At 40.4% G+C, this 72089-nt stretch overlaps 2 protein-coding genes across 2 annotated transcripts in view; one reads left to right on the top strand and one right to left on the bottom strand.

The window, feature by feature from the left end:
* Positions 1 to 13284, top strand: part of cntnap1 (contactin associated protein 1) — a 20403-nt gene extending 7119 nt beyond the window's left edge. The window contains exons 2-24 of the mRNA XM_088330517.1: positions 497 to 598; positions 712 to 905; positions 1442 to 1595; positions 1723 to 1926; positions 1995 to 2179; positions 2266 to 2415; positions 2489 to 2750; positions 2828 to 2977; positions 3067 to 3241; positions 3321 to 3427; positions 3495 to 3617; positions 3700 to 3903; positions 3973 to 4129; positions 4207 to 4334; positions 4411 to 4584; positions 4661 to 4879; positions 4956 to 5195; positions 5262 to 5501; positions 5581 to 5708; positions 5947 to 6040; positions 6128 to 6358; positions 6435 to 6479; positions 8999 to 13284. Of these exons, the coding sequence (XP_088186643.1) occupies positions 497 to 598; positions 712 to 905; positions 1442 to 1595; positions 1723 to 1926; positions 1995 to 2179; positions 2266 to 2415; positions 2489 to 2750; positions 2828 to 2977; positions 3067 to 3241; positions 3321 to 3427; positions 3495 to 3617; positions 3700 to 3903; positions 3973 to 4129; positions 4207 to 4334; positions 4411 to 4584; positions 4661 to 4879; positions 4956 to 5195; positions 5262 to 5501; positions 5581 to 5708; positions 5947 to 6040; positions 6128 to 6358; positions 6435 to 6479; positions 8999 to 9198 (3866 nt within the window). The 3' untranslated portion in view covers positions 9199 to 13284. The remainder of the gene's footprint in view (positions 1 to 496; positions 599 to 711; positions 906 to 1441; positions 1596 to 1722; positions 1927 to 1994; positions 2180 to 2265; positions 2416 to 2488; positions 2751 to 2827; positions 2978 to 3066; positions 3242 to 3320; positions 3428 to 3494; positions 3618 to 3699; positions 3904 to 3972; positions 4130 to 4206; positions 4335 to 4410; positions 4585 to 4660; positions 4880 to 4955; positions 5196 to 5261; positions 5502 to 5580; positions 5709 to 5946; positions 6041 to 6127; positions 6359 to 6434; positions 6480 to 8998) is intronic.
* A 6946-nt stretch (positions 13285 to 20230) lies between these two features.
* notch3 (notch receptor 3) lies at positions 20231 to 68245 on the bottom strand. The gene is made up of 33 exons (XM_088330503.1): positions 67907 to 68245; positions 67384 to 67456; positions 53277 to 53419; positions 52872 to 53207; positions 50849 to 50971; positions 50545 to 50778; positions 47434 to 47589; positions 47154 to 47339; positions 44682 to 44795; positions 43241 to 43354; positions 41526 to 41759; positions 41055 to 41165; positions 40365 to 40557; positions 40143 to 40288; positions 38961 to 39194; positions 38725 to 38877; positions 38422 to 38650; positions 35738 to 35939; positions 35492 to 35648; positions 35224 to 35408; positions 33669 to 33801; positions 33221 to 33478; positions 32810 to 32919; positions 31461 to 31990; positions 30154 to 30480; positions 29862 to 30001; positions 29557 to 29785; positions 28592 to 28682; positions 28350 to 28518; positions 26066 to 26370; positions 25833 to 25980; positions 24861 to 24958; positions 20231 to 23104 (listed from the first exon to the last, which is right to left on the bottom strand). Exons 1-33 carry the CDS (start codon positions 67965 to 67967, stop codon positions 21662 to 21664), a joined length of 7365 nt encoding a protein of 2454 aa, XP_088186629.1. The 5' UTR covers positions 67968 to 68245; the 3' UTR covers positions 20231 to 21661.
* Between the last annotated feature and the right edge of the window lie 3844 nt (positions 68246 to 72089).

Here is a 72089-nt window from a genome sequence, read left to right as displayed (position 1 = left end):
TACGAATGTCCTAGGGAAGAATTAGTAAAAAAAAACTCTCTGTATGGCCATAGGAAGACAGGAAAGAAGATGTGAGTCAGGAGTGCACCAAGCTATAGAGAACGGGTGTGTTGAGCTGCAAAAAAAGACAGGAAAGGACAGAACAACATTTGAACGCAACTAAGACAATACATTCTGAAATCACCAAGCATTTTACATTCCACGGGTTAAACACTCAGTCATCTGACTCTTTTAGACTAGATATGGTGTGTGACCACTATGTGGCTTAATGTTATAATTTTTACTTCATAAGCTGAAATTTTGTTTTTGCCACGAATTAATATCCAAAAAGTCTCTCATATCGGAAGTGGGAAAGAGTGACTTTCATTTAAGTTCTCATTTGTATCATAATCTTGTTTATTTCCCCTTCTATTGAATGTATGTATGTATGTATGAATGTATGAACGTATTTATGTATGTATGTATGTATGTATGTATGTATGTATGTTTTTTACAGAAGAATGTGTGGACCCATTGGTGTCTGGCCTCTACGCCTCTTCCTTCCTGGCCTCCTCTAGATATAACTTTCTGTACTCTGCAAATTTTGCCAAGTTGTATGGTAAGTTTATAGCATATTGTTACTGAGTCTTGGGGGATGTATATATATATATATATATATATATATATATATACACATATATATATAAAACCCTGCCTTCTTCTTCCTAATAGGCAGCAGTGGCTGGTCCCCCTCTCCCAGGGATCGGCAACCATGGCTGCAGGTGGACCTAGGAAGGAAGTACCGCCTCAGGGCCATAGCTACCCAGGGTACCTTCAACTCATATGACTGGGTCACCAAGTACACCCTCCTCTACGGGGACAGGCCAGACTCATGGACACCATATATCATGAAAGGAGGGAACTCGGTGGGTTTTACAGGGTTTGTTAAATATGTTATCCAGATGGGGGGCCAAATTTATTGAATCGTGGTATAACTGTAACCAAAGTCATATTCAACCATCCATTTCACAAACCCAATCCGGGGTCCAAGCATGGATCCCTGTCCGAAAAAACACCTCACGTTTGGAAACCAATGGTGTCACCGTAGGGTGAGCCTGGCATAGTGCCAGTAATGGTGTGCTGCAAGATTTTTCTCTTTGACATGACCAACATATTTCAAACAGGAGATGGAATGGGAGTTCAACCAATAATCCACTATATAAAAGCTAAAAAAAGCATATATAATGTCAAGGATCACTTGCACATACTGTAACAACTTGCAGTGAAGTTACTCATTACAACTAACCCTGAAGTCGGAGAGTGTCACTGTGGTTATTGTCAGTGGCATTCGACTGAAAGAAAGCATATTATCTTTAGCCCTGGGCAATCTTATCTCATCGCCACTATATCACACCAGTCTTAATAAAGCTCTGAGTCAATAACACTCTTTGTCTGTTTACAGACTTTGCCTGGGAACTGGAATTATTATCAGGTTAAGAGGAATGTCTTCCATTACGCCTTTACAGCTAAACATATTCGCCTGCTTCCTCTGGCATGGAACACAGAGAATGGAGGGAAGATTGGTGTGAGGCTGGAGCTGTTTGGATGCCATTATGGTATGAAAATACATTTGTACCGATAGTGTTTGTTCTCATGGGAATCTCATTTGATTTTGTGCAAAAAAGTAAATTTATTGTGTTAAAAGCAATTTGACTTTTGTCAACATGTGACCCATTCCTTCAGAATCCCATGTTCTGCAGTACAACGGGGATGACTCTGTTGTCTACACGTACCCCGGAAAGAAATCTCGCACGCTGAATGACCACATTACCATGAACTTTAAAACGCTGGAGCAGGATGGTGTTCTGTTACACAGTGATGGAGTTCAGGGAGACCTTTTCACCCTCGAGCTAAAGAGAGGTCGACTCCACCTGCACATCAGCTTGGGTATAACTTGACCTGAAAACACAGCCAATGTTGAGCAGTTTGCTAATTCACCATTTCTTTATTTTCAGGAAGTAGCGTTATACACAAAACAGATGGTCGGACCACTCTTGTTGCTGGAAGCCTTCTTGACAATCTGCACTGGCATTATGTCACCATCAAGCGTTCAGGACGTCAGGTAAACTTTACAGTGGACAGCCAGACGGTAATGGCCATCTGTAACGGAGAATTTAGCCACATGGATCTAGACAACAAGGTAAACGTTTTTACCCTATCCTTGGCTTGAATGCATCATTTAACCACTTGGATAAACCATCTTAGTTATTTGAATCTGTATTTTAGCTGTATGTTGGTGGTGTGATCGAGCCTAAAATGCCTCACTTGCCCGCTACCCCCAATTTCCGTGGATGCCTGGAAAATGTCTTTATCAACGGCATCAACATCATTTATAAGGCTAAGCAAGAAGAAGCGGACATCATCATACCAGGAAAGGTAGTTTTTTCAGCCTCTACTCAAATTGGAATTAAATACTGCAAACCTATGCTGGATGATTTTCCCCTAACAGAAAAAGCTTCATTTTGCGTGCCGGGACATTCTTCTCAAACCAATGACCTTTGCCGGACCTAACAACTATTTGCAAGTGCCAGGCTTTTTCAGGAGGCCACGCATGTTTGTCAAGTTCAAATTCCGCTCTTGGGACTATACGGGGCTGCTCATGTTCACAAGGTTTGCTGATGATCTTGGCGCTTTGGAGCTAGGGCTTAGCGAGGGGCAGATCAACGTCACTATCTTTCAGCCCGGCAAAAAGAAACTCCAGTTTGCTGCAGGTGAACATATAAAAAGCATTGTTCGACGCAGCTTTATGTAGGGAACTGTATGTGACCTCTTTTTATCCTGTGTCCAGGATACAGGCTCAATGATGGTTACTGGCATTCAGTTGATCTGGCTGCCAGGGATAATCTCCTGACCCTCACAATCGATGAGGAAGAGGGTTCCCCGCTGAAAATCACCAACCCCTTTACAATACGTACTGGAGACCGCTATTTCTTTGGAGGTAAATTGAAAATCCAAATTGACTAAAAACAAAATCAAATTTGACTCAAAAAAAAACAATTATCATTCTGCCATGGACTTTCTGCTCAGGCTGTCCACAAACTAACAACACCATCAGGAAGTGTGAGACCAAGCTAAATCGCTTTCATGGTTGCATGCAGCATATCTTTATAGACAATGAACAGCTCGACATCGACATTATCTTGCAGCGACAGTGGGGGCGCTATGCAGAACTTTTGTTGGGAACATGTGGTATCACTGACAGGTAGATAGCAATCTTTAATATTGTTTCCCGGAACGCATAGTTATGGGTGATGTGCATGGATAATGTTTTTTTTATATAGGTGCCATCCCAATCCGTGTGAACATGAAGGCAGATGCATACAGTCATGGGATGACTTCATTTGTTTATGTGAAAACACCGGTTATAAAGGGGAAGTGTGTCATATGTGTAAGTAGTACTTTGTTTAATTTTCAACAAATCCATTCTGAATGAATACTTCTCTCAATCAATATAGCTGTGTATAAAGAGTCATGCGAAGCCTACAGACTGAGTGGAAAGTACTGGTCTGGAAACTATACTATTGATCCAGATCTGAGTGGCCCACTAAAGCCATTTGAAGTATACTGTAAAATGAAGTGTAAGTAAGACACATTCCCTTCAAACCATGTCAAATCATCATTTTTCATGTTGTCGTCCTCTTCCTTTTCTAACCCCACCAGCTTATAAAGCCTGGACTGTCATTTTGAACGACCGCGTGGATGGTACGAAAGTCACAGGGAGTTCAGTTGATAATCCCTACATCGGCAACGTCAACTATTGGAATGCGTCATGGGATGAAGTCACTGCTCTCGCGAACACCTCTTTGTACTGTGAGCAGTGGGTTGACTACTCATGTTACAAGTCCCGTTTCCTCAATACACCTGGTGAGTGTGCCCACCAAACTGCGGGACCCAAGTGTGAAAATAAGTGTGCTTAAATGCTCTGTGATACAGATGGAAGACCCTTTGGTTACTGGATTGGTCGCAATAATGAGAGTCACTATTACTGGGGAGGAACATTTAGGGAGGTCCAAAAATGTGGCTGTGCCATCAACCAAACCTGTGTTGACCCCAAGTATCAATGCAATTGTGATGCAGACTACAGACAATGGTGAGACAAGGACATACTTTTTATGTGATCTGTAAAACTGTCATAAAGGTGTCAGCATTGCCATTGTTAACCTTCAGGTACTCCGATAAGGGATACTTGGACTTTAGGGACCATCTACCTGTCAGGAGGGTGGTGGTTGGCGATACCAACAGGACCGGGTCAGAAGCACAGTTCACAGTAGGACCTCTGCGCTGCCACGGCGATAGTGAGCTCAGCACTTTCCGTTTGCTTTTTAATTCTATTTGGGTTGCTTTGTTTCACTAATATTCTACTCTTTTTAGGGAACATCTGGAATACTATATCATTCACCAAACCTGCCAACATAACCTTCCCAACCTTCAAACCGGGTTCAAGCGCTGACATCTCATTTCACTTCAAAACGTATAAATACGACTCAGTCTTCTTGGAGAACTCTGATGATCATCTCAAAAACTTTATTCGAATAGAGCTCAACAGTGAGTTCAAGCAGCAGTCACTATTTTCCCAATATGACCGGGCACTTTGGTTACTGTTTTTTTTAATTCTTTCCAGCAACACATAATCTTGTATTTGTCTTTATGGTGGGAGATGGCATCCATAATGTGACACTACGTTCTCCTGTGCCTCTTAATGATAATGAGTGGCACTTTGTTCAGGCTGAGATTAATGTGAAACTAGCTCGGATAAAAGTCGACTACCAGCCATGGACTGTCAAACGCTTCCCCAGTCAGACATTTGTTACCATGAATTTTACAAATCCTCTTGTTGTAGGTAAGTGACTGACTCATAAATAACTGATCCACTAAAATGACCAGGAAGGAATTTGATTAACAGTATCTTTAAACAGGTTCACGTAACCGCACCCAAAAGCCCTTTTTGGGTTGCCTTCGTGGGTTGCGGCTGAATGGGGTTCCTCTGGATTTGGAAGGGAAAGTCGATGAAGAAAAAGGTATCAGAAGAAACTGTACAGGCCAATGTCTCAATGCCACCATACCTTGTCGTAACAGTGGCCAGTGTATAGAGGGGTATGCTTCCTACACCTGTGACTGCAATAACACTGCATTTGATGGGTTCTACTGTCATAAAGGTGAGTTATTGGAATGAGACAGACAAAGGATTAAGCTAAAGTACTTCTTATGCTGCTGTCTTGAAGACATTGGTGCCTACTTTGAGCTCGGCTCATGGCTGAAGTACAATGTGCGTAAGAAGCCAATATCAGACGAAGCGGCCTGGGCCAACTGGATTGACCCGCATTACGATAATTTCAGCCTGGGCTATAATGACACAGCTGACGACATTGAGTTCAGCTTCAGCACCATCTACAAACCAGCTGTGCTGCTCTACATCAGCTCTTTTGTTCACGACTATATCGCAGTTGTACTCAAGAATGATGGTGCGGACCGCCTGCGACATGGCCATTCATTGCATATTGTATGGGCCACCAAAGCCACCTGTCGACTTTCTCCACACAGGCAGTGTGGATCTGAGATACAAACTGGGACTCATTACCCACAAGTATGAGCTGACTCGCCGTAACCTTGCAGACGGATACCCACATTATATCAACATCACCAGACACAACAGGACCATCAAAACACAGGTATTTGATTATCCTCTTAAACTTTACATTTCAATCATTTAAGCTTTTATCGTTCCCAAGTCCTGATCATTCGGAAAAGATACAGTTCCTCAGATTTAGTTAGGTATCAAGAGCTTATTCTTTGGCTTACCTGGTTTAGTTGGTTTTACTATGGACACGATACAGTTCAACAGTTGAAGACAAATAATCCACATTGCCATTGTAATCTCAAATCCACACAATATCTTTGCCACTGCAGGTGGACTTCATGGAGCCAATTGTTGAAAAGATAACTTTAGTGGAGGATGCAAGATTTGACTCCCCAAAGTCTATGTTCTTGGGCAGAGTGATGGGTACATTTCTCATTTCCATGCAGATAACAAATAGGTATTTTCTTAAATTTCAAATGCACAGTATTTTGACCATGCAATGCTTCTCAGAGGTTGGCGACATTGACTACGAAATCCAGAGACACAATGCTCCAGGCTTCATTGGCTGCATCTCTGGCGTGAGATACAACGTTTACGCCCCTCTGAAAGCTTTTTTCCGGCCGAATGAAACGGACCCTCCTGTGACGACGCAAGGTTATGTCTCTGAGTCCAATTGCGGAGCCTTCCCTCCTGTTCTAGGTTATGTGCCATGGGAGGTGGACCCATGGTTTACCACTATAGGTATATCAGTTCAGCTCCAAATACAAAAATTATATGTCAATGCTTTCAGCTCTAAGTACACATATCTGCTTTACAGATTATATCTACATCCATGATGACCTTGGCCTCTTCTGGATCATAGGTGAGTCCTTCGTACTATTCGAGATATTTATATAGTACGTACTGTATGTTCTTAAATATGCAATAATTAAATACAGGACATTATTTTCAAAGGGATAAAAAAGTGTTAAAAGAGTGATAGGCCAAAAAAAAATCACTTTTCAACATTCGCCAAATCTAGCTCCATCAAATTGTTGTACTTGATAGTCCTCCAATTACCCCAAGATTGTTGTCATCATTTAACTCAGGATAATTTTTTTCTAAATTTCAAAACATGGGTCAGGAACCAATGGCTTGTGAGCCATATATGGCTCTCTTGATGAGGAAATGTGGCTCGGAGATGAAAGTTTACTCATGCAAATTTCATCTGTGCAATCCCAATTCCGATTTGCCATTAATGGAGTTAGGCACATGCAAAATCATTGTAACACTGTAACTACAATTGGTTCATTCCAATAAATAGTTTTCCACTAAAGAGTTTTCACAACAGTTTACAGTCAAGGTGAAACATGAGCTCTTTTGGCTGTACGTTGCTAAGGAATCCTTTATATGGAAGCTCATTAAAAAGATTATTTTAACTGTTGAGACACTTGATGATGAAAACCCAAAGAACAAACCCTAAAATGCCAGCCAAGTACACAAAGCACTTTGATTGGGTGAGCGGTAGGAGTGGTCGGATTTGATAAGCTATGTGGTAGGGGTGGGTGTATTTCTCATGGGCGTACACTGCGCTGAAGGGAATTACTGTACAACTGAAACTGTATCCTCCGGATTATTTTGTGACATTTTTAGAAAATAAGTGCTTGCACCTTGTTCTGAAACCATTAAAAAATACAAAAATGATGGTCAAAATGAGCCTTAATGATCTGCAGGAGGGAGTTTGAACTGGTATATTTGTTGATATGGGACACAGGTGCTAGTATTATTATTATTTCCCAAATTTGTGCAACTCCTCTAACGTCACACAGTGACATAAAAAGCGCGAAAAAAATAGCTTTTGTCTTTAGAGCGGTTTTGTTAAATTCTGTCTCTATATATAGTGTCTTTCTCTCTCTCCCCCCCTCTCTCTCTCTCTCTCTCTCACTCTCTCAAAAAAAATGTAAATGTTTAGCTATTATGGCTCTTTGGGTAAAAAAAGTTTCCCAACCCCTGCTTTAGAAACTGAGTGTCCGGGATCATGGTATTGCAGATGCAGGGGACCAACCCTTCCCAATGCATGTCTAAGACCTCTAGGGCTTTACCAGCTGTGTTGGCTCTCTGCATAATGTATCGATCATTATCTTTCCGATGGTCATTGATAAACAATGCAAATTAATATGTCCCTGATGTTCAGATTAAGAGGTTTTATGTTAATTTCTTACATAATTGCCAAAAATTGAAGCCAGCATCCTGGTGAGGGAGATATGAAGCATGTGAATACAAGAGGACTTGTTTGTAGAATTTAACAAATCACCATTTGTTATCTAATTAACAAACTAAAAGCATTTTATACGCGATTGTTTCTTTAAAGCCTTTTTCGACATTTGGGCCTCTTAAAACGTTGACAAAGAAGTATATAGCTTCACTTTCATAACACTCATATGTTTAAATGTGAATTTAAACAGAGTACAATAGCGTGGAAGGGCGGCATGGCGGCTGGGTGGTTTAGCACACAGCCCCACGGTGCGGAGATCCTGGGTACAAGTCCAGCTACCGCAGCTGGAGTTTGCATGTTCTTCCCGTGCTTGCGTGGGGTTTTCTCCGGCACTCCGGTTTCCTCCCACATTCCCAAAAACATGAATTTCATGTTAATTGTCCCTAGGTGTAAATGAGGAAGTAAGTGTTCTGTCCCTGAGTGACCTGTGACTGGCTGGCAACCAGTTCAGGGTGTCCCCTGCCCACTGCCCTTTCGGGCTGGGATGGGCTCCAACACCCCTGGGGCCCTACTGTGGTGCAGATAATGGATGGATAGACTAGTGATTTTCAACCACTGTGCCCACTAGTGTGCCATGAGAGATCGTCAGGTGTGCCGTAAGAAATTATCCAATGTCACTTTAAGAAATTATTTATTTTATTTTAAAATCTAAAACTTTATAAAACATTTTTGAATCGTTTTCTGAAAATATTATGTCATTGTAAAGTGTCTGTGCTGTAAAAACTGGGGGTAATTCTAAATTATATTGTGATTAAAAATACTGTCCGGTGTCCTTTTATAACGTTTTTGGTAAGTGGTGTGCCGCAAAAATGTTCCAATGTAAAAACATGCCCTGGCTCAGAAAAGGTTGAATAACACTGGGATAGACAATAGCATGGGATGGACCAGGCGATGATGTTCAAAAATAGGCTCTTTCTTGAAAAGTCCATCCATCCATCCATCCACCCATCCAGGACAGTAAATATATGATCACATCGTTACATTGCATATTCAATGCAGTGCAGGAAAACACACAACACATCAAATTCAGAGAGAAAACGCAGACGCCGGCAAAACATATCCACTTTTCACAAAAGCATCTATTTGTTGAGTGCTGCTAATCTAAGAGTGCTATTTCTATCCGGCAGTCATTGTCATCCTGGCGCTGCTGCTTCTGCTGGCAGGCCTGTACAGTATCTACGTGTACGCATACCAGCAGAAAGGCACCTACCGCACCAACGAACCCAAACACTTGGAATCTCCCAGCAGTTCGCGGCCCCTCACTGACACCCTGACGCGGGAAAAGAAGATCCTGCCGGAAATCGACGAGGAGTTCAGGAGCGGCTAAGCTAATTACATGAGGGACCAAACGAGACAGTGACTTTGGGAAGGATTTACATACATGACATGTCTTTGCGTTGATTTTTTAGTTGTCCCTTTGAGTGTATTACTTGTAGGTTCGGCTATTCTCACAGTTCATAAGGGGGGCCAAGTAACTGATGTTAAAGGAATCAAAAGAACAATGGTAGTTAATGCTTGCTAACTAGTTAGGACGGCCATGACCTGAGCTGTAGCTTAGGGCCTGTGGGCAACGATGTCACCAGTTCACACAATTCAAGCTATTCGTTTTTAGTTTTCAAATAAACGTTGTCCCAATCAGAAATGGATATCAGCCGGGAAAAAACGTTTGGAATATTTTTGTTACCCAAAATCCCTGCTCATAATTAAGCAGTACATTTTAAATTTCCACCCCTGCTTTTTGGTCTAGCGTCATTAGGATGTATTATACTGACACTATGTGATCAAAAGAACTGTTCGTCTGGGTTGGCCATACCTAATTTGAATATGAGACGAGGACATTAACAAATGCTAAAACTGTATCAACCGGGAGTACAATTGTCCCAAAAGACTACAAACAACAACAGGTAACATATACATTTTCTGCTGATATTAGCTTGGATAATATCGTATGGGACAATACTCTGTGATTCAATATCAGTATCATAATAATTTTATTCTAAATAATTAATTTCAAATAGCTATTTGGACTTTTAATGCCATCAGACCTAATAAAATGAGGGGAGCTTAGATTGCATGTACTTTTCACTATTTGTGTTGTCTGTTGTTGGGTTGTAAATCCACTAAAAGTGGATGCGGGAGTGAATGGAAGTACTTGCTGCTGTCTTGGGAATTGTCTCTGGTAATTTGGATGAAGAAAGACACATTTGATTTCAACTTCAACTGCTATATTGTTAAATATGATATATGCACAACATACTGCACACATGTAAATGTACCTTATTGTACAACCCTTTACAATGATCCTTTCGGTGTAGCAAAGTGCTTTACAGTAATAAAAAAGAAGCACACAAGTAAAAACCAAACAATAAATTAAAACAGACAATGAAAACAATAAAATACATCAGTATCACAAAGATAAAATGAAATAAATGTTGTCATGAATAAAATTACTTGCAATAAAAAAAGACCCAAATACAAATAACAGCAAGGTAAAAAAGAAAAGTATGCATATAAAAGATATCCGAAGTTTAGAATTATTCCAAAAATTATAATCCATTATAATCTGAACCATTTATCCACAGTAGGGTCGCAGGGGTGCAGGAGCCTATCCCAGTCTTCTCCCGGCAGTGGGCAGGGAACACCCTGAAGGGCACACAGAGACAGACAACTCAATCGCTCATTCACACCTATTTGGAACAGCCAATTAGACTGACATGCATGTTTTTGGGAATGTGGGAGTGCCCAGAGGAAACCCACGCAGGCACGGGGAGAACATGCAAACTCCACACGGGGAGACTGCAGTAGCTGGACTTGAACCCTGAACCTCTGCACCGAGGGGCTGCCCACTAACCACATAGGTGCCATGCCGCCCAAGTTAGAATCTAAAAAGCGCAAAAAGCAAAGAAGTTGGAGGGGGTAGGGCACAGAGAGAGTTCAGAGTCTTGATGGAAGAAGCGGTCCTTGAGCCTTCTGGTTCTGGCTCAGTGATTTTCCTAATGGCAGCAGGTTGAAGAGGCTGCGCTCACCCGCACTCCTTGTGACTTTGCGGGTGAGGCTGGAGTTGTAGATGTCCAAGAGGGGCGAAAGGGAGACACTTATGACCCTTTCGGCTGATCTTACGATGCGCTGCAAAGTCATTTAGCAGGGCAGAGTGGAGGCGCCGAACCATAAAAAGATGCTAGTCACATTCAATGTAACCCCAGTCTGACCATTTAATACTATTCTAAATGTTGACATGTAAGAATCTCCCCACATAAGCTATTTCCAGGCTAGATATGAAGGAGTTGGCTTGCTTTTTTAAAGGCATATGTGTGGCAAATCAAGTCAAGCCGAGTCAAATTTATTTGTATATCCCTTGATCACAACTAGTCTCAAAGGGCTGCACAGACCATAGATTATTGCAAACTACAGACAATTATTACACCATCCCCTGATCTAAAACCTAAATGAGGGCAAGGAAAAACTCAAAACCTCAGCACGAGGAAAATAGGAAACCTTGAGAAGGGGCCTTCCAGGATGACCAGGGTGGAATAGATTTAGCATTGGGTAACACTACACAAAACTTAGTGAACATCAATAAAAGAAAACAATAATATGTTAAAATCATGTGAAATATTCTCTGCGATGAACTAAACGTCACAATAGATACAATAACACAAACCTTTCATTGATCCAGGTCAGCAATTTAGAACAGATTCTCTTGTATTGGCGATTTGGATGAGAACCTACTTGGAGTGGACGAAACTCAAAAGTCCAACATGGAAAAAAGGGCGGGTCTTAAATTCAATTTGATACGTTTTTTAAATACATTTTCATCCTACATATGGTCATTTGGGTGTCCCGACTAGCTACCAATCAAAACAAAAAAACAGACAAACAAAAAAAACAGGACCACACTACTGTTCCTAAAACTCACTGAGGACAAAGCCCAGCAACTACAAGTATCCCTCGTTTACGATATTTTTTTCCGGAATCAATGCAATTCTGGGATTGTACAAAGTTGTCTTTTGCAATGTAGGAAACCCCCCCCTTCCTCATGAGTGAGTCTCCCACTGTCCGGCAGGGTGAATTACTGAAGTGCCTCATCAGAGCAAGCTTGTCACTCTCAAGCAACCACAAAAGCTTCATCGCAATTTCACTGAGTCCATGCAGACACAATATATGTGGTACAGCATGAATTTAACAATTTTAAATGGCGCACAGGATCGTTTTGTGTATCCACAGCCCAAAAGCTATAATAGGCAGTTACGCTTACCTGTATAGAATGTCAAATCTACTGTACATGTGGTTCAGGGAGGCCATATTGCATTAGTAGTAGATTGCAGCTTTAAACATTGCAGTATTGTATCGCTGCTTTAGTGCCGGGCTTTTTTTACCGCCACGACATTGATCGACAATGAGGTTTCCACGATACCACTTCTACTTTCATTTAAAAAAAAAATGAGGTAGAGAGGCTTTCATACACTTGCTCTATTTAGGGTCCTTTCACGCCAGTAAAAATAGCTCGATTGGTTTATAAAACGGGAGCATTTTATCCTCAGTTGGTGAGTGTTATGCATTCTGTACTATTGAACCACAACAATGTCCATTTGTTTGTTTTCACGATTATAAAATAACTAGTACTGCGTAATTGATGTGAACTGGAAACCGACGGGAAAATGATCTGATCATCTTGTCAAACTGTGTCCAAAATCCTTTGGAGCATCATTTGCAAACAAACGAGTGGTACTAAAACAGGGAGAGAAAATGAAGAATACTGCTGTGAATGCACCCTAAAGGACGTACAGAACATGCAGAGGGGACCATGGAAGGTGTAACGTGTTTCACTTCCATTTCTCACAAATTTACTGATTTTTATGCTAGATTATCATCTTGAAAGCCACCTCCATTTTCGCAAACAGCTAACTGTGTATCCGAAACTAGTGCAGTATTTCTCAACTGGTGGGTCAGGACCCAAAAGTGGGTTGTGGACTCATTTTCAGTGGATCACAATGAAATAATGCTAAGTAGAAAGAAACCATTTTTAAATGATATTTTGGGTATGAGCTTACAGTATGTGCAATGTAGGCTTATATGCGGGTATGCGCAGTATTTAAAATTGTTTTGGTTTTGCTGGTCATTTTGTTTTTTGCAAAAAAATAAACTTAAAAAAAAACAAGAAAAGGAAGGTCAATATAGTCTACAATTTTTTGCTTTAAGCGGCACAGTCCTTAAATGTAAGGAGTGTCATTTTTGTATTGATCCGGGTCGTCATTTGGGTGGAATGGTAGGTCCTCATGTCAGACCAGTTGAGAACCACCGATCTAGTGTGGAAAGCATTGTTTTGTTTTATTTTAGCACTAATGTACTTCTTGCTGGGGACAAATTATATCATCATAAACCAATAAAGTGTTCATGTGTCGGTTTGATTGTACGGTGACCAACTACTCATGTGCAAGTGTACAAATGGCAATTATTGGCTAGATGAGTTCACTCACTGTTGTCCACTTAGAACTGGCGCGTCAAACTCATTTGGGCTTAGGGTCCTCATGGTAGAAAAAAACCTCTCACTGGGGCCGGACCAGTAGATTAAAGTGATAAAGAAAGAGAGGGGAAAAAAGAAAGAGACAAAGAGAGAGAGGAGAGATAGTGATATAGAGAAATAAAGAGAGAAAGAGAGAGAGAGAGTAAGAAAGAAAGAGAGTGGAAAAGAGAGAAGGGGGAGAAAGAAAAGAGAGGGAGAGAGAATGATAAAGGGGAACAAAATAGTGAGCGAGAAAGAAGAGAAAGTGATATAGAGAAAAAGCAAGAGAAAGGGAGTCTAAAAAAGATAGATAATGAATTAAAAAGAGAGAGTGAGAAAGAGAGAGAAATAAAGAGGGATACAAAGATAGAAAGAGAGACAGTGATGTAAAGAAAGAAAGTGATAAAAAGAGAGGGGGTAAAAGAGAAAGAGAGAACGTGAGAAAGAGTTGGAAGAGAGAGAGAAAGGGAAAGAGAGAAAAAGAAAGAGAGAGGGGGGAGTGAGAAAAAGAGAAAGAGAGAGTGAAATAGAGAAAAAAGAGAGAATGAGAAGGTGAGAGAGAGTGAGAGAGAGAATGGGTGAGAGGGGGAGATAAAAGAGAGAGAGAGGGAGAGAGTGAGAAAGAGACATGTACACATAAGGAAAAGAGACAGTGATGTAGAGAAAGAGCAAGAGAAAGGGAGAGAGTGATAAAAAGAGAGATGATAAATAGTAAGAGAGTGAGAAAGAGAGTGAGAGAAAGAGAGAGAGAAAAAGAGACAGTGACATAAATAAATAAAAAAGAGAGGGAGTAAGAGAGAATGATAGAGAGGAAGAAAAGGAAAGAGGAAAAAGGTAAGAGAGAAAAGGGAAGAGAGAGAGAGAGAGAGAGAGAGAGAGAGAAAGAGAAAAACGAGAGTTAAAACAGAAAGAAAGTAATTCAACTCCGGTTGCTTTGCAAGTTGCTTTGTCAAAATCAAGTTGTCATATTTTAAACTTCAACTCATTTGTCTCTTGTGCTCCTCTGTCTGTCTCGTGGGCCGGATTAAAAGCCTTACCGGGCCTGATCCGGCCTGTGGGCTGCATGACTGAAACCTGTGACTGAGAGACAATAAACAATCAGACATGTAAGGGTGTCATCACCAGTAAGAGTCAAGAATCTCTATAAGGATTGTTTCGGGATACGGTTTTTTCAACGACTTTAAAATCTTGCATCTCGTCATAAATCACGAGCATCAGTGAATGCATCAATTGACGTGTAGAGCCTTAAGTGTCCAACAGATGGCGGCAAGACATTTTGTTTAATTTTAAATGTTCAGACGCTGTCTGGTCTTACTCGCTTTTGTAAAAAGGGGCATTGTGTGTTATTCTGCTGTACCAAGTGGAGAAAATATGTCGTGTAAGCGTGCATTTTTGGGGGAATCCTTGTAGGCATACTTGTCAACCTCAACCAATTGCTCCCCGAATTAAAGATTGCAATTCCCCTTATTAAGCGATAGTTCGTACACCACTTTCCTGGCCAAATCCAGGCACTTTCAAGGCCATTTTTTTAGTTACTCTAGTACATTCAAAGGAAATAATCCAGCACCAATGAAAAGAACGTTTTTGTTGTTGTTGACGTTGATGACCAAAATAAAGTTGATAACTTGCTGCTAGCACATACTTTGCACTATTTTGAGCTGTTCTCTTCAATGATCTATGATCTTTTTATGTAAATGGAGTTCAATAAATTTACATAATTTCTTATTTGACTCTAAATCTGTTCAGTGTGTAAAAGGCTAATACCGTATTTTTTGTTTTTTACAATTTACTTTATAGAGAAATCCCTTGCAAAACACATGATATTCTTAATTACTAAATCATTTGGGGCATAATCTTTCAATATTATTGATAACAAAAAAAAATAAATAATAATAATCAGAGGAGCCGTTAAGGAGTGAAGGATTTTATACAGTTGACTATAATTTATACGATTGAATACAAATTACATTTAATGCAAAAGATATCCACTGACTGGGCTGTGGTGCGGCGAGGTCAGGGCACCCTGGTGGAAAATGTTGTTTACAGGAACGGCGGGAACGTGACATACGGCTGATGAGATAATCAGCACATCCAGACGCTGGTGACACAGAAAGGCCCTGATGACGTAAAAACGCTTGGCGCTGTTTTGAGTACTCCAGACATCGGGACTGTTCTACGAGATGGTGAAGCCCAGGGGGCTTCCTTGGCGCGCCCATGGGAAGAGTCGGCACGCCATTATGTGGGGAGAAGATGGCCAATAGGAGAAAGCTAAAGGACTTGAGAAAAAGGCTTCCCACAGACTCAAAAGGCTAATTCGTCCGTTTACAATGGAGTTCACTTAGTTAAATTTTTAGGGAAAATAAATCTGCCCCCGTGTGGAAATGTCGGCTTCCTGTTCATCTTTTCCCGCAAGAAACAAGCGTGCATGAATTGTTGGGTGAATGTAGGTTGTGTTTGGTTAATGGAGTCAGATAACTAATTTGAAAAATTTGGTAAACGGTACATTTTGATAATTAATTCCCAACAGGGGCTAAAAGAGTCTGCAATTCTCAGTGAGTTGAACTAAAAGAGTTGCTTCTTGAAAAAGAGCCGGAATCCCCATGAACAATATCATAACCTGTCCACTTAGATGCGACAGTAAGGTGCAGTAACACTTTACATGACAACTTAGGAATGAAGCCAACATCGGCGTCATTTTTACGCGCATTTTTTTATTTGTCATCAATTGCAACCGTGGTCTATCGAGTCAGACTGCTGTTAATCATGGCAATGGCAAAACAAACAAAAAAATCTGCCATTTTCAACACTTCACCTAGCATTCAAGCATTTTCCTGACCTTGAAAACACATTAAAACTCAAGCATTTGCAAGGATTTCAAGCACCCACGAACCCTACACGTTTACTTAATCTACCTAATAAACAACACTAATAATACTTTCAGCCTCTTTCTTAATTCTTAATTCTTCTACTATACGTAGCACATTAGCGTTTAAAACTAAAACGAGCAAGTCAAATTCAAAAATGTTATAGAAATTCACATATGAAAGTGTTACACCTCATTCACAATTTGAACCGATCTAAATGTTTTACAAATTATGCCGAAAACATATGAATTGATAGGTATGCATCAGTGAAGAAATTTACATTCATTTTACACAGCATGAGGCTGGCCTAGATGGGGCTGACATAATTGTCCATTATCTTGCTGTTAAGGGTCCCCTGAAAACCTAAAACCTTGTGAAAGGCTGGACATAAAAATAATAAGAAAAAACAGAAGGTTTGGTCACTTTGAGTCCCCGTGGTTTGTAGTCTTCCTTGTGCTTTGTAGCGCTAAATTTCGGTTGCGCTACAAGAAAGGCTATAGCAGGGGTCTCCAACGTGGTGCCCATGGGCATCAGGGTGCCTGCAGACCTGTTCTGAAAATAGCTCACCAGTGCTGGTTCATTGTGATTTTTTTTTAGTAATTTTTTTTAATTGGTTGACTGAGACTTTTTTTGTTTTTGTTTACACAATTAACCTGGTAAGAACATAGCAACAACGTAGTAATTACATGATACGTTGCTATTTTAGAAAATCAAATATTTAAATTTCAGTTCATGGGCTTTACGGACAAAAATGTAGTCAAGTAATGATAATTATGTTTAAGCAATAAATATAAGGAAACGGACGCGAATCTATTCATGTGTTTAACAAATTAGTTTTTTTTCTCCATCTTTTTATTGATCTAATTTACAACAAACTTAATTACAATTTACGGGTTTTATGAAGCGGAAGGGCAGTTTCTTTTCTACATTTTTGCATGCCATCTAAATAATGTTTTACATTTTTTTGCTTGTTATCCAGCGAAATATTTAGCTTGTCTAGCTAACTATCTAGCCTTTTTTAAGCTTTCTATCCAGCTATTTAGTTTTTTGTTTTACCTTTTTAGATATCTAGCTCTCTTTTAGTTTTTTTACCTGTTTACCTTAGCGGCAAGTTGTCTCAAAAAGTAGCTCTCAGCTTGAAAAAGGTTGGACACCCCTGGGCTATAGTGACATCTAGTGCTCAAAAAATACACACTATCCTGTTAGCAATAACAAAGAATTTCGATTCAAAATGGATCCCGAATACAACCTCAATAAAAGCACACTGTCAAATCAATTTGTTAAGCTATTGCATAAGACTTACTGAAGTTTGAATGTGTTGTTCGAAAAGGAGGAATGATGTAGTCGATGTAAACGGCCATTGTTGTTATTCATGATACATAAATTGAAGTCAAACCAAACTCACTTTTAAGAGTGGTGTAACTGTGTAGTAACGATGCAATGGAGCCTCTCCGGTAACCACCGCTGCTTTTACGTGGTGTTGCAGTTTTAGTACAGTGTGTAGCGAAAGTATTGGCCCCACAAAAACTTTTTGTCATATTGTCACATTTCAGGCTTTAAACTTAAAAAAAACAACCAAAAACTTAATACGTGTTTTAAGAATCAAAAACATGCAAGACATAATCGTGAAGTGGAAGCAAACAATTTCAACATTGTTTAAGAAAACGAGTTCCAGAGTGTCCCTCATTTCTATGAATGAATGAATGAATGAATGAAAACTTTTTTTCGGACATTAAAATAAAAACAGGACAAAAACAATGAGTCAACAACAAAATAATGTCACATAACATGTTCGAAAAGGGGTAGTCAGAAGCAGATGCTTATTTTCCCTACCCCTTTATCTTCCAGATTAAATACATTTTACAAATCCTCTTCTCCTCTTGTGTCTAATTTAACAAAATCTCATGGATATACTTATAACAGGTCAGATATCAATAATTATAATAATTACAGTAATCACATATTTTATACACTAATCTTCGTAATACCCATCCCTCAACGTCATAATGCCACTAGTTACCAAACATCACTGCGGCACCAATGATAACAACAATAAAGATAAAAATAATATTTATAATAACAGTTATGATATGATAATAGCAACAATAACAACAAAGTTAACCATAGTTTTAAACGCAGTATTTCCAATCTCAATCATATCCCATTTTATTCATCCTTGTATTTCACCAGTAATGTTTTTTTGTATTTAAATTTGTGTCATGATTGCTGAAGTGAAGACACCTGTGGCAATCGTTTGGCGCGCCGGAGCGCGCTCTGATTTGCTGACGTTCACTTCTTAAGCGGTCAGCGTCCATACAAGGACGTCCGATCGTACTCCTGTGTTCCTGTGTGTTTCGCCAGATTAGCAAGTACTCTCTGTTTTGATTCCTGCCTTCGGTTCCGACCTGTTTCTGCCCCGCGTTTACGAGCTACTCTCCTGCCCTGGCCATCGACCTGCCCGCTAAGACGTATTGATTCTGCCTACCTGTCACGGGACTGCCGTCCGTCCGATCGCTGCAAACCTTCAACTCCCGCTAAGAGAAGTGCCACTTCCGCGTCACGAGCGACCTGCTCCCCACAATCAACGATCACTGGGTCGTGGGTGCCAGCTTACATCTCTTTTTAAATAAAACTAAGAAACTAACGCAATTGGGTTCCTGTCTCTGTTCCTGGTACCTGACAATTTGAACGCATGAATAGTTGGACATTGTTTGATCTCATCTTGTAAATAATTCCAAAGTTTGACTCCACACACAGACACACACATACTTTTCCTGGTTGTTCTCACTTTTGGGATTTTGAATTCACTACAGGTTATAATTTCCCTCTTTCTGAATGAATAATTTTTGGATGTTTTCTGGCACCATGTTTTTGTTAACCTTAAATAACAGTTGTGCAGTGAAAAATTTTATTAAATCATCCAATTTTAATAATTTGGACTGCATGAATAAAATATTAGTATGATCCCGATATCCTACCCTGTTTATGCTTCTAATTGCACGTTTTTGGAGGATAAAAAGGGGCTGTGAACTTTTGTAATTATTGCCCCAGACATCTGCACCATATGTTAAGTACGGCAGTACTAGAGAACAATATAATAAATACAATGCATTATAGTTTAAAAGGAATTTGGCTTTATTAATTATTGAAATGCTTTTAGATACCTTAGTTTGTATGTGTCTGATGTGTTTTCAGACTTAATTTATTGTCTATTATGACTCCTAAAAACTTCTATAGCAGGGGTGGCCACATGCGGCTCTTGGCCAATAAGAGTGCGGCTCTTTGCCTCATCATATTTTCTTTATACAGTGGCTCTTTGCCTTCTTTCAAGTTTAGTTTTTTTTGTGTGTATTGAGGGTGGACACTTTCCTTGAAATCAACACAAGAACCATACTTGTTGTATTGTAAGGAGAGGAGTGTGTTATGGGAAATAATGTTTTTAATTGTGTGTGTCTGTCATGGCAGGTCAGTGCGTGGTGTGGCTCTTTGACTCTCACTGTTAAAAATTTCGGCTCTTTGTGTCAAACTTGTTCGCCACCCCTGCTATAGCACTTACAGACTGTTTATATTTGAGTCTGACTATATAACATGCTGCAGTCGACTCCCATGTTTACATCACGCCTTCAATGAATCATTGTTCTAAACCCAAGCTAAGGTCCTAGCCTGTCCCGGCTCCTAGGCTTTGTAGCGTATTATGAACTGACCGATAACGGATAATGGATAATGAATAACGAAGATAGATCAATAACCCTTAAAAACCCCAAAACCCCATTGTTCTAAACCCAAGAACTTAAGGGGGACGGTGTGACATGCACGTTTATATCATAGTTCATGTTTTATTTTTTACTTATTATTTAAAGCAATATTGATTTTGTCATGAATTACGTTTTCTTTACCAGTAGGAGGCACTCAATATGACACACTGTCACTTCAAATTGTGAACAAGAAAAGGAATAAGGACCATCGAGCAATAAGTTCCACCCACACAAATATGCTAAATGAAGTACATTTTATTTTTCTCCTTTTTAGTACATACCAATCATTTTAGAAACATAAGACTTTTTAAGCAAAACATCTACCAGGTAACAAACATATGTACACAGAACACGTTAAAAAGTCGAAATGTACAAACACTCAGTGCAACCTGGTACTGAAAACTGGCAAAAAAGTTATTTAATATATATATTTATAAAAAAAATAAAAAATAAACAATAACAACAAATTGACTCAGTGGAATCTGTGGAAAAGGTGAATAGGACATAAAAAAAAAACTACCAGTGGTAAAAGTAGTAGTAGAAGTGATGTCTACCAGAGAGGTGCGCCACTCGTGTTCACAACTCAAAAGGAATATAAAATCGTAATTTTTCTTTGTGTTTGTATTATACTGTATCTGAAGAAAGTAGAAAATAAAAGCGCTAGGCTTTGCGGGTACATCCTCCATCATAGTGAGGCGTCAAAAGCAAAAAAGTGAAGCACTACACGGTAGTGTTCCTTCTTTCAATCTCTTTTGACTTTCCTCATGGGACGCGCGTCCGCCCAATCCCAGGAGAGGCACCGGCAGCGTGAAAAAATAAAACTGTTGAAATATGAACGGAGTAAACAAGTATAGCAGCTAGTGAGCAAAGTACAGCGGAGGTGAACTACAAAAAGGAATGCACGTATAAAACAACCAAACGAGGATAAAATTAAAAGTCATTCAAATAAAGGCAGTATCAGGCTGATGATGCAAATAAAACAGGTTGTAATTTCCCTTGAAATAATGAAAACAAATCAGTGACAGAAAGTTTATTTTTAAGGCCACCGTTGAACAATCGTAGAACTCCTGTCAATTCAATATTCTTTGTAAAGTTAACTTGGCCAGTCACCACTTGAAGTGCTTGGGACTCACTCATCTACATTCCTTAAACTCTACGCGAAAGCACAATTGAATCCAATGGGAACAGGAGCAGATCCCCCGCAACATTAGAATGAGCCTGAATAAATACCAGGAGAGGTTCTGGGCAGGCCTGGAGGATAAATTAAATTAGATAAAATACAAATCTAATGAAATGAGGTGGCGCTTCTATTTTTGAGTCTACAACAAAAAGTGTGAAAATACCTACCAAAAATACAAACAATAAATAAAAATAGATGAATTACCTTCAGATTTGATCTACTTTTAAACGTTTGTTAGTTTTCAGGAGACAATTCCAAAGTCTTTCGAAATAAAAGACTTGGTATTCTTCATATACGTTTTTCTTCTTAATAATAAAGTCCATCTGTGACAGAATTACTTCATTAAATTGTCTGCAGTTTTCAGACAACACACATTTCCCTTTACCGTGTCTAACGAGTCGTCCGCAAACATCAAATGCGGCGTAACATCAAGTCAATCCGAATCCAAATAATAACTTTGGAAAGGGGCTGAAACATTAACTACGTCTTTATGCAAACACCTGCATCTTTTTGTTGGCCTCTGGCATTTTGGAAACTTGGGTCTGGGCTGCGCCGGCAACGGCTACGGCGGGGCTGGGCGTGGAGTCTGACCAGTCGGACACGCACTGGGGAGAGGGGCTGGACCAGGGCTCGGGGGACTCGGGCGACGGGGTCAGGTAAGGGTGTTCGGTGGGCAGGTGCAGGTAATGCTTGGGCGTGGCATCCAGTGCTGACGTGTAGCTGTGCTGCGAGGGCGGTGTTGGGTAATCTTCTGCAGGGCCCGGCTGGGGAGCCAGACCTTGGGCGGGCGGGGCAATGACCACACCCGGCGGGGCCTGCGGAGGAGGCTGTTGGAAGAAAGGCGAAGGGCCCTGCGGGCTTTGGGAGGTCTGCGGCGTGGGGGGCGTGGACGAGGCCAGGCGGCCCATATTCTGCTGGCTGTTAATGGAGTGGCTCATGATCTGCTGCTCGCTGATGGAGGGCATCTTGACGGGGCTGACGCTCGGTGTGGAGGTGGCGGGCGTGGGTTGCAACATGGTGCCTCGGTACATCTGCTGTTGGTGCAGGAGTATGTTTTGCTGCAGCTGAGTCGGAGGTTGCATGCTTAACTGCGGCGGCGGCATGCTCTGGACCAGGTTGACCACCTGCTGACCGCACTGGGCGCCAGTCGCCCGGCCGTGCCAGTCGAAGGGCACACTAACAGGGTTTACCAGGCCCATGTTGATCCCTATCTGCCCCGACGGGCTTAGAACGTAGCCGTGGCCCAGGTCTGACGCCATGGAGACGCGGGTCTGCAGGGCCATGTTGGCGTTGCCGAGGTCGTTTAGCTGCGCCAGAGACACGGCGAAGGGTCCGCCACTGTCCAGCATGCCGGGATGCACCATGGGAGTAGCGGGCATAGACATAGACGAGTGGAAGAGCCCCGGGGAAGGCATGGCCACCGGGGAAGTAGGGTTGGTGATGTAGCCGGCGTTGCTGGCGCCCCCGTGAGGGGAATCCAGCGAATCCACGGGCGAGAGGGTGACCGAGCTTTCCAGCAGGGCGCTCTGCATGTCCAAGGTCAGCTTCTTGTTACGGGCCTTGGCTGAGTCCTTCAGGCCGGCCCCGTGCTGGCCACCCAGTCCCGAGCCCTTTGCCCCTGGCCGACGGTTCTTTTTTCCCTGAGGGGTGCTCTTCAGACTAGGCAAGAAGGCACTGGGTGGGCACATGAGCGGTGACAAGGTGTGCCCGCTGGAGAGGTGCAGTCCTGTCCCAGCGTGGCCTTGGGGGCTCCTCACAGTATTGTATTCATCCAGAAGCTGCACGATGTCGTGGTGCATGCGCTCCTGTGCGATGTCTCGAGGCAACCTGTCCATGTGGTCCGTGATCTCGCGGTTGGCAAAGTGAGCCAAAAGTACTTTGATGGCCTCACAGCTTCCCTCACGAGCTGCCAGGAAGAGGGGCGTCTCTTCCTGAAATTACACACATTCGTCAACCCATTACTTTTTGTTGAATAAAGAACTCTTTTCATACAAGTTTAACTTAATTTGTTCCAGGATCGTGCTCCAAGCTCGAATTGCACGTGTAACGCGCAAATTTTCTTGATAGGAAATATTCAAAATGAATTGGGCGGTTGCAGGGGAGGGTCACAGAGATCGTATACCTGTCAACTTGTATTTTTTCCCAGTATTTTAGACAATATTGGTCATTTCAAAGCGTGTACACCGCATGACAATTGTTATAAGAGAATAGAGTTTTTTAAAAAAGACCAAGCTCATCTTGAAGATTCCGGCTCTAATACGATTCGTCTCAGTCACCCGTAACATGAACAACGTCATCAAAGATTACTAATATTCTCGCAGTATTCAACATAGTCTATCTTTCTGTGAGTAAATAGGTGTCACATTGTGTAAGGTTTATCGCTTAATAAGGAGGATTTGCACTTATTATTAAGGGGAACCATTGGCGGAGGTTGACAGGTACGAGATAAAGAGACTGTTAAAAACACACAAGCACTTAAGATACACAAAAAAATTAAAGTTACTGTAATTTTAAATTAACTTACACAAACAAAATTTTACAGCACTTTTTTTTGCCTGCATTAGTTATCATGCGCAAACTGGACAAGGTTATGCTGGCGGTAAGCGGTCACGAGTGCTGAGCGGTCTAAAGTGGTAGCCTCTGGGACTTCTACTTCTCTTGAACTGTTATTTCCTTCGTATAGCGAGCAAGATTTTTGCGACAAATAAAACTTGTATACCGAAATTCTCATCCATAGAGGTGCTCGTATAAAAAGGTGCCACTTAGGCGTAGGTACAAAAAGGTCATTTTGGCGTGTTGAAAATTTCACACTAGGTTGCATTTGGTATTTGATGGACATAGCATATCACTTTCAATCAGGCTGTCAGGAAATCTGTAAACAGGCAACGTAAAACAACATTGAAAAACAACATTGTTGCAGAGGAAAAATAATTTTATGTAGTACACACGCTCCCCTACTTATGACCATTCGACTTACGAAAAACAGTAGATACGAACATTTTTCCAGGATGTCGAAAAAAACGGACATTGCTGTAAGTTAGATTTTGTATTGTGTGCACTTTTTTTCGAGCAGAGGACAGTACTGTCGTGCTTCTTTCCGCCACGTAGCGGTGTGAGAGGTCACTCAACATCCAACGTGAAGAAGAAATCCGGCTTCTACTTCCTAGTTTGTGTGTAAACATACTACGTGTACTGTATCTCCAGCGCGTGTAAAGAAGAGGCGAGCCATTTCTTTTGAAATGAAAGTGGAATAAGAAAGCTTGATGCGGTTGAGAAAATGGGAGGATTGTTTTTATTTTGCCCACTTCCTACCACGGAGAAGGAAGTAGCCTAACCCTTGAAGCCCATCTTCCACGAGTAAGTTAAACTTCTCTTTATTTATTTTTATAGAGCATATCATTTTATGAAACGTTTATTTTTTTAGTACAAAACAATACAGGTCACGTATACAAGCTTTAAACATACTTATATAAACCTCAAACATAGCACTGACCAACTTACAAACAAATTCAATTTACGAACGATCGTGCGGAACCTTTCTTGTTTGTTAGTAGGGGAGCATCTGTAATTGCATTGGTATGGGGTCCCCGTGACAACTCAAGACTTGGGTGTTGAACTACTAATTACCATAATTTTTAATAATCCTTGATAGAATGTTCTGTCAAATGAATTGAGTAAAAAGCGTACCTTAAGATCTTGCATGTCTTTGTTTGCGCCATTCTTTAGCAAGGCAACAGTCGCGTCAACATTGTTAACAGCCGCAGCCCAGTGCAAGGCAGATTTACCTGAGGGGGAACACAAAGTCAACATTTGCTGTTAAACAAGTAGGTATGAGTGTATTTGTATAGGCCTATCTCAAAGGGAACCAAATTATTCATGAACTGGCCCATTTTCAAGGCTGAAACAAGGTTTTGAAATAACGAGTAAAACAAACAAAACGAAACAAATAGAATAACATCCAATTTTTGAAGATTTTCCTCATGTCAAACAAATATCAAATGACAGGGTACTGTTCAAGCATCAAATGCTGTTTTCATTATTCAGATCCATAGTTTTGTAAGCACTTTGAGACTGGACTTGGTTGGGCCTTGGTGAGAACCTTTAACTTACAGGGACAGTGTGTATAATATGACCTCTAGATGTCGCTATATGGTATAGTGTAACAAAAAACGAGGCACAAGGAAGAACCTCGGGGAATCAATGCGGTGAAACCGTATATTTTTTCTTCTTGTTATTTTGCCAAGGCTTCTGCAAGGTTTCTGGTTTCTTAGAGTAACATTAGCAGCAAGGTGGCAGACAATCATGTCAGCTCCCGCTAGATAAGCCTTACATAAGCTTTACACATTTCTCAACCTATGAAAATTAGAAAAAAATACACATGTTTGTATGATAGTCCATGTATTTTCGCTTATTATTTCAATCAACAAGTTTTTTTTAATGAATAGGTTTTTTTCTACTACTAGGAGGCGCCAAGTATTACGCACGGTCCCAATAATGTTAATACATGTAATTAATTCAACAAGACCCCTGACTAAAATCCTGTTATCCTTCTTTTGAGTTTTAGTTTTTAAAACAAGCCAGTGAGAAGTTTGTGAAGTATGCAGTCCAAATCAAATGCAACAGGTTTAAAAGCATCCAGCAAGAAAAGCAGCTGCCTACCCAGTTCATCAACTGCATTGACATCTGCATGGCAAGTGATGAGTTCCTCTACCATTCCCTCCACCGCCAGACGGGCAGCCAGGATGAGCGCTGTCGAGCCGTCGTACATGCGCGAGTCAAGATCTGTGGCTCTGTTTCGGATCAGGATCTAAAGGAATAGGAAGAAAGCATAACAAATGTTTTCTGTTTCTCCCACATGTAAACACAACTTGTCTGCAAAGTTTCATGTCTACCTGGAACACTCCCTGTGCGTCGGCAGCCACAGCGGCGTGCAGTGGCGAGCGTCCGGTATTGTCCTGAGCGTTGGCGTCCGCCCCGGCGTCCAATAGCCTCTTGGCCGCGTCGGCGCGGGCGTAGCGGGCAGCTAAGTGGAGCGCCGTCTCGCCAGTGCGATCCGTTTGGGCGGCGAGCGAGGCCCCCTGGTAGATGAGGTCGGAGATGATGTTGGCTGAGCTCTCCTCGCTCTCCTCCTCCTCTTTGATTTCTGGTTCCAGGCCGCCACCACAGAATGACGCCAGCATCAGTGGAGTAAAGCCATCTGGCAAAATTTAATATAAATAGAAATGTCATTAGAGAGATAACTGGTCAGTTAGGTAAGTACAGTATGAGGCACATGTGCATAATGCGCACTAATACATTTCAATTAAAAAATGCAACATTTTGTTTCTATTTTTCTCTGCTACAACTAACATATTCAAGTACTTTCAATGATTTCAAGTACCCCACAAACCGTAATTGAAGGTGACAAATGTTGAGGCGGTGCGGCCGCATGTTAGAGGAAATGCGAACCCCACCTTTGTGCAATGGTATGCCCCAGTGGCAGTGTTGTGGTTTGTGACATCATTTTGCACAAGCAAGAGTTCAATACAGTTTACTTGTGCATACGCTGTAGTTCTCTGCTCCATTATTCTTATCATCATTATAGACCATGTACACACAAACACTAGGGCGCAATAGTGTTAAAGGTGGGTAGCGGCGGCAGCGGGACGTAGACCTTCATCACAGGGTCGCCTTTGTGCTTTCCAACCTTTGCGCCCAGCCCCGCCCCACTGGACAGTTTCTTTCCCTGCGTTCCCACCAGCGGCCGCCCTTCCAAGTTATTTGGACATTATTTTTAAAAACAGACTATTGATTGTCTCAGACGGAAGACTTTCTGACAAAACAGGAATCTTATTAATTGCTTAAAATCACTGGTAAATAAAAAGCCTCAGGAAATAAAAGCTCGCACAATTGCCAATGTTATTATGTTTTTAATACGTGGTCACCTCACTGGTGCTGTGCTTTATAACCTATTGTGAATTATGGATTTATAGTGCATTGGGCATATATATTTATTCTATCACTGTTTCCATAGTGTAGTGGTTATCACGCCTGCTTTACAAGCGATAAGTCCTTTGGGGCGGCTGTAGCTCAGGAGGTAGAGCGCTCGTCTTGGGATCAAGGGATCCCAGTTCGAATCCCGGCTCATCCGTGTTACATGTCGAAGTGTCCTTGGGTAAGACACTGAACCCCTAATACCCCCAATAAGCAGGTTAGCGTCTTATATGGCTGCAATACAAGGCCGCTATTGGGAAATGTGGAGCACATTGTAAAGCGCTTTGAGAAGTCATTGACTTGAAATGCTAAAAGTGCCATACTTGTGCATTGATTGATCAGTCAGAAAATATCACGAATCACAATTGCATAGCATTGGATACAGAAGGAATTGAACCCAAATCGCGGTGCACACTAAATCCTATCCACTTAAGTACTAGGGATGGAGATGACACAAAGATGCATTAGTCTCATCTCATCATCACACTATTTGTTGTCACGGTACCAAATTGTGGGTGTAGTTATTGGGGTGGGCTGCCGGAATATTGTCAGACACAAACTAATCCGTGGTAAAGCGGATTGCAAAGTCCCTATGAAGCGCACAAGATTCTGAACTGAATATCAAGAAAAGGCATTGTATGAAGTACTTTTGTCGTTCTGAACTGAATGAAAAAAAACAGCGTTGTGGGAAGTAATTTGGCCCTCCTGAAATATATGGATAAACGTGTGGTCGCAGGAATTAAAAAAAATTGTCACTTTCATTGCTTAGTTTGAATTGAGAAAAAGTGAATCAACGTTCTCTCTACTCTATCATATATCCTACCGACTAAAAATAGTGTGATAATAAGATGAGACCAATGCTCTTTCATGTATCAGCTGTATCCCTAGTGGTCTAGTGGACAAGACACAGTGAATTTCCTGCTGCAATTTGGGTTCGACTCTCTTTGCCTTTAATGTTATGCAATTGTAATCAGGCATCCATGTCTCTAACGGCCTGGATTTGGAGGTCTGACCATAGCTATCCGCTTTGATCGCTGTTACTGTGTAGATGAGTGACAAACTTTACCGACTGAATAAGTGCACAAATATGGTATCACATCGCAATTTTCTCTGCATATAAGGCACATGTTAAAATTTCTGGGCAATTTGGGGTTTTTGCGTGTGCCCCATGCTCCTGAAAATTCGTGAATTATTTTTACCAACCTGGACCTCTGACATTAACGTCCATGCAGTCGCTTTCAAATTCCCCTTGTGGCGGCGTGAGCGCCATTGTAGGCGGCACACGGATGTCAGCCGCCGCTAGATGATGTTGCGTCCACTGGCGGCTGTCCACAGCGTCCTCGACGTCTGACAGTAAGCTTGGCTCCTCCATCTAAAAACCAGCAAATATGTCAGTCACAAATTCGTTGTTGTACTTCAATATGTAGAATTGGATTCGTTTTGACCTTAAGTCTTTTGGGTTCCGGGCAATCAGCATCTATCCACTGGTCGCTGTGATCTCCGAGTAGAGACTGCTCAACTGTTTTTGGCATATGTCTGTTGATGATATGGGGCGTAAGGAAAAACTAGGTTCAAAGAGCATTATATGACACCATTGTGAAGTTATTTGAGTTGTAATGTCATGAAGAAAATTAATCATTACACATTTGGTACATTCACTTCTTGGTTGAATTTGATCCAACTTTCTGGGTTGTTTAAAATATATTTTATCACTTTATTTTATACTATTACACAAACATTATTTTAAACTGTGTTTTTCTAATTTTTCCATGGCACTTTGGAATTTAACATTAGGCATGTTATAATGACAATAAATTGTATTTTTCTCCTGTTCTTTTTATTTTTTTTTATTTTTTACAACATATTACATTTTTAGAGTTTGTTTAAAACTAAAGGACATGATTTCTGCAGGATTGTTTGAAATAAGGGGCATTTCTTTAGGCTTTTAAACGTCATTAACCTCATTTTGTAAACTATGTTACTGACATAGAAAGTGCTTGTTTTGAACAATATCCTATTTCTTTCATTTAGCAAAACAGTCCCATTTTCAGTCCCATTATCTGAAATAAGGTGGCCTGATTTTGGTGAAATTGTTGAAAACAAATTAACTCATTCATTAGAGATCGATACACGCTTAACCCAAATTGTTTTTATTTAGTTTAGCAAATTGGTGGGTCAGAACCCAACTGTAGCCTCACGTAGACTTGTTGTGCTCAAATAATTAGAAATTCGAGGAACAGATTGAAAAGGAGAAACATAGTATTGCAGAATGTTCAAAAATTGAGTAACTTAACTAGTAACAATATAGCAAACTATATTTAACAATCTTTAAAAAGAAGTATATAAAGTTTGACTAAACGACTGGAATAAGAAAACATTTATAAATACTTTGCAAGTTGCTCAATCTTACTTCATCCCAAGAGCATCCTGACCCACGGGCTCTCTTCGATCTTTGTTGTTGCTGGGCTCCTTTTTGAGGAAAAAGCCCTCGGGAAACCACAGAGTGCTGTGCTCACGCTTCCTGCGGGATATCAGCATGCCCAACACCAGGATGATAAGCAGGAAAAGTGAAGCTATGCTGACCAGCACCAGCTTGCCCCATTGAGGAATTGGGTCCGGTTCATCCACAATCTTTTCTCCTGTGAAGGCAACAGCAATGGATTGATTACAAAAAAAAAAATCCTGCTTTGCCATGCTAATGGTATGTGTCTGTACCTCGGACTTCTTTGAGCGGATATGGGAAGCGCAACATTTCAACCGCCGACAAAGCTCCGAGATAGTCAGCGGCGCTCTCGGGAGTTGGGAAGCAGTCATCGGTACACAAGCGGTTGTCAATTTCAAGGTACACTATGGAGCTGTCAAACAATAAACTGCCGTTATTTCTTTTTAGTTCTTTACGCTTTTCCTATAAAACTGCAACAAATGTAACAAAGTTTCTGAAAAAAAAGTTGCAATCCATTATCCTAAAACATCGACCAGCTCTTCTGCATCTGCATGTGTCACGTACCCAATGATCTCCTGCTGAGGCTGCAGTTCGCGTTTGAGTCGCGCCTCCCTTCGAGTGTAGGGTCGAATCATAGCCTCGCCGTTGTGGTCGAGTCTGAAGCGCAGTGTAGTGTGAAGGATGGCGCTCAGCTTAAGCAGAAAGGCTGTGCTGGTGCGGAGAAGCTCCTCTGGAGGCAGCAACACCACCAGGACCAAGGCGCCATCCAAAATATCTTCAGGAACCTTTTGAGCGCAGTCCAGGCCATCCCAGCCGCATTCCGCCGTGTTGCAACCTTGGTCGCACAGGCCGTCGGCGTAGTGGTCGATACAGTACGTCTCGTAAATGGGGCTGAAGGAACCAACAAAACAAAGTCTCCCTCAGTGACAACAGAAAATCTTCTGTAGATCCAGAATTGTAACTTTGCATACAGGGTTTATTATGGTCATCAAACAAACAAACATTGCACCTGATGACTTATTTTAGATCATTGGAAAAGTGTAACAAGTGCATATATTTGTACACTTTTAATGTGGTTCCAGAAATGTACACTCAGTCAAAGCAGATGAGTGAATTTAAGATTTAAATTCACATATAAAAGAACACAGAGGCAGGTTTGTCTTCAATCTATACAAAGCTGGGGAGAAACTTTATGCGACATTTCCCTTTTATTTGATGTAAATCAAATGTTGAATTATTTGTGAATGCCTTCTAACTTATAACCAATGTTATGTAAAATCATAACAATTGTAGTAAGTGACAAATTACTATTAAGGTGGCATCTATTAAAATGTTCCTGCCGAGTCTCGATCCGGAATCTTTTAAAAAGTCGGATCTGCCCGTCTTGGATTTGGCATAGTGCATTCTGATAGGTTAAAGCTCTTTTATATACGCATACAGATTAAACCGAGGTTATTGACGCACAGGTGAAAAATGTAAAAATAGTGGGATAATGGGATAAGCTATAATGCTATTTCATATGTCATCTGTACCTGGTGGACCAGCCATAATGTGTGAGTGCACCCGCTGGCACTACTCGGGTTCAATTCCCATTGCTAACAATATTTTGGGGTTTTGGTCAGCGGCACATATATATACATTGCATTAATGCTTCAATGTGTACATGTACACATAGAACCTCCTTCTATAGTCTCAATTTCATGCAGTTTGCCTTACGTAAGAAAATTAATTTTCGGGGGGTGCGCCCCAAGATCTGGTGCACCTAATGCGGAACACACGGTAACTTTTATTGTTAAACAACAGTAATTAAAGTACTTTATTATAAAAGCCAACTCTGTTGGCAAAGGAGACATGCTTTGAGAAATACTCACTTGCAAACTTTCTCCTTGGCTTTGCAGTCAAAGTTGTCGTACAAGCACTCTGCATTGTTGCACGACTCGTCGCATTGGCTGTTGTTGAAGACTCGCCAGCAGCGAGGGTCTGCGCAGCGGGCCCAAGGGTTGACAGCCAGTGAGCAGTCGCCACCGTCCCAGCGGCACGCTAGCGTGCTGCACTCTTTGTCGCAAACACCGTCGTTGGCCTTGCCGTGACAGTCGGCCAGGGGGCACGACAAGGCAGGGGCCTCATTGACACGGCCGGCCTGCTCGCATCGTTTGCCCGTCCAGCCGCTGGCGCACTGGCAATGGAAAAACGGGAAGGTTGTTTCTTCGGTGCACATGCCACCGTTGCGGCAAGACAGCGAGGAGCAGCCTTCGTTGCTGCGGTGGGCGCATTGCGGTCCACCGTAACCAGACAGGCAGGAGCAGCGCGCCCCCCGTGTGGTTAGAGCGCAGCTTCCGCCATTGTAGCAAGACAGCTCACGGCAGGACATGCTTCGCTCGCAATTAGGTCCCGTGTAACCCTGTCAAAGACAATCACAATTATCTTTATTGGATTAGTTTATTTAAACACACTCACTAGAGGTAAGATCTGGCCTAAAACATCCAGCGTGACTCGACCCAGGCCCACGAGTATTAGAGCCCGACACAGTTCGAGCCTCTCTAGTTAACTTGATTTGCAGGACTGAGCCTGAAGCAAACCTGAAATTTCATATTTTATTTATAAGGACTCGGTAGAGGTAAGATCTGGACTAAAAAATCCAGCCTGACCCAAACCGGGTATTAAAGTCCAAACCGGCCCAGGCCAAACAAATTTAATTCATTTGAGGGACCGAGCCCAGAGAAAACCCAAATTCTTACACTTCAATTGTGAGGACTTATTTATTTGTGAGGAAGAGGAGGGCTTCTCTCTCACTGACTTTAATGTAATCATACATACATATTTTTCTTGGTTAATTTTTTTTGTGGGGATCTGCGTTGCTCGATAGAGCCAACAGAGTGCTCGGGCAAGTGCTAAAATTGTCAGCTAGGCTGCGAATATTAACAATGCACCTTATGTGAAAGTGTTTGTTCAGCCTTAAATATATACTGAGGACAGTTGTTTACTTATTTTCAACTGTTAATATTAGCTGCCTGTCTCACTTTAAGGGCTAAGTTATCATATTATGGCATTTGGACAAATCACAGTTTTTTTTTTATACCATTTTACCGGACCTTACAAATATCACTCATACAATTTTTAAATATGACACAAAATGTTCTAAAAATGTGTATACTGATCATAACTCAATCAACATATATAAGGAGAAAGGAGTGCTTTAATGTAGACAGCATCTACTTACAAGCTGACAAGTACACGAGTAGCCAACAACAGAACTGGATGCAGAGCACGCTCCTCCGTTTTGACAAGGCTGAGATTCACATGCACTGAACCTGTTCTGGCATCGTCGGCCTAAAACATACAAGTACAACAACGAACAAACATGTAAAATAAATAGGTTCTTTTCCATCACATAAATACTTCAAGTTCACCCAAACCTTTTATGAATTTTATTCCCCTCAGGAACATCAAAGATCAGAGTTGTTTAACTACTCAGATTTTTAAATGTAATCTATTAAACAATATTACTCTCTACTCCTATCAATATTCATTGAGAAGCATATTACACCTTAAGAGTAACATTCCAAAAACTTTGTGTATGTGTCCTGCATATTGAAAATATGTTTTTAATTATGCAAGAGTCTTGTCTGACCTGTGAAGCCGGCCTTGCAGACACACTGGTAGTCGTTGGGCATCTGGATGCAGTCCAGGCTGTTGGATGGGCTGCAAGGGCTGGATAGACACTCATTGATGTCCCCTTCGCACCGCTCGCCGGTAAACCCGGGTGGACAATTGCAGCGGTAACCACCCACTCGGTCCACGCAGGTGCCGTTGTTGAGGCACTTCGAAAGAGCGCTGCGAGGCCTCATAGGTAGGGCGCAATCGTCTTCGTTGATCTCACAGAGGACACCTTTAAGGCAGTTGGGAGAGTTATAGAGGGTACATTTTTCACAAGGGGTATGAAAGTCTTAAGTTAAGTAATATGGGTCCCCACTATAAACAATAAAGTAAATCAATATAAGAAAGATGAGGATTCTGCCTGCTTTTTTTCCCGTGATAATTTCTACAGAGGCTGAGGTGTTGGTGTAATGCTGGCATACCAAGAGTGCCAGGAGGGCAGGAGCAGATGTAATGTCCTACAAGATCGATGCAGGTGCCTCCGTTCTGACAAGGGTGAGACTGACACTCATTGATCTCCATCTCGCAGTTCTGACCAGTGAAGCCTGGCATACACTGTTGGGACAAGTGATTCATTAAAAAAACAAAAAAAAAACAACAACAATGGGTCGCATGAATTTATATACAGTTTGTAGGCCTAAATTTGTTTTCATTTTGGCGATCGACTTTAATCATGTATAACAGTGGTCAACAACCACTGGGCCATGGGTTGTTTGGTACCGGGCTGCAGAAAGAAAAAATAGTTGCCGTATATTTTACTTTTACCATATGAATGCGTGTATAAGGAGCATTTTTGTAACCAAATAAGACCTCAAAGTTTGGGTGCAAGTTGTACACAAGGTTTTATACAAGAGATTTGACAGTAGTATATTACCGCATTTGAGTAATGATTGATCAGTCAAAGAATTTTGCTGACCATTTTTGCACATCATTGAATCAGACCCGGATTGCAGCAGTAAGAGCGCCAAATTCAAAACACTTGACAACTAGGGATGTAAATGACATGGGAACAGACATTAGAATTGATCTCATCGTCAAACTATTTTACTCAAAGTACCACATTGCTGAACACATGGGGCCATGATTTAATTAATTCATTGACAACGTAAATTATGAACACAATACCAAAATAAAATATGCTATGTGTTCATTTAATGCATTTCAAAGTCCGGATCAGCAGCAGATACACCAGATTTTTTTTCCAAGAATTGAGCTTTTTTTATTTATATCTATCAGGAAGGTATTGTGACTAAAATAATGTGATAATGACATAAAACCTTGTGCCTTTTCCTATGTCATATACAGTGGTTTCTTGGTCTAGTGATTACACAGTGGATTTAGGGTTATCATTTTTGTTATTGTGATAACCATTAGTGTTCATTTTGGGCCGGGCTGCATCAATATTTGTGCAACAGAGAAGGTTGGAGACCACCGATCCCAGGGTCTTTCAAAAATGTTAAAATCCTTTGAATATTCATAATTAATCATTATGATAAATATATGTTTTTCCCTGCACTAATTCACGAGCTCATAATCTGTTTATAAAACAAAAATACTCTTCGTGTTTGGCAGGAGCTGGATTACCGAAATGATGCATGCTGTTTCTCAGGCTATGCGCATATTGAACATTTGTGAAATTGTTCACATAATCCACAGGCTTTTAAATTTTTCATTCAGATTTGGAAGAATAATTGTTATGATTTTCAACATGAATACTTTTTATAAAATTTCCCCTTAAAATGTTATTTCTGTGATATTTACATCTCAAAGGATATCATTTTTTTAAACACCCTGTACTTTAGCCTGTGGTACTTGCTATTGCCCCTCATGCATAGTTTGTGTCAAGCAACTAATTTGTTACGAGATAAAATAAAACAAACCACTGAATGTATCCACAGTAGTGAACTCAGGCCAATAGTTGCAAAAACAATAATTCAGTAGGGCAGATTGGCGAATAACATTACTCTGTGCACTCACATCACACTGGTATCCTCCAACATAACCCCTGCAGGTGGCGCCATTGCGGCAGGGTTTGTCCTCGCAATGATCTACTTGACTCTCGCAGTAGCTGCCCGTGTAATCGCCAGGACACTTGCAGTAGTGCGAGTTGCCTGTGTTGACGCAGTGGCCTCCATGGTGGCATATCTCGTCTGTCTGGAGCCCTAGTGAGAAGAAAATTTGCAGTGGTGGTGAGTGACTCTGTGGTACAGCAAGAAAGAAACACATTAAAACAAAAAAACTCTACCTCTTTGGCGGGCTGCTGTCTCACAGGAGAGTCTTGGAATGTCACAGTAACGTCCAGACCATCCGTGAGCACAATCACAGACAAAAGCGGAGTCTTTTTGACGACAGCGTCCTCCATTCTGGCAGGGAGAGGAGCGCCTACACCAGTCAACTGGTGTCTAGGAGCGGAGCATAACATTAACAATTTGCTTATAAAAGAACTCAAGAGTTGGAGCTTTGAATAAGATTATTTTGCCTTTGAACGTACCTGACAGCGGGTGCCGGCGTAGCCTTTGGGGCAAGTGCAGCGAAAGGTCTCCAGCGCATCCTGACAGAGACCCCCGTTGAGGCAAGGTTGCGAGTCACACTCGTTGACCTCGTACTGGCAGTGCGAGCCAGTGAAGCCTGAGCGGCATGAACAGGAATAGCCATTGATCTTATCTGTGCACGTCCCTCCATTGAAGCATGAACTGCAAACAATAAGTAATGTCAGTCAGCATTTTACGTCATTGTCAAACATCGGCTTATATACATCGATTTTAAGATACGGCCTCAAAAAATCCAGCCCAACCCGACCTGAGTCGCGGCTTTATAAACGGAATCTGCCCAAACCCAACAGATTAATTTGTTCTGATAAAGCGAGCCCCAAGTTAACCCGAAGCTTTTACTTCGGCTGAAACGCACACTTTGGCGCTGAAGTACGCAGCTTGGGGTTTACTTGAAGCCAAGTCCTTCAAATCAAGTGTGCACGTCAAAGTGTAGCGCCAAAATGAACGGTTTGGCACTTAAGTGTGCATTTTGGAGAAGTGCAGCAAGATGAAATTGAGTGAAATGGCACCGAAAAGAAAGTGATATTCGGCAGATTGCAAGCTCCAAATAGTGAAATATTTGTCCGAAAAGAAGAAAGTTGGTATAGCTTATAAACTATAGGTAATAACCGTAAATGACGTCTGATATAAGCAACGTAGATATGGAAAGAGGAATTGGCGCATCTACAGTGACACCCAGGATCAAAATTTCTTTGGACTGGGTGATTTAGAGTTAAACTGATAGTTTGGTAAGCGCGTTCTTTATCTAAATAATTACTTGAGTAAAAAGTAAGTAAAAGTAAGTGCATGCTGTGCAGGTCCTTCATGAAGGGGGGAAAAAAAGAAAAAAATATGACGAGAGAGAAGCTCTGCCCAGCCAGACTTAATGATTGACATTTAAAGGCCAAACCCAGCCCAAGAGCTGACCTCTCTACTACATTCACTTAGTATCAATCACTCATTGAAAATGTACTTTTACTTGTAACACTTGGCCAATTTTGTTTTGTTAACAAATTGATATCAATACAGGCATAATGACGCTATTACAAACAAGATCTAAGAATACCAATGGTATTTGAATGACATTTGTTTCCTGTAAATTCCAACTTCTTACCAAGAGCGCAATGGTCACAGCAAAGGGTCCGATAATAATACAGCTTAATACGTTCTAGGATAATATTTGTAGTATTTGTAATTGCTTGCGTAACAAGCGCATTTTTTTTATATTAAATAATTAATAACTAATTGGTCAGCTTATATCCTCCAAGCATCCAAGGAGCCCTTAAAGGTTTTTAAACACATCTTCCTGATCACCAAAATTGCGATCAAATAGTAAATATTCAGATTCAGATTCAGATTTACTTTATTGTCATTCGTATACACGTGTATACAGAACGAAATGTCGATACATCTGACCCGCAGTTTCTTTGAACGTCAGCCGGGATGGATGAGATTAACCATGTCTTCGTCAGAATTTTAGCGCAGCAGTTCGTCATCTCGCGGTTCGATGCCACTTCCAGTTGTTAAATGGTCCAGTTTATTGTCCAGAGAGCGAACGTTGGAGAATGGATGGGAGAGGCGTTTTGCAGGGTTTAGCCTTTAGCCTAGCTGTTAGCCCGGCCCGACAACCTCGCTTCCTCGTCCGGCGGTCACGCCGCTGTCTTGCCACTCTGCTTCGCTGCTTTGTGGGCCGTTGGGTCTTGTTGACATAGCAGTCCGTGGCTAATAAACACTCCCGAGTGGTCGTAGCACCGAGCGCTTGATGTCTGGATGATCGCATATCCAGCAAAAAACTGCGATCGTATCTTAATCTGCAGTTCGAGCCGACTTTGTGCGCCGTCAAAACCGAGTCGAAGACTGGGTCTTATGAAATGAAATGAAATGATCTGCATTTATATAGGGCTTTTCAAGTCAGTGACTTCCCAAAGCGCTTTACAATGTGCTCCACATTTCCCAATAGCGGCCTTGCAGCCGTGTAGGGCGCTAACCTGCTTATTGGGGGTATTAGGGGTTCAGTGTCTTACCCAAGGAGACTTCGACATGTAACAAGGACGAGCCGGGATCGAACTGGGATCTCTTGATCCCAAGACGAGCGCTCTACCTCCTGAGCTACTGCCGCCCGGCCGACGTGTAAAAAACTGTTGCGAGCCGATGCAGCCGCAGCCGAACAGGGGCGCCGCCAAATATTAAAAAATACAGCAATAAGATTCAAAGGATGATATTAACGAAATAAAATGTTAGTTTATTATGAGCGCCATAAGAAATGTGTGCGAGTGGTGCGGAAGATGGGGGGGGAATGGAGGCGGTTGCAAGGAGGAGTCACAGAGATTGATTACCAGCCAACATATTCCCTATTTTCGACATGTTTTTTGATCATTTCAAACAATCAAACCAAACAATCAGATTACTCCAAATCACTTATTATCACCCTCGGTGTCACGGTAGATGCGCTGTTTCCTCTTCTCGCCTCGATGTTGCTTACGTCAGATGTCGTTTCCACTTCTCGCCCAACGCTTACAAGCTTTACAACCTTTCTTTCTGATTTTCGACCAAATATTTCACTATTTACCGCTTGTAATCTGCAGAATATGATTTTTTTTTTCCTATGACTATTCTTAATCATTCCAGTCTGGAAGCAACCCACCTTTCTGTGCAATCCTGTATGTTGGTTTCACAGTGGATGCCAGTAAAGCCAGGCCTGCAGGTGCATGTGTAGGAATTGACGTAGTCTGTGCAAGAGCCGCCGTTTTTGCAGGGCAAACTCTGACATTCGTTGATCTCCAGAGCGCAGCGAGGACCGGTAAAACCTGGCAGGCAGCTGCAATGGAAGGAGTTGACGCTGTCTGTACAGGATCCCCCACTTAGGCATGGATCTGTGAGCGCAAGTGGGACATAATTGTGGATTTTTGTTTGATCACACAAATTCATATTCATGCATGGTACTCACTTGGTGAGCAGTCATTGATGTCTGTGTCACAGGTGGGCCCAGTGAAACCGGGCCTGCAAGAGCACATGAACGAACCAAGTGTGTTGGAGCAGGTCCCGCGGTTCTTGCATGGGTTTAATAAACATTCGTTGATATCTCTATTACACAATTGACCTGCAAAGGTAAAAAACAAGCCACAATCATGTCACAGTATCTACACAGTATAAATCATTTCAAGCAGACCCTTCTGTGCCCACCTTGCCAACCAGGCTTGCAGTTGCACTGGTAGCCCAGGTAGTCTGGAGTGTGTGTGCAGACGGCCAGATTTGCACAGGGGTTCGGGGAGCATGGGGTGAGTACTTCGGCACATGTTGGTCCGCTGAAGGGAAGCTCACACAGACAGGTAAAGCTGGCCACGCCGTCAACACATGTGCCTTTGTTTAGGCAGGGGCTTGATGCACATTCGTTGACGTTCACCTGGCACAGGTTGCCTTTTGGAAGAAGTATAAGACGTTAATCAAGAACTAAGCGTCAAATGAGTATTTGAGGCGTCTATGTCTACAGTGTCAGGGGCAGTTGCTAGAATAATTTATTCTTATAGTGGTACAGATGCAACAAGTGGCATAATAATGACTTTGTTAAAAGAACAATTTGGCCATTTTGTACATCTAAATTTACTCCTTAAGCAATTTGTTCTCATTTACTTTAGCACAATGCTCATCTTGCAATTGTGTAAGTTACGATAAAATTGAACACAGCAAATTAACTTTTAGGGAATCAAGACTGCTTTTTTATAACAAATGAACACTGTTCAGTTACACTCCTATAGTTAGACATTGAGGTGGTACTTGTGGAACAAAGACCTTAGGTGTAAAAAGTTTGACAAAAGGTCGTGGTGTAATTTCAAACTTATCTAACAACATTGCCTTTCAGAATTAACACACAAAAACAAATTCCCCCCCCCTATTGCAAAAGCGCACATGTATGCTTATTATGATTCTCCATTAACATTCCAGACTTAATGTTGCTTCTTTAAAACGCAACAGTTGTAATGCATCACTTCAATATTTTTCATTGACATCAATTTTAGTATTACTTTACCGTTAAGATAAAGCTGTTTTAACATTTGATTGTTTTTCAGAAAGTGTTATTTTCTCACAATAGCTCTGAATAGTTCCACAGAAGAAAAAAAGTCAAATTGATAAATGGTGAATCAAAAACACCGCCTAATATTTATACATACAATGCCAGTATAAACTACATGGTCGCAGATAAAAATACTCTTGTAGATAAAGACAAATAAAATGGGGGGGGGAAAGAATAGATGCACTTTGAATTACTTCAAAATGTATTTGTTTCATACCCTGGTTCTAATCTCATTTACCACTTAGTTATATACAGTTCCCATTATTGCTATTTTGCGTTCCATTGTCGCTCACCTCTAAAGCCCTGCCGACATTTACAGGTGAAACCGTTGAGTTGATCAATGCAGGTGCCAGCATTTTGGCAAGGGCTGGGCAAACAGTCGTTTCTGTCCAAGTCACAGTTCTTCCCCACCCAGCCTGGTTCGCAGTCACACCGGTAGCTGAAAAGATAAAAAGCAATGATTGTTGCCCAAAACCTCCCAAAGCATGCCATAAATGTCAACCCTGTGTGCATACCCATTGATATCATCTCTGCATGCCCCGTGGACGCAGGGGCTACTGCCACACTCGTCCACCTGCGAGTAGCAGTACGGGGGTTTGAATCCTTCCGCGCATTGGCAGTGGAAGCCGTTCTCTTCATCTACACATGTGCCCCCGTTGCGACAGGGGGTAGAGGCACACTCGTCTATCTCTACGTTACACTTGGGACCTGACAAGATAACGAGTGTCAAGAATGCTGTATGAATGAAATGTAATTGTGCATATCAGGGATGTTCCAAGTTTTTCCGTTGAGTGCAAAAAAAAAAAATTAGAATTAGTTTGATACACTGTAACATTCAACATGTATATTTAAATATAAGAACAGCTAGCAATGTTTAACATTCATAAACATTTTTTATTGGCAAGAGATAGCGTAACCTTGAACTTGATTAAAATATTCTTTAAAAAAGCATTGTGATAGCTTTTGTTTGGATAAGTTTAGATAGAAAAAATAAATAAAATGCAAATGCCAGTATTTAGCAAACGTTTTTGAGGAACATTTAAACTAAAACAAAGTTATGGGACCATATAACATTTATTAAATCAATATATTTTTAAAGGGACCGCTTTTCGGCGGATATTTGTAATGACTTACTGCCTAAAAAAGTGGGCTCTGAGCGAGACTTTGGACACCCTCTTGGTATAATCAAATTCAGAAAGACTTACCGGTGAAGCCAGGCTTGCAAACGCAGTCATAGCGGTTGATGCCATCTTTGCACATGCCATAGTCACAAGGGCTACTGGCGCAGTCATCAAAATTGATTTCACAGTTGGTGCCTATAGTGATATTAAAGTTTGTAAATGTTTTTCCACAATATCTCTAACAGTAAAACATAATAATATATAATGTTTCAAAGGTACAAAGAAAACATGACTCAGTGAATCCTAAACTAAGAGGCAGTGCTGAATGTTGGAAGTAACACCTCTGGGAGTCAGTAGGGATGAGTACTTCCAATAAATTATAAGCATCCAGGCATACAACTACTTAGTTAACATTAAAAACCGGTTAAGTTTATTAGAAAATTGGCCTTTTAATTATTTCCAGAATATCAATGTGAGAATGTAAGTCCGAACCAAAATGTTTTAGCATCACAAAAGCAGATATTAGATTTATATCATTAGCTGTAAGTGAGGTACCTGATGTCCCATGCTGGCACTGACAGATGTATTTGTTGACCAGATCCACACACTTTCCCCCGTGTTGGCAAGGGTTGCTGTGGCACTCGTTTAGCTGGTTCTCGCACCGGTATCCCGTGTAGCCCGCATCACAATTGCAAGTATAGCTAGCAATACCGTCCATGCACGTGCCGTGGTGGCATGGGTCAGGCTGGCAGTTGTTAATGTTGCTCTCACAGAGGGTACCCTCATATCCTAACAAGAGGTGGTCAAACAATATAATTGTTAACATTGTTTAACATTATTGTTAAACTATCCTTAAAACAGTCATGAGCTCTCAAATTTGTTGTTAACATGAATTTTAAATTATGAAATAAATGTGCATAACTGGCAAATTAGTATAAAACATTATGCTGTCAAAGATCTTACATTTTGAACACCTAAAAATGTTCAATATTTTCAAAAAAATAACATGTGGTAAATGACTATTAGGAGTGCAGTATATTACTGGCATCAGACAAAAACCTAAAACCTAAAAATAATTTGGAAAATGTTACATTTTTTTCCAAATGTAGCTATTTTTGGTCAGTTTATAGGTAAATATATGTTTGTGTAATTTTAATGAATCACTGTAGACTAAGATATATTGAAAATTTTCAATTGCAAAGCACTTTTTTATCTCTTTTGTAATTCTAACGGTGAACACGCATGCTGTTTATGAGGTCTGCTGAATAGTCACAATTTTTCAGGTACAATGACAGCGTATCAAAATAAAATGCTCAGTTGTTTTCGTTTCCACATGAAGTTCATAAAGTAATATGAAGAGATGACCATACGTCAGCATGAGTCTGTTTATACCCAAGGAAACACTTTAAACAATGTTGTCTGCAACATGATTATTCTTTTAATTCAAAATATTCAATTTTATCGTGCTTCGATTTCTTATAACCACCTGCTCAGCTTGAATCTCAATCACAACGGAAAAAAAAATTCCCCACATCTGTCATCCCAAAAATGTATCTCGGCTTCAGTGGGTATGGCTCTCCCTGGTTCTCATGCCAACAGGTTGTCTGCATGTCAGACAAGTATTGGTTTGTTTGGTGTGTGGATGGTGTGCTGCTGCGTTGGGCAAAGCAGCAAAGAAAAGTCCAACCCAAGGCCCCCCAGGCCTGCTTTTGTTCTATGCAGCCGAGGGAACAATAGCGAGCTGCAGCATGTCAAACAGAGCCACTTCACCGTGCAAGGGAGTGGGTTTCGGGGTTAGGGGGTGCAAATACAGGGAATACCAAACAGCATGCATTTGAAACAATAAAGCAGACCAAGCTACAGATAAGGATTAAATAAACGCTTAACATCAAAGCGAATTGTTAACAAGTGACACTCTTCCTTCCAAGACAGTCTTGGTGAGGTGGGGCTTTTTGGGGTTTAATTGGTGAACATGAAGCATGTGAAGGAATGAGGGACGGGGGACACCATAAGGCGATGTGTGTGAGTTGAGCAGATGAACAAATGAACAGATGTCGAGGTGACGACCAAGGTTTTTATCTTGGCGAGTACTGGTGACCCTGTGATCTTAGGAGGGGCGGTGAGGTTCAGGGCGGATTAGTGGCCTCAAATCAGTTTGCAAAGAAATAGATGAAACCTATCCCATCCATCACTCCCACCAAAAAACAAACCCACAACGTATTGATTGAAAGTCTGGTTAAGAAAATGTGTTTAGTTATTCTATAAATTACCTTCTGCGCAACGGCACTCAAAACCGTTGGGGCGGTCGTAACACTTAGCGCCGTTATGGCAGGGTGTGCTGGCACACTCGTCGATGTCGATCTGACACATGGTTCCTGTGAAGCCTGGGACAGTCAAACACAGAGGCGACAGGTCAGAGAGCAACCCGAGGGCGGTTTTGTCACTTCTTAGTGGCGGGGGGCAAAGGTCTACTTTGTGGTCAGAGACGTCTGGTTCAAAGATGCGTCATCTGGGCGCTGATGGATATCCCATGACCTTGGCGACATTTCAAGGTCATGGAAAGGAGTTTAATACAAGGTGTGTTGACCAACATAAATTGGTGATCACAAAAACTGTGCATAATAGTTCGGCCGTGTTGCTTTGAAGGCTTGAGAAACTCTGCAGCCTTGAAATTGGTGGGCAAAGTGCCCAGATTGGGGGGTGAATTGGTGCTTCGATAGCACGCTGCTCGGTTGATTAACAATGTGAGGATGGGCTGTGTGTTGATGCTGATGGGGGGTGTTAGTAGAGGAGACAGTGGGATTCTTTTCTCCTTTTGGGTAAGCATCCCCCTTGCCCTCCAACTCCTTCACTTTTCTACATCGGCTTCACTGCCTCAATAGTGAGATGGGGGAGTCAGAGGGGGGAGACGTCTGTCCCAGATGTAAATTGCGGATCTGGAAAAGAATCTCATTAGCAGGACTGCTGTTCCCTCTTTCACCAGCAACACCGACAACAAACCACCGCAGGTTGAGGGAGACTGCTTTCCCTTCTACAGTCCCGAGGGGAGGGGTTTTGGGGGTCACAATAGTGTCTTTGTTTAGGCAAATGGGCTTTTTTTTTCAAACAAGTGATGGGCCAAAAAATGTCCTTTTTACAATATGAGGATGTACATTTCAGGCTTTCATTGACAAGCTAGTATTATAATTTTGAGCTTAGTGTGGCCCCTAAATAAAGAGACAGCTCCCCTGATGATGGGAGTAACACCATGATAGTCCTGAGTATCTCCGGCATTTGTTTATTTGAAGTTGCTGCCAAAAGGTGTCCTCAACAAAAAAAATAGGCTCATAGGTGCCACGTGTCCCTCGCATATGATAGTTTTCTTATTTGTGAGTTTGTCAGTTTGTTATTTTGATTATTCATGGTATTATGGAGAGGTTTTGCTTGTATATAAAATTTGATGATTAGTCAGTTTGAAGGTGAACCAACCTCATTGGTCTTCTCAGTTAACAGATGTAAAATGGTCGACCCATTTTTAAGACAAAGCATCTCCCTCACTCGTCAGTTTTCTTCTTCATTTGATTTTGTGTCAATTGATTTTTCTAATGCTTGCCATGGGTTGGGGTATTTCAAAAGAAAATAGAATGAAAAAAAAACCTTTTAAGTGCAATAAAAAATGAGCAGAAAGATTTGAGGTCTTATGTTCTTTGCCAAAAAATACACTGGTCTTACCTGGTTGGCAGGTGCACGTAAAGCCATTGACCAAGTCCCGACAGATGCCGTCGTTCACGCACGGGTTGCTTTCGCAGTCATCGATGTCAGTCTCGCAATAAGTCCCCGTGTAGCCTACAGGACAAGGTTGCACTTGAGTACAAATTATACCAACCTTAGTTGCATTTATTGTTTACTGATAGTCCATAAGAATAATAATAGACTTGTAAAAAAATAGCTTAAACTACCAATAATTATAGTCCATGTAAAAATTTGTAATGGTGCTGATTAAGTTAATAATTATTCAAGAAACCTTTCCTGGGAAATCAAGTGTGCCTTACACCGCTACTCAGACTTTTGGGAGCTACTCATGGGTCAACATTATTGATCCTTGTGAGAAAGTATGTTCAATCATTTTAGGCATCTTTTTATCTGTGCATAATCCACACTGATAACCATGGGAAAATGTTTCTGTGAGAAACTCTTCTCTCTGGGGGCCCAAACTGAACCAAAGGATCTGCTGAACTGAACTCCTTAAATGTTACTCTCTGTGGACCATTCCTAAACCCTGGAGATATTGTCCCAGACTTGTTGACCGTTTCCTTTTAGCACACCAAGTAAGAGCTCCCCAGGGATAGGTGAAGCCGAGTGTGGAAGCCATGCAAGGAACATGAAATCGTCATCGACTTCACGTGAGCTTTGCCAGGTTCTCTGAGAGCAAGAGTGACGAGAAAGAGGCTGTTTCTGTAAAGCAAAAAAACTAAATAAGCAAAAAAAAAAAAAAAAAGAATGGCGGGATAAAGGGGGAGTCTCTGGGAAAAGGCCTGCTTTCCCTCTCTCTGTGTATGAGGGTGCAAAGTGGAGCACAGAGGGGCCCTATTGTTCCGCTCTATTCCCACCACTCTACAACTCATTACTATTCACAGCACACCGCTCCCCCTAACTGCTCGGCCTCTCTCACATCCAGTCCTATAGAGCGCTCTCCCAGCTCTAATTTGTATAGTTCCCAAAACCCCGGGATGCATGTAGAACTGTGCGTGAGAGTTTCACTCTGGTTTTGTCACCTAGAGTCCAAACCATCACTTTGTCCCCACTAATACCCTCTCTGTCTGGCCAGTACAGTGCGCTGAGAACAGGCAAGTGCCCCATTTGCCCTTCCAAAGCAATGGTACTCTATTACATAATGAGTCATTATGGGAGTCTGTGCGGCAACCGAGCAGTCAAATGCTAAACAGATGAGTTTTTTTTAATTAGGCAGATAATTAGTATTATTCGTTCCTACTATTATCTTAAATACGTAGCAAAATGTTCCACGCGTGACTGAGTCGAAAAATTTGGTCTCAAAGTTGACCCATCTGGCTTGTTTGCTGTCGAGCTATGACGTCATTAAAGGAACACAACACTGTCAAAAAGGTGAATCCCATTTACACATGTGAAGATTGCATACGGTTTATACTTATATTTAGACGATTGTGGCTTTTCTTTTGTGTTTTTGCCGCGTGCGTTGACCTTGGTATAATTTTGTACGCCTAGCTCCTCGTTAGCGTCGGGGGGGCCAAGGGCTTTCCTATTTTTTTTGTTTCTGTTTGGTACTTGTTTGGCTGCCCACCATGTTTGGCCGGCTAGCCTGATGTTAGCGCGTGTTTTGCCGTGTCTCTTGGTTTACTCACGACCAACTTTGCATTTATTACCATAGCTTCTTTTGTTGTTGGTTCCCTGATTGCCTGGCTGCTCACTGTGTGTTTTTAACGGCAAGCCCGGCGTTAGCGCTGGTTTTGCCATGTTCTTTGTTTTTTTATTTCTGGCAGGCTTCGTGTTTATCGCTGAAAACATTGCCATTTTTTTGTTGTTGGTCCCCAGTTGGCCCAGCTGCTAAACGTGTTTTTTTGATTCGGTAGTCAGGCGTTAGCAACAGTCTTGCCCTTGTTCCTTAGTTTGTTTATTCCCAGCAGGTTTTGCTTATGACAACATAGCCATTGACCCTTTCCATTGTTGGTTACCGGTTAGCCAGGCTGCTCACTGCATGATTGTTGGTCTGCCAGCCTTGTGGATTTATGCCGAGGAAGCAGCCACCTTACGTAGGTCTGTCCCGTTAGACCCCCATTGGCTGCTCTCTATGTGTTATTTTTGCTATTTAGGACCTTTTTGACTGCTAGCCCTATGGTGTAACATTAATTGAATCCACCTGCGACACAACATCTTAGCATTCTCCCAAAATTTGGCTTAAAACACCTGTAACCTCTTTGACTAATTAACACGTAAACCAAGATGGCAACTGGCTTGATAGGGCGCGGGTGTTCTTCAGATGACGTCAAAGCTTAGGATGAAAAAGGCATGACATGTTGTCTTTGAGATGCATTATCTCAGAAAATCCAATCAAGTATATATAGATTTTATGCAAAAAGAAAGATGTACTGTTCACTCACATTTTGCACATTTAAGAACTTAGGAATACTTTTAAGTCCTCTTTCCATGCAACTGATGGAGTTATACCTGGCATGCAGATGCAGGTGAATTCTCCAATACGATCAAGGCAAGTGGCGTCATTCTGACAGGGCATGGACAGGCATTCATTGATGTCGATCTCGCAACGTGGGCCCGCATATCCCCGGCCGCACTGACACAGGAACGAGCCTTCGGTGTTCATGCATTTTCCAAAGTGCTCACACGGGTTTGCACCTGTGAAACAAAAATGGGGTTAGAACAAACCAAAAATAAAGCTGCAAGACTTGACAGCACTGTCATGGCTACGGTACAATGAAAGCAGACATACCGATAGAGCATTCGTTCATGTCCTGGTTACAAGCGCCTCCCACAAAGCCAGCAGGGCAGGTGCAGATTGCACGGCCGTTGAGAGGGTTGGTGTCACAGACCGCTCCCTCATTGCAGGGGTTGCTCACACATGCGTCCTCCAGGTGGCATAGCAATCCTAAAGGAGAGAGAGAAATTCAACAATGCATATTGCATATTGAACAGCTGCCTCCACCAAAATTGGATTAAAAGGTTTGTTTTGGCAATGCTTCCATTTCAAGATGGACAAAGGACGTTATGTACAGTTTGTCGAATACACACGTGTCAAACTAATAGTTCGTGCATGACATGTTGTTTTTGAAATGCATTATCTCAGAAAATCCCATTAAGTATATATAGATTTTATGCAAAAAGAAACATGTACTGTTCACTCACGTTTTGCACATTTAAGAACTTAGGAATACTTTTAAGTCCTCTTTCCATGCAACTGATGGAGTTATACCTGGCATGCAGATGCAGGTGAATTCTCCAATACGAAAATCATGTGCCCACCACATGATTTCGGGTGGCCCGCTAGAGCTTAAAATGACTAGGTGTCTAAAAATAAATGGGTAAAACGGGTGCTTTGACAAAAAAATACATTTCCCACAATGACTACAATAGCTGCGAAATGACAGCTCAGTGCCACTGTATGCCAATATTTCTAAGTCGATAATGAGTGGAATCGAAAAATAAATGTTCCTAAACATCTCTAAGAACTTTTTGTTGTACAGTGATACCTCTGTATATGAAAAGATGTAAGTTGTAAATTGTACCCGCATCGTGCTCATATCTAGAATTGCTTGTATCTTGAGTACATTTTCCCTATATGAAATCACTGAAAAGAAATTAATTCGTTCTGGTCTACCAAAAGCATCTAAGTTAACCCATAACAGCTATTAAATCTTCTGGTTCACTAAAGAACATTCAAATTGTATTGTATTTGTATTTAACATAAGAATACAGTAATAAGATACACAAAATTATAATAAAATGACTTAAAAGCCTCAGTCTGTAGTTGCAACACCACTTGCATTTTTTCATTGAAAAACATCTCGTAACTCAAATTAATCAAAGCTCGTATGTAAAGGAACCACTGTACCTAATTTATAAGATAATGTCCTATATATGTGTAGTGACATTTTTTTCAATACAACTGTGGTACCCTTGTAATTTTCTTTATGTGAATAATTAATACATTCAGAGTTACTTTGCATGAAGATTTAGTTACATTTATTTTACATAGAAATTCTATTTAGTTATCAGGCCCTTTGAAGACAGCCATTACGCCGATGTGGGCCTCGGTGAAAATGAGTTTGACATCCCTGGTCTAATATTTTTGTAAATCAAATATTAATTGTTACAGTTTATCGTGATAATTAGTTTATGTTACTCCATTGGATGAAATAAATAATATATAATGGATAAATCACCATTTATCCACACATGATAATTGGTAAAACAGAAGTAAAAATGATTATGCTGAATATACACATTAAACAAGTCAATGATGCATATCAATAATTACGCAAGTCCAACTTTACTAATACTACTACAATAAAGAATCCATGGCAGTGTTATACTGTCTGCTAGGAAGTGTTATTGCATCATTTGTATAAATATTCCTTGCTTTAAGCAGTGACTCACACACAGAACCATGAAATCTTCATTTGCGCCACTGGACTTTACCATTGTTTAATACTTTCACATAGTGTTATTTGTTTTCTGACTTGGTTTAGAAGAACTTTTAAATTATTCTAAACTCAGTGACAAGCTGTACAAACCTATGTATCCACCTTGGTCAATCATTTCACTTGGTCTTGCCAGTGAGATATTTTTACGATGTGAAATACGAGGTAACACTCATTTAAGGTAGGGAAAGATTATCTTGTAAAGGATTGAAAACACACATTTTGTTACTGATTGTTTTGGCTGTTTTTAGTTTTCCTAGGTTAAAGGCACAAATATATTTAACAGTTATTGTAATGAATACCTGAATAGATACGTATGTTGTTTGTTTAGTCTGAAGATGAACATTGACAAGAGTGACTACGAAAGCTCAAAGCCTTTTTTTTAAGACATAGATGTTTGGTATTTGCCAAAATCAAAGTTACCACATAAAGATTGTAACTTGAATTACTTTGCAAGTAACGAATAAAACAATTTCAGGTAAACTGCCGCCTGGCCATCCTTTCCCCCGTGTAGGTTTTAGTTTAGGGGATGATGTAATAATACAGTAAGACCTCGGTTATCGCGGTTAATGGGGACCAAAACCACCTGCGATAAGTGAAAATCCGCGAAGTAGCAGCGCACCTTCAAAAAAAAAAAAAAATTTAAAAATATTTTTTTAGACCCGGTTAATGAGGAACAAAACCACCTGCAAAAAGTGAAAATCTGCGAATTAGCGACGACCCTTCAAAAAAAAAAAATAATAATAAAAAAAAAATCTCATCGAACTCGCTCTGTCGCGCGGCCCGGGAGTGACCTCCGCCGGCTCTTTGTGTCAAACTTGTTCGCCACCCCTGATCTATATTATACTTTTAGCAAAATAGATAGGCGGGTGGGGTGTAGTATCTCCTTGCTCTTACCAACGTTTATTTTTTATTTTTTTTGTTAGTATAACAGGACAGTGGCTAAAGAAATAATAAGCCTTTTTCAAATGTAGTCCAAATTCCAACCCAAAACCACAAGAAAGATGAATATAGAAGTTAATTCAGGCGAGTCTAATAAATGCACTTAATTGCACGCACATAATGACCAAGCTAAGACTGCAATCATGACTTTAAGCTCGGAGATGACTGCAGAGTTGAAAAGTTCCAAATTCTGTACAGCTTTCTTAAATACTGATAAGAGAATCCCTAAATATAATAACATTTTTGAAAAAGACAAACACATCGACTTGAAAAAAAGTCTCTTACGTTTTAATTTTGGTTATTATCTAATTGAGGATATTTTCAACAAACAATATTTAAAACCACTTTATGATCATATTTACAACATTGTGTGTGTGGCTCATCTGTTCAATTTAAGTGAAATTCTGCTCTCACAAACCAAACAATATCGTCTCCTGGCCCCTGAAGATGCATTATCTTACCTGTCTTTCCAACTGGGCATTCGCAGAAGAAAGAGGCGACTCGGTCATGGCACGTAGCTCCATTGAAGCAAACCGCAATGGCGCAGTCGTCGATATTCTCGCTGCAATCGTCGCCCGTCCAACCATTGACACATACGCACGTGTGACCACCAATGGTGTTGAAGCACGTTCCCCCATTGTGGCAGGCGTTTGGTTGCATGAGGCATTCGTTAACGTCCTCAGCACAGTACTGGCCTGGCGTGGTGTGATAGCAGCGTTTTATTAGCTGATATTCAAAGCATTCTTGTATTACGATGTGCTTTACCTGTCCATTCAGGTGGGCACTGGCAATTGTATGTGTTGACTCCATCCACACATATGCCTCCATTCATACACTTGTGGCCTGGGCAGTCATCCACGTTATTCTCACAGTTGTGTCCCTCGAAGCCTGAAGCAAATGGGGAGAAAGTGTTATCATAAACAAACACATTAGGTTTCCCACATTTCACAACAGAATAGTTTTTAACTCTTAACCTTCAGTCACGTTTCCCACACTACGGGCGGTGCAAGGCAATGAAAAGCTTTGGGGGGTGTCCGACTGTTTACACCCACTTTTGATGGTTCCCACACGACTTCAGCTACAGCCGTGATAGCCGCCTTGAAGGCTTGCGTTCCCTACTGTGTTTGCTTGTTTTATAATCTTTTAGTTTCAATGACTTCCTTTCTGGCAAGAGACATTTCCTGTCGGCTCCCCTGTGACAAGCCAAAAGGTCCAAAGTGTAAACTTTTTCTGTTGTGGACATAGAGGAGCAAGAGCGCGGGCGGACGGCCTCCTCTTCTAACCACTGCCGGCATCCCGTTTCTCATCAAGCCTATAAATAGCAGGCGGGAGGCTGACCTGTGAGGCAGGAGTAAATCCCAGCAGCGGCAACTCAAAACTGCGTCATTAGCTCTGGGAAAAACCTTTAACTGTTGGGAAAACAGTGGGCCTACGCTCTGTGATAGTTTGCATGTGTGCAAAGCCAGGTCTCCCAGATGTAGGACAGCTACAGTGGGCTTGCTGCAGTTTTGCTTTCATTTTTGACAGAGCAAACCTAAACTTATTCAAGCTCTAAATCTGATGTAAAAATGAACTCTGAGCAGCTTCTTAAAGCCAAGTTTAATCAATACTTTTGATGAAAAACTAACTAACAGGCTTTAGTAACATGGTTTTGGAGTTTGTATCAAGGAATATTGCTGGTAATCGAACTTCATATGCATTGATTCTTGAGATATTAGTTCCCGTGTCTTTTCATGGCTTGTAAAGGACTCTGCACGTTGACAGCAGGACATTTTTTGCTAACATTTTTGTTGTGATTTAAGAAATGTCTCAATCACTGCTTGCCAGCATTATCCAAACGAGCATTCCCATAGAAAGCAAAGGCAATCCACATACATTGAAAAAGGCATGGCTTGAAACACACCTTTGTTTATGACCTGCTTCTGCATGAGACTTAGCATTGTTTGTTGAACCTATTCACTTATACTTTACTCAAATCTACCAATTGTGCTTTTTTGTTTGACTTGACTTTATTACTTATACAGTGCTTTTTACACTATAATAGTAACTTTCACATTTTTAGTTAAAATTGGTATATTTGAGAAGATAAGAGAAAAATCTTGTCTTAGATTTATGGGAAATTTGGTAGCAATGAAAATAATATTTCCTACGTTTGCCAGTACATTGCAGGCTGTGCAGAACACTGGATGGCTTGTTTGATCTCTTGCCATGTCTCCAAGGAAACTTAAATCATTTTCATTTTCAAAAACTTAAAAAAATGATTTCATTGTAGTCTGGTGTCAAAATTTGGGTGTCATTAAGGATGGATGATCACAAATTGAGACTCTGACGGGTCTTTTCACAGAGGGACCTTCAACCACACTTTAAAGCAGAAAGCTAACAGACATGATTGATTGTGTCTTCTCTATTTTACTGTTTTCCTTTTATAGCCCTGAAGTTTAACTTATTTTGTTAACTATATTTAATATAAAAACAGCAAAAGTAAAATAAAAGCAAATATATGGCATGAATTAGTATGGGTACAGACTACTCAACATCAATAGATGTAAGTTGTGTCTTTGGTAAAGTACAGCTCAAATGAAAGCAAAACATCAGTGAAATTACATCATCATCTCAAGCTTGATTTTATAAAAAACAAAAATATATTTCTCAGGTTTGGAAGCAAGCAAGATCTGTAAACCGCCAAGGCAAATAAAGTTTTTATGAAGTATTTAGGTATTTGAATTGAAGCTCTGTGCAAGCTGGGATGTACAGTACATCAACAAGTAAATGTCCGGTTTTATTTTACCTGGCAGGCATGCGCATTCATAGGAATGATCGCCAGTCTGGCGACAAGTTCCTCCATTTAGGCACTGTGATGGGGCGCAGGGTTGGGTGGACATCTCACATGTGCGGCCACTGAACCCTGGCGTGCACTGACAACGGAAAGAGCCATGGGTGTTGAGGCAAAGACCGGCGTTGAGACAAGCCCCAGGCTTCCGGCACTCGTCCACATCACTGCGACAGTTCTTTCCCTGGAAGCCAGGTGGGCAAGAGCAGTTATAGTGATTATTCCAGTTGGCACAGCGAGCCCCATTGGCACATGGACTTGCGGCACAGGCGTCAGTGAGTGAGCAGTCTTGGCCTGCAATGTAATGGTAAGATTTAATCCACAAACTATTGTACTTTGTTGTGCCCATTGTGATGGAAATACCTCTGAATCCCCTCTGGCACACACAGCTGTACTGCGGGATATCATTGACCACTTGGCTCTTGCAGGCAGCCCCGTTAAAGCACGGCGATCTATGGCAAGGATCCTGGTGCTGACATACCTGACCGATGAATCCTGGGCGGCATCTGGATATAGAATTAAATCCATGAGGTAACCAGCAAGAACCTAAAGAAACAAGCCTTCACATTCAACCATTTCCCTTTTTTTCATCAATATACCACATCTTACATTTTCAGACCCCGTGAAATGACACCTCTTTTCTGGCTCATATTGTGGTGTAAGTCTAGCGTCAATGCCCAGGAATTATTTTATATTAGCACTGGTTCCTTCAAAAGTGCAGTGTTGTTTCTAAGAATGAGTGATGCACTCACAAATTGAGACTGACCATATCCTGAAAACGGGATTGACCAAACACATAATTTGCTTGCTATCCAGCTGGAGAGACCAATTTTTCAGTGTCAACTAACAATCTGTTGTCGTTACGTTTTTTTCCCCCCAGGTCAGCTCTAGAGAACATATGCACACACCAAGTGATGGCTGCCAGGAAGCGTGAAATCATTCCAACCACTATGCCAACATGTGAAAAATTGTTCTGCCCTCTGCACTTTTTAAAAAAAAAACTTTTTATTTCATCACACACAATTTGACAGAGGGTTGGGTCACCCATCATACAGCAACACGAACAAAAAATATATACAGTTGACATTCCCATAAATAACAACACCAAAAATGAAAATTAAAAAAAATAAATAAATAAAAGGTGAGGTGTTTAGACATCAATTTAAAAAAATGTGATAGGCTTCCATCTTTTCTCGAATTGATCTAGTTTCAGTTGAAGTCTTGCAGTGATTTTTTCCATAATGTACATTTGCTTGAATTTGTCTCTCCATTGTTTTATGTCAGGAGGTTGTGGTTTCAGACAGGAAACTGTGATCATTTTCTTGGCTACCAGAAGCATAACCCTTGGTACATATTTGCATTGACCAGTCAATAACGGTTCTGGAAAAAATCCTAATACATAGGTCACTGGGCCCTACCGCAACTCCCAACCAACAATTAATTTCATTTCTGTTTGAAGACTTCTCCAGAAATTTTATATCACAGGGCAATTCCAGAAAATATGTGTGAAATCCCAGAGCCTCCCACAATTACGCCAACATAAATTGGATGTATTCTTATATTTTGAAGTGATAGAGGGTATATAGAAGTAACGCATTTTTCCTTTCCATTAAAACTCCCTCCATGTCGGACTGCTGGCTATTTTGTGTCCCTCTGTCAAAGTCTTCTCCCAGTCTCGTCTTTTATCACTACTAGCTTTTTGTTCCCATGTTTCCTTAACCTCCATGTTATCAAATGTGCACTCTGCACATTTTAAGCAAATAGACTTGTAGCTGACATTTGGAGGAGACAGCTGATCCACTTTTACAATACTTTATTCTTTCTTTTGTAGCAAGTTACCTAAATATATCAACATTGGAACAAGGGTATTTGAATGCTCTCCATGGGCCAGAGAGAGTTCAGACAAGTTTTGTGCTGAGGTTAGTTTGAGTTAGAAACCTGATACCAAGAGTGGATACTGTGTCTGTAGACAAGCCCCTCACTACAAACAAGCTGTTTGATGTCGATGACAGAGCAGTGACGGCTTGGTTTTGGTTCACCCCGAGGCTGTGTCTTTTCTTTTACTAGAGAAAACCCCCTAGGCATCATTAACAGTGGATTTTCCTTTGTTTTCCTTCGTACAAGCATTATTTAACTCCATTATTGCAAGCTCTTTGACAAAACAATCAGATTTTTTAACATCCTGGGAACAGGCTAGTCTTTCTCCAATATGGCTGTTTTGATCTACTCCTGTCTGGCTTGCAGTGCAAGGTTAAAAAGACAATGAGGTGAAAAGAAGCCACAAAAGAGAGCACAGACGTATGTATCAACAATAAAGTTGTGAGAGAAAAGTGCAGTAGAATGGAAACTATTGATAGAGCCAATCCGAGCACAATGTGTCTTCATCTGATTGCTCACCAATCACGAGCAGTAATGATTGAGACCTTGAGTTGAAAGTAAGGGCGGAGCCCTAACACTTTTGAATTGTTCCATTCTAATTAGCTGTAGATGGCAATCAATAACTGTACTCAAATTGTCTCGATTCTTATTTGCTGTAGGTGGCAATTGATAACTGTTCTCAAAGGGCACAATTAAAAAGTAGCATTAATTAAAAAAAAATATATATATATGAGAAAAGTAAGAATTCACAAGTAATATACAACACAGGACTTATACACTTTCAATGGCAAAATTCAGGCACTTTTTAAGCACTTTCAAGGCCAATTTTTCTTTTTTTCCCAGTAAAGATTCCTGTGTGAATAATGTATTTTGCAGAGCCGCAAATATATCTGCATTTGCGTATGTGATTTTTAATCTTGCGTGTAAGTTTATCAAGTCGTGTGATTTTTAGATCTTGAGTAAATCGCAAATATATTTACGGCTCTTAAAACAACATCTGTAATTATTTTTAGCCAAATCCCTCCCCATATAGGTGTAAAAATGATGGTAATATGTAGCTTACATTTTCAGTTGCATCATGTTCTACCCATTACAAACGCTACTTTAATATTTTTACATGGCGCCTAATGAATGATCTGCATTTATGATCTGCATTTGATGATGATCTGCAATGTCCATAATTTAAAGATAATACTTGCACAATACAGATGTCATAGATCCCTGTGTAGGTGTAGTATTCCGTTAACAAAAAACAAACAAAAAAAAAGAGTATACGAAAGCTAGTCATCCATACAAAGCACTGAAATCGCTGCTTTCGTTTTGGCATAAATTTTAAGCCGACTGACGTTATTGTCTATATATATATATATATATATATATATATATATATATATATATATATTATAGAAATATATAAAAAAAAAATCTTCGTTTAATGTATGGTCTGTTGAGTGAGATTGCCAAAAAACATAACAAGAATTTAAAGCGTTTTCAAGCACTTTACCCAAAGTTCAAGCATTTTCCTGACCTTGAAAACACAACATTAAAATGAAAGCTTTTCCCGGATTTCAAGCAACCATGCGAACCCTAAAAACAAAGTAACATCATTCCACAAAATACAAAGAGTAAAACAAAGTTATTAGTAATAAGCCAAACAAGATACAGAATTTGAAAATAGTTAACTAAGCAAAAATAATCTTATGGGTGTTATCTTGTGCATTGACTCTGAAAAACACAGACCCTAATTTTACTATGTACATATCTTACAATGTTAAAGCCGTATACTTTACAAAAAAAATTGCAGGGACTGGGCAAGTCGCCAGCCATCCCCCATCACCAGCACCAAAAAAGCTGTGAGGAAGATTAAGACTTTACCATCTGAACTAAAAATGTGACTATAAGATAACCAATTTTAAACTAAGAGTTGAATTTCAGCATAAAACCTCTGAGAATGGAAGCCAAATTGGCTGAGTTTTTAAAGCTCACCCTCAAAAAACGCCAGCTTGGCTTCTCCCCCACCCCTCCTCTTAGTGCCGGGAGGTCAGATGTCAGAGGTCCCCCGTCTGATTGTGATGATAATGTCACTCGGGCTGCAGAGCGAGGGGTGGGGCTACGGCGCAGGAAAGAATGTCTCCGGAGGCTGCAACTAGTGGATGAAGAGGGGGTAGGTAGGGGGGATGGTCTGGTCCAGAGGGAATGCCATGTCATATTTCCTGTAATCCCTTGTCGGGAGCTCAGAAAACACAGCGCTCTGACCGTAACGTAGGATTCCCGTCGCCATGGTAATGGAGCAGACGAAAAAGCAAGCCTGACTCAACCAATCGGCTACCACCCCCTAAGTATGCATAGCTATTTGTCATGGTTTGGCTGGGTTTATTTAGAAGCAAATTAACTATGTCTGGAATCTGGTCAGTGAAAAATTAAACATTGTGCAAGACGGTGTGGCAGGAGATCAAGACCAGTAACGAAAATTATGCATAATGCAGATAGGGAAATTCAATTCCTGCTCAAAAATGGGAGATATGACCCTAGTGGCAAGAACAAATGTTGTCATACGGTTTGCAGAAGCCACTATTAAGACTTGCATTAGCGAATCAGGTAGAAAGTACTCCATTGTCCATGTAGAGAACAGACTAGCAGTAGAACTTTTGTTCCCAACGATCCATTGATCTAAACAACCCAAACATACTTTTTATCCTCTAAAGTTGAGTTTTACAATTCTATGAAAAAGTTTGGGCTACCCTGATCATTTTCAAGATTTTCCTTTATAAATCCTAATTTGTTCAGATAAGAAATGTCAGCTCAATATATCTGATAAACACAATGGTAAAGAAGTGAAGAGGTTAATAGGATTGACAGAGAAGTGTGCAATAATTACAAAATCAGGCAGGCGCATACATTTGGGAACTCTCACAGAAAATCAATATTTAGTAAATCTTTTTTTGCAAAAGCAACAGCCTCATAAAACTTTCTATAGCTTCCGATGCAGATTTGGATTCTGGTTGGAAGGTATTTTTACGATCTTCCTTACAAAACTCAACTCTAATTTCAATTATAAAGCCCTTTAAAACAGTCACAGACAAAGTTAAAAATAGTTAACAAAAAAAAACTTAAAAAGACCATAACATATTGAAAACACATAAAGAAAGAACATTAAAAAAGGAAGAAAGCCCCAAGTTGGGTCAAAAGCCAAGGAATAAACATGGGTTTTAAGACTAGTTTTTAAAATGGAGCGTAAGGGAGCCTGTCTGACTGCAAAGGCAAATTGTTCCTATGTTTGAGAGCAGCAACAGAAAAGGCTCTATCCCCTCTGAGCTTCCTCTCAGACCTTGAGACCTCCAGCAGCAGCGAATCGCCTGACCTGAGACACCGAGCAGGAGCATGGCAGTGAAGCAGCTCCCTGAGGTAAAGAGGGGCAAAGCCATTTAAAGATGTAAAACAAAGTAATGTTAAAATGCACCCACAGGCAGCCAGTGAAGGGCAGCCAGAAAACATTTATAGTTAAGTCATGTTTGATGGTGTCCAAGCATGCACAGCGGATTTTCACTAATATTCAGTTTTGGGTACTAAAATGGCCATTCTAGAACGTTTTACTTGTTCATCTGCATGGATGCATAAGAAGAATTTGAACAGTGTTGAGGCTTTGTTGTCTTGTTGAAGTATCTTGAAGCAACTTGAACTTTGTTACTGCTTCTTGAACATTTTTAGAGTATCTGCTGATACTGATTCTGACTGGATTCCATCCGGCCTTTGACTTGACCAAAATTGTCAGGACCAGCATTGGCCACACAGCCCCACAGCATGATGGAACAACCACCTAGTTTTACTGTGGGTTGCAATTGTTTCTCCTCGGATGCCGTGTTCTTCTTCCACCATGCATAACGCCCCTTGTTATTTCCAAATAACACAATTTTAGTTCCACCAGTCCACAGTACCTTATTCCAAAAAAAGCTTGCTTGTAAAAATGTGCTTTAGAATACCTTATACAACTGCATTCGATTTAAGTTTTTATTAAGCTTGAAAATTTGTCATTTACATTGCAGTTCGTAGGTCAGTATTTGATATATGTGCTACAGTGAACAGCCAAAATTGAAAAACAAATGATGACTCTTCCTTTCAGACAGGGTAGAATGTGGTGGGTAGCAGGTTTGTCATGTAATAACGCTCACGGTTCTTTTGCTTACATCTCAGTAGTCAAGTCAAGTCAAGTCAAATTTATTTATATAGCCCTTAATCACAAAAATGTCTCAAAGGACTGAGTAGTGAGAAAATACTCAATAGATTAACTATTATTCCATATTTTGGTATGTCTTGGCAGTTATTATGGGCAGATGGTTTGTATTAAAACAAAATCTCCCTGTTTTTTTTTTTCAGCACAAAACATTAATTTACAATTTCTTACTGCAATTCTATCTTCTCCAAAGTTTTAAAGACAACATAAAAAATTAAAAGGAAAAAATAGGATTGTATAATAGTCAACATGACTATCCTTGTTATGCTTTGAGATTATAAGCAATTGTTATGTATGGTAACTATGTAACGTATGTATGCTATGCTATGCAGTAGAAGGAGTGGGGAAATCAATTTGTCATAGTTTAATTCGTATGTAATAATATTTCAAATTAGTTGAAAAATGTATTTACCACCTAAGCCTTCTTTGTTTTTTTGTAGATGTGATTTATGATTTATGAAAATTGACGGAGAGAAAATCCACGGGTTTAATAGTTAAATTCATTTTTAGGTGACACGTTAGCTTACTGATTAGTGCCATTGCATCGCAGTTCAGAGGTCCCGAATTCAATTCTAACTACGTCCACCCTGTGTGGCATTTACATGTTCTACCAGTGCCTAAAAGTTCATTTTATTCATGGACTCTGGTTTCCTCCCGCATTATAAAATGATGCATGGGAATTAAATTGGTGGTTGTACAGTAATGCACATGTGTGTGTTCCCCTTAATTTGTAGTCAGTGGAATTGGCTTGGATGCAACAGCACGACTGCAGACCTTTTAAAAAAAAATGGTTCTTGGGTTCTCCATAGTTTTAACAGGTTTATCATTTAAATCTCTATGAAAACTGTGAGATATACATACACATAGAAAAAATGTTTAAATTGAAAATTGAAAACTTAGACAAAATTTCTGTAATATCTGTAAGTGTCCAAACCAAATGCAATTTTCAGCTCAAATAAACAAATGTTACTAGACAAAATGTTGTTGTTAATCTGTAATTCAGCAAGTGATGTACAAGATATGCATTGCTATGTTTGATACTGGTTATGGAAACATTGAAACAGAAAATCACTACACATTTTTGCTTTTAAAAGATTTTCAAATTATTTGTTATTGACAAAATGGAACATTAAAGCAAATGTTTACTTGGTTCATTACTGAGAATAAACATGTCAAAAAGTAAAAATTTTCCTAATGACTGCTTTTTGAGGGGGTGGTTGATAAATTACCAAGCCCTACAGGTATTGAGGATTTTTTATCTTAAAGTCCATTTTTACTGACATCTGGCAGGAACTGCGTTAAAGATGAAAATCTAACTTTGGAGAACAAAATGGCAGATAAATGAATAAAGTATGTATATTCCTGAGAAAAAAATACTGCATTATATATATATTATACATTATAGAACCAAAACATTACTATGGAATGAAATATAAAATAAAAAAATTGTAATTTTGGGTTGCATTGACTTTACAATGGAGTCTGCAGCTTAGATTTTTTAATTTTGTGGTTTTAAAAGTAAGTGATGATCTTATTTACAGTAGATATATTTTCCGTGTTTATTTTAATAAGGATGTTAGCTTTGCCATGGAGAATACATTGCTTTAATACATTTTTTACTTTCAGCTTTTTAACGTTTTGTTTAAAATAACCACTGTGTTTGTGTAACCTCTATTATTTTGTTGTTAAATACGTGTAGTATGTTTTCAAATTTATTTTTTTTGCATTAACTTTAATCTTTGTCTAGACTTGACCCATTGATAGCAAGCTTCTCCTACGAAACAAAACATCTGATAGCAGTGCACAATTTGGTACTAAACAAGTCCGGATTGCACTCCAGTACAGATTTCGCAGCGTCTGAGAATGTGTCAAGGCCAGCTAGGGCAGCTTCGCTTCCACTTGGCTTCTGTAAGCGCATTTGAGGGGCAGGTGCCGGCTGTTGTTGTGAGGGGGCTCCTGGGTGCCGACTTCTGACCTCTTACTAAGAGGACTCTAGATGATGATGAGCAAGAAGTGTTTGAGTAGCATGGTGCATGGATGGTCGGAGAAGCTAATCTCCTTTAAGTCAAAACATGAGGGATTTGGGCAGCTGCAGACCTTGGCACCGTGCATCTGTCCACATCTGTCATTGCACCACTGAATATCTGGCACTTCTGAGACAAAATAACAACTGCTTCTTTAATGGAACATAGACAAAAGAATACTCTCTCACAAGCACGCACACACGCACACCAACCACACACACACACACACACACACACACACACACACACACACACACACACACACACACACACACACACACACAATCACACTTAATAGCTACTCCACAAAACCGAAGAGACACAACATCCTTAAGAAAACATGCAATAAAAGTTTCTTATACCATTTACTTCACGAAAAAGCACCACTGCAACACAACATGCAGACACCCACATGCTTCAACACAAGGACGAGAAACTTACAACCAGCGTGGTTGAGCCCACAAAGGATGACATCCAAACATCGAGTGGCAGGAGAAGGAAGAATAAAGCATTTTAACATAAGAGAAATAAGAGGTTTCATTTAAATTATCTCTACAAAATGGACATTTGATTTTTTGGAGTGAGTGGCATTACTAGTGAAACCCAATGCCTGTTTTCCTGCTCTCTGGTTCATTGAAGCATGCGTAACATGAGCTCATCCCCTTTCATACAATAGAAAAACACTCCACCATGAGGTCAGGGGGCACCTCACCTGTGGGAAAAAAAACCAAAATCTTTGACACGGTTACTTGCAGTTGAGCTCTACAAAGCAACGTTTATAACTGAAGCTAACTATCTCTGAACTTAATTCCTATGACATCAATGGTAAAAGTTACTGTTTTTTTCTTTTTAAGAAACTAAGACCTACAGAAGAATCATTCTTGAATGCGCGCAAGAATTACATTTCTGCACTGATGAAAGTCCATAGACAGAGCGCTGCCAACCTGAGCCTGTCCACACACACACCCTTCCTTCCAGCAGTCCCTAGCTCTCCCTTTCTCTGCAAACAGCGACATTGGGGGTGGAGGGGTTTGGAGACTGTTTTGTGGCCCCCAAATAAAAGGGCTAAAGTAGTCAGAACTCCTTTGTATGATCAGGTTGGAAGGAGGAGGGAGGAAATGGGGGGAGCAGTGACCCAAGGAGCTAGTCTTTCAGGTTTGGGCTTCCTTGGACTCAGAAGGCCTAGGCCGTCGCCTGGCAACAATATCCCATGGAGAGAGGGAGCCCTAGAAAGTGGGTAAAAAAGGGGTGCTGGGAACACAGGTTTTGTGAGGACAATATGTGTGCTTCAGCTTAGCAACCACAGCATGCGCAGGAACCTTGCGACACACGGCAGCTTGATTACTAAAGAAGCCTTTCCCTTCATCACAAGGAAGTTTGTTCTGAGCAATAATGCTTATGAGCACATATTGAAGTTTTTGATGCATGAACATAACACTTCACATACCTTTCAGTATAAAAGTGTAATCTCTTAACCAGTCACATCTGGCATCCAGTAACACAATTCCTATAACACTAATTGAATTTTGCCCAAGCGTTGATGGATTTTTGGAGGCAGATCCCTGACATTTTTTGAATAGTAGCAAAAACCACATGACAGCAGCCCAAGGCCAAGGTCTTTTCAAACATTTCGCATCATTAGACAGAACCACAGCCCTCCCCAACCACCAAAGTTAAGATAGATTAGTTCAAATTTTTTTAAATCTAAATCAGAACATCATGAAAGGCGAGACCCGTGTATTATGACCTTTTACTACAACAACAACAGAGTATGGAGATTAGTTCATTATTGAAGAAGTTCACTATTGTTTAAAAGTAACCATACACAAAACAGTACCAGGTTTAAAAGAACATCATTTTATATGAGAACATAGGCAAGACACAAACATTTCATGATACTGGCAATGAGATGCCAAACAGGTGTGCAAATTATTACTTCTTGAGAAAAACATCATGAATATCAATGATCTCACCTATTTAAATTAGAATAAAATGCCACTTAAAAAAGCAAAGTACAATGAGAAAACAAAAAGTATTATTTAATGAATACTGTACTTTAGCTCAATACGAAGTTAACCTGGAGTTTGAGTAAACTACTGTGATTAGACAGGATGTCTGAGGCATAGAGGTCAGAAGGCAGAACTTCCTGTGGAAGGGCCTGGGAACCAAAGCTCCCAGTTTGTAATTTTATATACAGACACTATATTAGTTTAAACCCAAATGGTGATAGATGACCAATAAGACTTCTTTGAAAGAACTAAGCTAACTCTTCCATAATCCATTGCGCCAAGACCGAAGCTAATTGTAAACTTAAACATTCCAAGGATCGGGACCTCAACGGGACAGAGAGCATTCCTGAATACGTTTCTAAACTGAATACATTATGGTTATGCAAAATAATATGTAACTTCCATTGGCAAAGAAGGACTCATAGCCTACATTCCCTTGGTGATTCCCCAAAATTTCCCAAAGAAAACCAGTTCACTGGCCGGTGATGTGTGCAAAGGTTCACTCTTTTTGTGTCTGGCATCAGAGAACCAATCACCTGGCATGGATGCGTGTTGCAGGTAATCTAGTAAGGATGCTGTTTTCCGTCACTATTCTACAGCATTACAATCCCATCAAAGCACTGCATTAAAAAAAAATGCATTACTGTACAATCCCATCAAAGCAGTGCCTCAAAAAAAAACAAAAAAAAAACATACAAGTTGTATACTTTGATTACATACGTTTATTAATTGCTTGTTGTTCAAAAGGTGCAAAAGCAAATAAAATCACATTTTATTTTCCTGTTATAACTTTTGTTATAGTCTTTTATTTTTAAACATTATTGAATATGAATAATTTATTCATGATGAGTTAAAGCGAACAACAAGCAAACGATTGAACCAAGCGGATGCTGTCAAAGCAGCCCCTAGTAGTGACTACTGCAAGCATTATCACCACATATTTTTAAATGCAAGCTATTTCCATGCCATTTCAGTACTGATCTAAATCATTGCTATGTAATGCAGAAGAATCGCAATACATTTAATAGTGTCTCTTTATATAAAGGTCACGCAAGAGGATATCCCTTAGCATTAGATTAAATGAAGCAAGAAGTTCACATAAAACCCAAAATTAAATTTTAACTGAAATATGTCATGGTCTCCTTGCGCATAATCCACCATTGTGATTTAAAAAAAATCAAATCAAGTAACTCATTCCAATCCTAAAAATGGCTTATTGTTTTCCAAGAAAAAGCTCTACACATTTTGTCTAACATGATGGTCCATGTAACTGTAATGCTTTTTGCAATTTCATCATCCAAGCCTCCTAACCTCATGCCTTGAGTGGGAGTAACAACAGGATCATGACAAGATGGTCACAATTTATACGTTAACTTAGCAACCAAGGCCAAAGGTAACACATTTATAGGAAGAAAACTCATTACCGGCAATCACAACCACAAGTGGACAATGCTTATTTTTCTCTATTTGGATTTATTCTAATCCAAAAGCAATAATACAAACTCCGCCTAGCATTAGCTCAAGGTAAGGTCATCTGACAAGCGTGTAAAATGACCTGGTAAATGTCAATAAGAAAGATAAATTAAAGTTTTGGGTGTTTTTTTGATTTTTTTTCATTCAAGGAATCCTAGCTGTCCTGCCGTGATGGATGCATCGAAGAGTAAGATCAGTTAAACTGTGAGAGAACTGCCATGTGCCAACAAACTTACTCCATAGCAAGATTCGCTCCTACGACATGGGGGCCAGCCTGCTACTCAATGGTGGCACCTGGCATTGAGCTTCCCTTTGTTGAGGTCTGACTTCACTGGATTACCATCACAACATCCACCAGCTGTCCTCTAAACGTGCTTAAGGCCCCCTCCTTTTCCTAGCCAGACCACCGCTAAATGTTCACCACCAACATCGTACCACCCCCACGCCCCACACCGCCCCAAGTCCATCCATTCCAGCTGGATCTTCTCAGAGCAACACTCTCGATCCACCTAATTATCCCTCTGGCGCTCATATCACTGCTGCCTCCCAAGCTGCATGTAAGTGATGAACATGTATGCTTTCTTCACTTTCATTTCATTGAAGTATTTTTGCTACATAACACAATTTAAATAAGCTCGGGCTGCAAATTAGTATATTAAACAAAATGCTAAAAGGGACACAGTGTAATATTTTGTGCCTCCTAGTGGTGCAAAAAAAAAAAAAAACTTACATTCAGCAAAAAAACTAACAAACATTTATTTTTAATACAAGGCAAAAAATATATGAACTGTCATAAAAATACTATGGTTAATAAAAAAGTCATACGTTGAGAAATTTGTATCTCTTTTACACAGTGGAATCCCCTGCCATGTTTGTCCGGCAGGATTCAGCCAAGCTGTGCCCTAAGACACAGTCCCTCCCTCACACTAGACAGCACAGTGCCATCTAGTGGTCAAATAATACATATTGGGGCTTTAAGTCTACCTGATTTACTATATTGTTTACCCACTCAACTAAAACAGCAATCATAGTGAAATAAGACTTATAGAAACGAGGAAGCTCCTGTTCAATTATTTCCCATGGTTGCACACCCCTTAAATTGATGCAACATTCTGATTCTGTTGAAAAAGGTAAGTGAATTGTTTTGAGTTTTGATGACCTCTTTTTAACAATTTGGGCAAACTCTCACAAATGCTGCAGCAGTATTTACCTACAAACAATATGTGTTTCTTGATATGACATTGTCACTGGACTGCTTGTGCATATATGACTGTATTTCACGCATTATTCTACTTCTTTGAGACAAATTATCAAATTTGCTTAGTTTGAAAGGTCTATGACTATTACTCTCTATTATCTAATTTCCATGGTTTCATGATCTGTCCTTACAGCTCATTAAAATGGCAAGAAAATGATTTGCTTTTAGGCCTTTCATTTTTGAGTTCTCTCACTGCTTTTGATGCGATACGTTTAATAGATGGCATACGTTTTGCCGGTAAAACTTGTTATTAAGGATTGGACTCTGATCTTGTGTTGTTTAGTAATTCACCAGTGCAGGAAGTCAAAGCACTAAGGAGTCATAAAGTTTTTTGATGTGCCGGCGCTAAACTGATACAGCGTGACATCATGAGCGTATGGGACATTAGATACGCCGCCATCTGAGGCGAGAACAAAGGCAGGTGCCATATACAGTATAAAGTTTAAGCGTCATTTGAGGAGACTGGAAAAAATGGGTAATGTTTAGAACTACTTTGTTATGAACATAATTTGGCATATCACAGGCTAGCAGAAAACTGTTGCTAAAAATTGAAGTTTCTGTAGCCTTTCTTCCCTGCTCTCACTCTGCGCTCTCTGTATCAGGTGTCTGCATGGAGAAGGGATCTTTGCTACTCTTATGCATCTTTGTTTTTTTAGTGGTTGGGATGGGAGAGGGGGTGGAAACCTCAGTATCTAACTACTATAACAACTCAGTTATTTGCTTTTCTCTGCATTGCTGTAATTTAGGATTTGTTGTGCAATGTTGTTGTCATCAATCATTAAAAACGGCCCTAACAACATCACAACACATTTCTGTCAATTTTAAGTGTTTTCTTGGTCACATAAAATTACATATTTTTCAATTTAATGGCACTCGAGGCACATTCCGACAGAAAAAAAAAATGGTGGCCGTTGCTACCAGTGCGACTTAGTGTGCAGTCAGGTTACATACTCATTGGTGAGTCTTGTATTGCCTGACTAACATAACTGAGATTTACAATTAGAGTTAAGGAAAGAGGATTATTCTTATCTTATCTTAACGTGATGTGTCATCAGACCTCTCACTCTACTAAAACAAAGGCCCTTTTGGAGGGAATCAGGTGGCAAAGATGGCTTATTTTTGAATGTGTACCATCAGTGCAACACCAAAGCATGCTACTCCTTTAACATTCTACAAAGTGGCATAAAAAGGGACACCCTCTGGCAAGATACCACTAGACTATTGTCAAAACATAAACCTTATTTGAAACCCTATGGCAACTCCGCCCTTTGCAATTTGAAAAACAAAAGACTGATCAGTGTCAGAAGACACCCACAGCAATTACATGAGTATTGAAGAAACACCAATAAAGAGCTCATCAGAGGAATCAAATAAAATCCCTGTGTGTAGTTGTTTCTCTGCAGACACTTAACAGGTGCCGCAGAGGCATGTGGATACATGCTAGTAGGACAATGCATAATCAACTTCTAAATCGCATCAGTAAGTATAGTTATCTTTTGCTAATATACAGAACAGGGCTTTACTTGAAATTTAACAGCTACAATAATTGTAATCGAGGTAACTTAACAAAAGCATTGGTTAGATGAGTTACACTTACATGCATCTGGAGGGCGATTCTATGCACGTCCCTCCATTTTCACACGGCTTGGTTTTATCTGTGCATCGAAAACCTGTGGAGGGTGGAAGAAATTACTTTCATGGAATAAATGCATAAATTCCAAATATTGCGCTTCAACTGCAAATACATCTGTGATGCCCTCGCTCATTCATCTTCTGAGCACAGCCACCGTGTGGCATCCTGCAGCTTTTGTAAAGTTGTATTTACATTTAACTTTGTAAGGACTAAGTTGTACAATAAACCGATCATTACCTTTGCTTCTGGGGGCACCTATATTTTTAAAAACCTGGCTTAAAAGAGCGATAGTTTTCGATTTTTGCAAAGCAATGTCCATTGGCATCACGAGCACGGCATTGCAACAAATGATAGTCACATTGTATTGTTAACAAAATGTCATTTAAACGATCATTAATTAGTTGAGACACTCTACTCTTTAAAACAGGATGATAATCATATCAACATGCCCGGACAAAGGTAGCAGGCAATTAAATACATCATTTACCTTCAGAAAGATGCATAAACAACAAAAATGATACAATAATCCACGGAATATTCCCTTCCATTTTGGTGGAAAAAGTTTCCGGCAATTTGTGGCGCCTTTTCAGTCCAAATACATCCTTGAGCAATCAAATTGGAGTGAGAAAGAACGCTCCAGAGAGTTTTAGCCACGACGCAATTTTTGTCATAAAGTCGACCGGGGAGAGAGTTGCATTTAAGTCCCGCGATGAGGGAAAAACAATCTTGCGTTTATTTCAGCCACCACGTATCCTCCTCGGCTGTGATTCTTCGGAAAACTTTGGCTGCGCGGCGAGAGGCTGAAGCTAGCAGCACACTGTGCACACTCCGCCTTTCCCACTCTCCCTTCCCCTTTGTCGCCCCCCACTCTCTCTCTCTCTCTCTCTCTCTCTCTCTCTCTCTCTCTCTCTCTCTCTCTCTCTCTCTCTCTCTCTCTCTCTCTCTCTCTCTCTCTCTCTCTCTCTCTCTCTCTCTCATTGCTAAATAAAAATGATCTAAAGTAATAGAAGTTGAACACACACAAAAATATATCAACGATCTTTATATTCTTTCTATACAAAGTATTTATCATTATTGTTTTCCCAAAACGCCAAGTTCGAACTTCTGTTTACGGCATAAGGTAACTAGTATTAGTGTTTACCATTAAAACCTTTATTAGCAACTCAAATATCTAAACTTTTGATCAGACGTTTCCAGATATCAGGGAAACCCAGTTCAGTCAAATTGGTGTTGAAATGCAAAAGCATTGCATACAGACATGAAAATATCTCACCTTTAAGATAAATTCTCAGTTGTAAAGTCAAAAAGTTTGACCTACATGAATTGTGTTGATCAGGGGTCAGGAACCTTTTTGACCCAAAGAGCCTTAACAGCAAAAAATGTTTTGAAAAAAAGTTGAGAGAGCCACATCATATATTTTCAGAAAAAATTGAAAAAAACTGCCAAACACGCTCTCATTTGATGATCTAATCAAATGTATGAAATGATAATAATGCCAAATCCTGTGTCCCAAATCAATGTAAATATGCCTTTTAGAATTTGTCTTCCACCTTCAGTTAAGAGTGTTGAGACAATTTTTTCCCATGAAATTTTTCCTTAATAACGGTTTCAAAACAAAGTGCATGCAAAGTTCTTTTGTAAAAATGTCACAAATTACTGCAAATGATAAGCATATCGTCACATTCACTTTCGGTGTAGACTGCATTGAGCGATAGAGAGAGAGAAGGAAGTGCCTTGTGCTGTGTGCAGGGATTCGCCCACCTGTAGTGTTTACCCAATCAAAGTCGTTTGCCAGCGTTTTTATTCATTAGTTTAAATGGTTTCTTATCGAACTTCTGCATTGAGTTGCTTCGGCTTTATATGGACCAAAATCGGGATGAAATCATTTGACTTTGGAAACATATATGGCTCCCGAGCCATAGGTTCCCTACCCCTGCTTTATAGCAACTCAAATATCTAAACTTTTGATCAGACGCTTCCAGATATCAGGAAAACCCAATTCAGTCAAATTGGTGTTGCACTGCAAAAGCATTGCATACTGGCATGAAAATCTCTCACCTTTAAGATAAATTCGCTGTTGTAAAGTCAAAACGTTTGACCTACATGAATTGTGTAGATGAGAGATGAAAATGATTAAAGGTGGGGGAAGGGTGTTGTGAGAGTGAATCAGGCGTTTGAGGTGATGTGTTTCAATTAAAGCGAGTGTAGTTCGCGCGGGCAAGTGTTCTGTATTTATTCACGAGTAATGTACATTATCTTATTATCACACTGTATTTAGTCATGGTACCAGGGACAAACGTTACTGAATGGAGAAAACAGAACGTCATCCTGAAAGGCAAAAAAAGCATACTGAGGGAAGCAACTATGGTGTATTTGATGATAAATAGAACTTTGAAAGACATTTAATACATACATTGTAAATGTTATGTTGATGTTGTGTTTGTGGTTGTCGATAAATAATTTGAATTATGGCCGCATGTATTCAACGTTTTTCATTTTCAATGCTCAGTTTGAGCTGAGAAAAAGTCAAACAGTATTTTATACGATTTTTTGTCGAAAATTAGCGGTGTGTGTTAAACACATATAATTACTTTATTTCCTTCACATCTTTCCTGTTTACGCATTGACCCATTTTCAAGCCTTGATAAGTTAGGTGGCATTCCAAAACAGCGGTAGTAGCAGTACGACCTTGAATAGATTGAGTGAACATTTAAATGTTAAGTAGCATTTTTAGAGTTGCAATTTATAAAAAGAAAAAGCCCTGCTGTTGTGTGTGTTGCACAAATCGTAACTTTAAAGAAAACATTTCTTTTACCATTCCATGAGGAAGTAGGCATTTTCAAAAGCCAATACAATAACTGACTGGACAGAGGACATCATTAGGAATGTCCGCGTTTGTGATGCTCATTTCATATCTGATAAGTTATTGTGGCGATCTGGTTCACATTTACTTAAATGCCGAATGTCTCAGTAAGTAAGCTTAAAACACACCGTGTAATCAGAATACTTTAGCAGATTTTGCTTGTTATCCCCGTTACCCTGTCAGATTCCAAAGACATGTTAATTGAGTTCTTTACAAATCTAAATTGTCCTTAGCTCATCTCATTAGCCGTACCGCTTATCCTCATTAGGGTCGCGGGGGGCTGGAGCCCATCCCAGCCATCTCCAGGCATTGGGCAGGGGACACCCTGAACTGGTTGCCAGCCAATCGCAGGGCACACAGGGACAGACAACTCATTCGCTCATTCACACCTAGGGACAATTTGGACCGGCCAATTCACCTGAAATGCATGTTTTTGGAATGTGGGAGGAAACCGGAGTGCCCGGAGGAAACCCACGCAAGCACGGGGAGAACATACAAACTCCGCACAGGAAATCTGGAGCTGTATTTGAACCCACGACAGGTTCCCATGACATGAACTGTGCCGCACAAGCGCTAACCACTGCGCTGCCGTGCTGCCCCATTGTCCTTAGCTGAGATTCTAAATTCAATTCACTTCTAAATGTGAGTGGTTGTCTTCTTATGTGTGATCTGAGAACGACTCGCAACCACTTCAGAGTTTAGTCACCCAGAGAGAGCAGCTGGGATAGGCTTTAGCAGACGCCGCTTTCTTAGTAAGAGGAAGTGGTTTGGATAATGGATTAGCGAAACTTAACATTAACAATGTGCATTGTTTATATAGAATAATCATTCAGGAACCTCTTTCATAAATGACAGCTTGGCTTGACGCTATCCATTTGGACTATGTCAATTAGAAAATATGACTGTCTCATTTCTTGGTTTTATGGCACATTGGACCCTACGAAGATCTGTTGTCAACTGTGCGCAGAAACTACAGTGGTATGGTCACGTCATAGGATCATCAGGACTGGCCAAGATAATTCTCCAGGGTACAGTCCAAGGGAGTGAGAGGAGAGGAAGACGGAAAAAGAATGACTGGTGCAACAACCCAAGAACAGGCCAGGAACCGTCAACAGTGGAGAAGGCTATCCAGAGTTTGGTCCTCTTTGGTGCCCCGACAACACATGCGGTAAAGGGATCCATGAACAGTGAACTGTGATGTACATGTGTGGCTTTGGGATGGTGAAAATGGAAAAAGTTTAATATATATTGGGGAGAAATGGCTGTCTGGTTGTCAGTTTATTTACTGTGTGGATGTCACTTTTTTCTCTTTCTGTTCATGCGTGAACTTGTAGAACCGGTTTATTAATTGAATATCATTTGTCATATCAAAAGCAAACCCAAAATTAAATAGCTTACTTACTTTTGACTAAATGCGCAGTTGCTTGAAAACACAAATATAGTCCGAAAAATGAAGAACTAATTCAGTCAAAATTGCAAAGTGTTTGCTGGAAGAAGAAATGTTTTTCTTGTATTTAGTTTAAAATGACTTAATGTTGACAATAATTTCAGTCCACTAGTAAGCTTGTGGTAAGCTAGATTCACGTTTTTTTAGCCCAGTGTTTCTCAATTAGTTTCTGTCAAGGAAGAAGAAAATCTGTCGCCCAGGCAAAGAAATAAATAAAATAACTTAACTGGATTTTTTAAATATAAAGATAATGTCTGCATTAATAGCTACATAGAGCACAACGACTGTAAGTTCCTGCTCAATTGTATGATGCCAACAACGCTCACTAGTTTACTGAAGTAGAAGTAACCAAGAGGCATG

This window comes from Urocampus carinirostris, chromosome 1 (assembly GCF_059441175.1).
Source record: "Urocampus carinirostris isolate Australia breed hairy pipefish chromosome 1, RoL_Ucar_1.0, whole genome shotgun sequence".
NCBI lineage: Eukaryota > Metazoa > Chordata > Actinopteri > Syngnathiformes > Syngnathidae > Urocampus > Urocampus carinirostris.
The sequence above is the reverse complement of the archived record's forward strand: the minus strand, read 5'-3'. Positions and strand labels throughout refer to the sequence as shown.

Excerpts from the sequence above, each read along its gene's own strand:
- notch3 (XM_088330503.1), bottom strand. The coding sequence starts at position 67,967 with ATGGAAGGGAATATTCCGTGGATTATTGTATCATTTTTGTTGTTTATG. Across the intron at positions 33,479-33,668 it reads CTGCCCTCCTGGCACTCTTG|GTGTCCTCTGTGAGATCAAC; the intron begins GTATGCCAGCAT and ends ACTGCCTTAAAG. Across the intron at positions 32,920-33,220 it reads CTGCAAGGCCGGCTTCACAG|GCCGACGATGCCAGAACAGG; the intron begins GTCAGACAAGAC and ends TGTATGTTTTAG.